At 42.1% G+C, this 72,089-nt stretch overlaps 1 protein-coding gene and 1 non-coding gene across 2 annotated transcripts; one reads left to right on the top strand and one right to left on the bottom strand.

The window, feature by feature from the left end:
* The first annotated feature begins 31,269 nt into the window (after positions 1 to 31,269).
* On the top strand, positions 31,270 to 32,333 carry LOC133785262 (uncharacterized). Its single transcript, XM_062224513.1, has 3 exons — positions 31,270 to 31,618; positions 31,723 to 31,809; positions 31,876 to 32,333. Exons 1-3 carry the CDS (start codon positions 31,270 to 31,272, stop codon positions 32,331 to 32,333), a joined length of 894 nt encoding a protein of 297 aa, XP_062080497.1.
* Positions 32,334 to 58,542: 26,209 nt separating this feature from the next.
* On the bottom strand, positions 58,543 to 58,649 carry LOC133787777 (small nucleolar RNA R71). Its single transcript, XR_009872778.1, has one exon. It is a non-coding gene; the product is annotated as a small nucleolar RNA R71 (small nucleolar RNA).
* Between the last annotated feature and the right edge of the window lie 13,440 nt (positions 58,650 to 72,089).

The raw sequence follows: 72,089 nt of genomic DNA, 5'->3' as shown, positions 1-72,089 counted from the left end.
TGGTGCCATGATTGAATGGACCCTGGTCAAAGCTTTTTGAACCATTCATTTGCTGGCCCCATCAGGGTGATCGAGAACATAGGACACTTGGCGTCGTCAAAGATAGGATGCACCGACATTAACTTGTTGAACTTAGACAAGAGGTTTGTGGGATCCCAACCACTGTCATAGGGCGGTATGGACATAATTTTGAAGCCTAGATGTAGCAGAGCCTCAATAATTGTAGAGTCCCAGAATGTTTACTTAGTTAGCTAGTTCGTAGTAGTTGTAGTATTTTAGATTTCGTGGATTTTGGTTCAAACCGAGACTTAGTTGGAAACTCCTAGCAATAGTTATGGATTTTACAAGTTTAACCTATAGTTTAAGAATATTAATTATAACATAAAGTTTGATTAATATTGCTGGTCCTAGATATATTATTTATTATAACCTAAGGTTTAGATAGAGCCAATAAGAATATGACACTTGTCATAAGCATGATTATTAAGGAATTAAGTATTTTAATGATAAAATAAAGAAATAGTAGCCTTAGCACCTATCAGAAACTATTAGGGTCGCATTTTGACTCAGTCAAAGCAGTTATCCAACCTTAATTATACTGAAAAAGTGCAATTACGTGTTTAAAATATTCATGTATGCCGATATATCACAACTGGGAGCCGATATATCACCTGACGAAGAATACAGAAAACAAGTTGACGATCGTACGAACGGAGGCTCGGGAATAGGGCAGAGCCGATATATCGCCACATAGGGGCGATATATCGCCCTAAGTTATTTTTTTTTTATTTTTGTTTTTAATTTTAAAAATCAAGCCTTAACTACTTAGACCTACCTCTGAACATTTTGACCGAGTCTTCAGCCTCTGATTGATGAAAATTCAATTCTTTTTCATTTTAAAATCATTATTTTATTCAAATCAAAATGGGGTTAGTTTCACTCCTTACCTCTATAAATAAGACTTAGTACCCAACCCTTCCACTCACTCTTCAAGCTGTGATCAGAGACTCCAAGGTGCTAGTGATTCCATAGAGTGATAAACACTTGGGTTGGGAAAAAGCTTTGCTATTCTTAAGCTTTATAAAATACTTGGGAAGTGAGGATTAGTGTATTTCAGTATAGGAGTTAGACCAATCCTTAAGGTTAACTAAGGTATTTATATTCTCTAAGTCTAGTTCTTTAAACTACTTTAGTTTTTCTTTAGTTCCTTTTATTCAGATCCTAACTTTTGATAATGGTTTTTGATTAGGTTTTTGAAACTTAAGGATCTTTATTGGTAAGTTTCTTCTTGAAGATTTAGTTCCCACATTTATTCTTTACTCCTTAGAAATTCTCACCATTCTTATTGTTGGTTTTAGGAGTGTTCCAAGTCCCTCATTTGTTCTCAAATATCCCGATTTTGGTAAGGAAAATAGGATAGATCTTGTATGTTTGTATGATATGTTATGTTATATGTTATGTCATCTTATGTTGTATGTTAACATTATGTATAGTATGTTTATAGACCTTGGGCATATGACTTGTTTAGCTAGCAAGCCCCAATAATTTATTGACATATGACTTGCTTAGCTAGCAAGCCCCACAAATCTATTGGGCATATGACTTGCCTAGTTAACAAGCCCCAAGTAGTATAATGGCCATTGTAGTATTATATGACATATGTTTATAGTATATGTGGTTATGATATAATTTATGTATATGTTTGATGTTGTTAGTAGTTTTCCTTGCTGGATATTAGGCTCACTCCTTTACTTTTAGTTTGATGCAGGAAAATAGATACAAAGACGGAAGGATTCTTTGAAGCTTGGTGTAACACCCCAACTCCAAAGACCGTTACGGTGTGCCTTATAAACAGTGCTAAACTCGCTAATCGAGTCAGTTGGCCAAAATCGTGTAACTAAGTATGATTAGCGGTTTAGGGATTAAAAACTTTGGATAAGATGTAAATTTTCACTAAAACGTTTAATATATACATTGAGATCCCAAAAATATAATTTTAAAGGCTACTACAAGAAAATATTTACAACAGGCCATTCTATGCGGCAAAACAGGGTTCAACCCTAGTTCCTCTTTAAACCTCGGCCGTGGCGGACGAGCAGCTGCATATGTAAACGTCATCACCTAAGCTCTCCAACTCAAGGATGGTCCAGCTTCCTTTTGCCTTTACCTGCACCACATAGCACCCGTGAGCCGAAGCCCTGCAAGAGAACACAATAAAGCATGATATAATATCAACAATGATCATAATAATCATTCAGGACTATCAGTCCAAAACAGGTAGGTGACAGTAGCCAAAGTCACAAAAATGGGTACAACTCCCTTTAGCCATGTGACGATAGGGTCACCAGGGCTTAACTGATAGGTTATCCTTTCATAAGTTCAATTAGGATAGGTGTATGGTGAATGGTCACCAACATAACCTTCCTCATGACCATAGAGTCATAACCTGGGCACAGCACCCTTTAGCCATGTGACGGTAGGGTCACCAGGGCTTAACAAATGAGTGAGCATCTCACTAGCTTCAACAGGATAGGTGCATGGTGATTGGTCACCAACATAACCTTCCTCCCGACTCTAGAGTCGTAACTGTGGAACAGCGTTCCCTAGCCATGTGACAAACAGTCACCGGGGCCATATGCCCTGGCTCTGAACATCTGGTCTTAGACCAGGCAAGCGCTTATAAGTTCATCGACTTTAAGGTAGGTCCAGCATTAATGCCATGGAGCCATTCAACGCTGATATTGATTAGATCTAATCTTCACTCGGCCATGCGTCCTCGACGCTTATGCCGTTTCTGACCCTCAGGTTAGTGAAACACGACCAGTGTTCAGCTCATTGTGAACTTGACTAATAAATCACAGCTTCACAGATGAATCCAACACCATTGTCGATTCTGACTAATAAGTCAGTACCATACACAAGTAAGTCATGCCACCAAACATGTGTCACATGTCCAATATCCATAAATAAGGTATTCAGCATGCTTACTCAACAAGTATTAATACAATTAGGACCATGCACAAACCCAGAGGCACAGGCTCTGAACAATGTCATACTCAGTACTCAAAGCATGTCCTAATCACATGTTTCTCATGCATCACATGCATTATACTTAAAAATCCAACATGCACCAATCATAGCCATGCATGTCATGTGTAATAACCAACCAACATGCATCAAGAATAGCCCTGCATGTCATACTTAATAATCAACCAACATGCATCAAGAATAGCCATGCATGTCACATATACACAGGGTGTAGTTTTCTTACCTCAGATTCGAGCTAAAATGATTAAAAGAACGACCCTTGAGAACGATCAACTTTTAGTCCTTTAGCGGTCACCTAGTCATAACCAAATATAGGATACCATCAATAAAAATGATCAACATAGGTTCCCAAACCAATATCTAGCCTCTGGAACATCAATCCACACTTAACCGGGTAGTAGGATCGACCCCGAGGCCTAAGGCCAACATCCCCAAGTCAAAAACCTATTTCTGGCCAAAACTGCCCTGATGGGCCGCGACTCACCATAGCCATGCCGCGGCTCACCCTCAGACAGAAGCATAATTCTTCCCAGAAACACACTCAGGCCGCGGCACACCATAGCCAGGCCGCGGCACATTACGCAAACCAGCAAGCCACCAGCTTGCTTCCCCTGCGTTTCTCCTCGAAACCAAACCTTCAAACTAGTCCCAAACTTCAACCTAACATCCAATTCAACCACTAAACATTATCAACAACTCACCCACATCAAAACCCAAGTTAAACATCAACTAAACTTCCATTAATTCCAACTATTTACCAAGAAATCACAAGCTGAAAGTTTAAAGCCAAAATAGAGTATACCATGAAGATAATGGCTAGAACTTACCTCAAACTTGATTTTGAATCCCCTTTAATGGCTGAATCAAATCCCTAAGCTCCCACCTTTGATCTCCTAGCTTAACTCCTCAATTTGGGCTCTCAAAATTCAAAGAAAAGCAAAGGGGAAACACATGTACGGGAGAGAAGAAGAAGATGAGGATGGGGCTCTGTTTTTGGTTATGTTTTCCACAGCCTACTAACCCTCATATAAATCCAAGCTAAATGACCTAAATGCCCGTAGGTCATTTAAGGTTCCTAAAGCCACCTCAAGGGAAAAACCGTCCTTTCCCGCCTATCTCGTTAATTATAATTAACGCTCTCCAATTCACGCTATTCTCAATATTCTCAAATACCAATAAATCATATCCCATTGCCCTTTTATTCCCGGTAATGTTCTAGTCATCAAAATGACCCCGAGACTCACCCCGAGCCCCGAACTTAAACCCGTTATGACTAGACCGAACACTTACATTTCATGATCGTCTCATGTCGAATAGCTCGAACCAATCCACCTTATAGCATGCCTATATTAATTAATCACAACTATGCACCCAAAATACACAATTACGCCCACAATGGCCACATTACCAAAATGCCCTCATGATTAAAATATGAACCCATATGCATGTATTCACCATCATATAATAATATAATTCACATAAACATTCATATAATCATTAAATACCATAATAAATCAATTATGGCCCTCCCGGCCTCCTAATCAAGGTCCTAAACCTTATTAGGAAATTTGGGGCATTACACTTGGCATGTGTGTTGAGGTGAATGGAGTGGATGGGCTGTGTGTCGATTTGAGGACGGCGTTATTTTCTTTAGTCTCTTAAAATTACGTTTTTATGTATTTTTCGCATTTAGCTTTGTAAACAATTTCATTTAAAGTTATGTTTTATTTTAAAATAATGAACTCATTTATGTATTATGAATATTATTTTAAAGTTTTCAATAAAGTTATAAATTTTCTTATGTATGTTCTCTTCAAAGTAGTAGTTATGTCTAGTAGGTTTAATGATCTAAGTCTTAGAAATAGTTGGGTCATTACAGTTGGTATCAGAGCAACGGTCCATTTACATGAAATTCTCCTTGATACACATGCTCAAGCTCCGAATCCAACTGCCAATGTAAGTATTTATGTTTTAGTTATTATGTTTCTGTGTTTTAGCTAACGTTTTAGTCTTATGTTTTCAGTTAAAGATATGGATGGAGCTTTATCATATAACGATATCCAAGCCATTAAGGCCTTAAAAATGATTAGAGAACCAAGAAATACAGAAGGAATATTGGAAAGAATCACTCAGAGATTTCTTTTATTCCATAATCAAGTAGTTCATCTCCAAACGACTAAGCAAATAATGATGAGAGCTACGGAACAATATATTTTAGTAATTAGGCTTTTTAAAGATTTTCCTTTTGTAATTGCTGCTTTGGAAGAAATATGGGAGACAATAGATGTTGAAGATGAAATACTAGTGGCGATGAGATATTATTTTCTCATAATTAGGTTTACCTCTAAGATGGAATTCCAATTCACACAAGAACAAAAGAATAGAATTTTTACGAATCTTCCCCGATGAATTTTTGAGGCTCACGAAATTGATGATTATGAAGAGAAAGATGATGACATGTTCGATGAAGGATCTGATGTATAAGATCCCGATTTTTAAAATAATTAGTTTCGTTATTTATTTTAATTTATTATTTTGCATTGATGATTGTACTTAGTGAAAACTGTTTTTTCCAAATTAATATTATTGTTATTTTGATGACATGTATGAGTTTGATTTTATTTTGCAATCATAATAAATAATAAATTTAATAAATAATGATTAAGTTCGGTGAGGGTGGATACAAATCAATGAACTAGGGTTCTATATTGAGAGTTAGGGGGCCATAGTAGTGGGAACGATTTTACTGATCCCAGCCCTCCCTCAGTATGGATAACTTTGGAACAACGATGAGTTTCGAGCCTGAGAATTAAGTCATATAGGATAATTAGAAACACACTTAGAAAATAATAAAGATGGCTTATTTTTCTAAGTTTATAAACACACCCTAATTATAAAGAAGGCTTATATAATTCTTTTCATAAGAAATCATAATTAATAGGTCCGAGTTAAGTTTGCTTAGATTAATTTTTTGTTTTAGAGCCTATTAAGGTAAGTTCTAACATGTTTTTCTCAATTGTTAGAACTCTACTGAAGATGTCACTCAGAAGATATGCTCGCAACAATGTCAATGTCCCCAACACCGCTCCTGAGACCAATGAAGCCCCTCCAGTTCGCAGAAGGGGAGTGCGTGCTAATGCCAACCGAAATGCATTGCCGCCGCCACCATCGTTGGTTGACAACACTGCAGAAATTTCCAGGCTACGACAACAAGTTGAGGAATTACTGCAGCAACAACGAAAAATGACTCAGCCTCAGCCGCAACCACAGCCTCAGCAAATGGCCCCAGCACCCCAACAAGTTGGTCTATATGGGGGATGGCTAATGGAGAACTATGCGCCATACCCAGCTCAGCACATGGAGCCAGTTTATGAGCAATTTTGTAAGCAACACGCTTCGAACTTTGAAGGGACAACGAACCCCTTCGAGGCGGAAGAATGGCTCAGAAATGTGGAGCCAATCTTGATACACATGAACCTCGGTAACGCAGACCGCATATCCTGTGTTTCGTCTCTGCTCAAGAAAGGTGCCATAATATGGTGGGATTTAGTTCAGCAGGCTCATGATGTTGCCACCATGACTTGGACCAAATTTGTGGAGCTGTTCCACAAAAAGTACTATAATTTGGTTATCATCGCTTCAAGAGTCTAGGAGTTCGCTAGTCTAAAGTAGGGCAACTTGACGGTAGCAGAATATGCTCGGCAGTTCAACAGATTAGCCAAGTTTGCACCAGAATTGGTTCCAACTGACTTTCTGAGGGTGACCAAGTTCGTTAGAGGAATTCGACCAAAGCTTGAATTAGGTGTTAAGCTAGCCAACCCAGGAAATACTACTTATGTTGATGTTATAGAAACGACAATAGAAGTAGAAAGGCTTCAGACGAACGTTAGTAAAGAAGAGGCCAGTAAGCCTGAGCCTAAATAGCAGAGTCAACCTCAGACTAGTCGGAACAACAACCACAACAACAACAACAATCAGTCCAGCAACAATAGTAATGATCAGAAGAGAAGGCATCCTGACAATAAGCAGTTTGATAACGATAAAAGGGCATGGACAAAAAATGGAGGTAATAGGTTAGGTTATGTAGAATAACCGCAATGTGTTAAATGCCAAAAGAAACATCCTAGTGAGTGTTGTGCAAACACCAAGGGATGCTACAACTGTGGTCAGGAAGGACACCGGAAGAGAGACTGTCCCCAGCTCAAGCCAGAGGGGAAAAAGGAAGACAAGATGGTTCCTGCCAAGGTATTTGCCTTAACCCAAGGAGAAGCTGACGCTAGCAATAAAGTAGTTACAGGCCAGGTTTCTATCCTCCATAATATATGTTATGTATTATTTGATTCGGGAGCCACTCATTCATATATCTCATTAGGAATGATAGAGAAATTAGACAAACCTTGTGAAAAATTTAGAACTAGGTTTGTAACCGAGTTGCCTTCGGGTGAAGTAGTCCTATCATCACGGATAGTGCGAGGCATACCGATCAAGATAGAGGACGTAGAACTAGAAGGAGACCTGATAGAACTGGAGATTAAAGACTTTGACGTGATACTTGGAATGGATTGGCTAGCAAGGCATGGCACAACCATCGATTGCAAACGTAAATAAGTGATGCTCGAAACTCCTGACGGTCAGAGACTATGCTTTATGGGAAAGGTTTCAGGTCTATGCACACTGCTTATTTCGTCACTTAAAGCTCAGAGGATGATAGAAAAAGGATGTCAAGCATTCTTAGCTAGCGTCACGGATATGGTCAAGGAAACACCGCTAAAAGTTGGAGACGTTCATATTGTAAAGGAATTTCCAGAGGTATTTCCTGACGACTTGCTAGGGTTGTTGCCGACTCGGGAAATTGACTTCACAATTGAATTAGTACCAGGCATCAAGCCTATCTCCAAGGTGCCATATTGGATGGCACCTACCGAACTCAAGGAGTTAAAGACGCAGCTACAAGAACTCCTAGACTTGGGTTTCATTAGATCAAGCCATTCGCCATGGGGAGCAGCGGTTCTATTTGTGAAGAAGAAGGACGGGAGTATGCGGATGTGCATAGATTACCACGAGCTGAATAAGGTGATAATTAAGAATAAGTACCCACTACCTCAGATTGGCGACTTGTTTGATCAATTCCAAGGAGCGGCTGTGTTCTCAAAGATTGATTTACGGTTTGGGTATCATCAACTCAAGGTACAGGAAGAGGATGCTCCTAAGACAACATTTAGAACTCATTATGGGCATTCCAAGTTTCTAGTCATGTCTTTCGGTCTTACCAACGCTCCAGCCGCATTTATGGACTTAATGAATAGGGTCTTTAAGGACTACTTAGATAAATTCATCGTGGTATTCATTGATGATATCTTGGTGTACTCAAAGGATAAAGTCGAGCATGAGAAACATTTAAGATTGATCTTGTAACAACTAAAGGAGCATCAACTTTACGCCAAGTTCAAGAAGTGCAAATTTTTGCTTTCACAAGTAGCATTTCTCGGCCACATAGTATCCAAGGACGGAATTGCTGTAGACCCATCTAAAGTGGAGGTTGTGAAGGATTGGCCAAGACCAAAGAATGCGTCTGAAGTAAGAAGTTTTCTGGGACTAGCAGGCTATTATCGGAGGTTCGTAGAAGGCTTTTCTAAGATAGCCACTTCGCTCACCAACCTGACTCGGAAGTAGCAAAGGTTCAACTGGACGAATATGTGTGAAGAGAGTTTCTAGTTGCCAAAGGATAAGCTATGCTTAGCACCAGTACTTTGTGTACCGACACCCAATGACAAGTTTGTAGTCTACTGTGATGCGTCAAAGCAAGGGTTGGGTTGTGTGCTGATGCAGAATGAAAAGGTGATGGCCTACGCCTCAAGGCAGCTAAAGGAATACGAGCAACGCTATCCAACACACGATATGGAGTTGGCAGCAACGGTCTTTGCGTTGAAAATCTGGCGCCACTATCTTTACGGAGAACGGTGTGAGATTTATACGAACCACAAAAGCTTAAAGTATTTCTTCACTAAGAAGAAGCTCAACATGAGGCAGCACAGGTGGTTAGAGTTAGTGAAGGATTATGACTGTGAAATTCTATACCACCCGGGAAAAGCAAACGTAGTTGCGGCTGCGTTAATTAGAAAGAATTATGAAAGTCTAGCGTCATTAGCTGGAATAGAAAAGCCGCTACAGCAGGAGCTGATCAATGCTAGAATAGAAGTAGTCATTGGTAAACTGGCTAACTTGTCCATCCAATCAAGTCTGTTAGAAGAAATACGGATTGGGCAAGGGCATGATGACACGTTAGTAGCACATATGGATGCAATTAGAGAAGGGAAGGCCACAGATTTCTCAATATCAAGTCAAGGTTTATTGAGATATAAGGATCGGGTATGCGTGCCGAATAATCAAGGGATTAAGGTGAAGATTTTAGAAGAAGCACACAATACCTCATACTCAGTTCACCCAGGGTCGACTAAGATGACTCATGATCTTAAGGCAATGTATTGGTGGCCAGGAATGAAGAAGGATATAGCAGAGTACATGTCTAAATGTTTGGTATGCCAGCAAGTGAAACCAGAACATCAGCGGCCTACAGGCTTATTGCAACCACTTAGCATTCTAGAATGGAAATAGGACGACATAGCCATGGATTTCGTGACGGGTTTGCCTCGAACGAATAAGCAGCACGACTCGGCTTGGGTAGTAATAGATAGATTAACCAAGTCAGCTCTGTTATCCATAAAATTAGCATTGGTGACGTGGCAAGTAATCCCTGGACACGTGGCTGACACCTGGAAACGTTCTGCTAGAGTATCGACCAGAGGACACATTAGAAACAGTGTAAGCCTGTCTTACCCGCGACCAGTCTGGTCGATAGTTCCGTGTACAAGGCGACATTTATGGGAAGATCTTTATAAATCCCGAATTTATCTCACACAATCTCCTGAGTATCCGATTATTCAGGAAAGAATATCTGTAACAATCTTTTGTAATCCCCCTTGAGCATATAAATAGCAAGAGATAACTCAAGGGAGGGGACTTTTTGGCTTTTGATACGTGAGAGATTGTAGTAATTATCCTAGAAATACCGTATTGTTCTTGAGAAAGTGGTGAAACTCATTGAACCCTAGTTCTTTGATCACTCTTATGGTTTTTATATCAATATCATTCTAAGTGGACGTAGGTCATTACCAGATCCTGGGGCCGAACCACTATAAAATACTGTGTCTTATTTACTTTTGTCATTACGTTATTTTCATCTCTTTCATTCATATCAAGCATATTTTGACTCCGTGTCAGTTGGCCAAATCTTGGGTCAACATTCTGGTGCTTTCATTGAGAGCTTGATTTATCGTTGTTGAGAAAACTAATGGCGAAAGCTGGAAAGAAAACTGGACAGGCGGCCGCCGCTGCACTGTCAAACCTGCCACCTCCTCCTCCTCCTGCAAGCATGGCGGAGGATGAGCCACAACTGGACTTTGAGGAGGAGGAAATGGATGATGCAACGCTGAAGAGTACCCTGGGCGCGTTGCAGGAAGAGCTGACTAGTCTGAGAGCCAGTCAGGAGACTGCCGCTGAAGTTATGGCGCGGCAGCAGCAGGAGATTGAACGGCAGCGTGCGGAATTGAGCGAAAGGCAGGCGGAGGTGGACCGCCGCCAGAACGAAGCCATGGCAGCCCTTGAGGCATCCTTGCTATTGGCCAGAAATCAGACTGCACCTGCCTCGCAGCCTGACCAACTGGTGAATGGGCCACCCCAGAGGGGTCCTAATCCGAGCCCACCGATTCAGCCTTCGAGTCCGCAAAGGCCCGAGCAGCCTCAGATGCCCCATGACGATGTCCCACAGGATCCTGAGGCACAGCCACCATCCCAAGCTGCTCGGGGTAATCCCCTGCAACAGAGGCAGAATAGGGCCAAGCATCAGCCTCGCAGCCCTAGACGCCGTAGGGATGATGGGCCGAACCTACCGAACAGAGGTCAGTACCCTCCTGGCAACAGGAGAGACTCAGAGTTAGGCTCTGTGGTCCGAGGCCCCCCACGGCACGATGATGCACGGGGACACCACGACCAGCGCAGGCCACCCTCTAACGCTCGGGATGGTTTAGCTAGGAACGGACATCGAGGGAACAGTCGATCTCACCATAGCCAGTCGAGGTTCAGAGATGGCCACGGATACAATGAGGCCGACTCAGGCAAAGGAAATGCCGGTGGGAGGAATGGAGAAAGAGGTAAAGGCAGGAGCCAGGTACCTCAAGATGACCAACCAAATAGACAGGATGCTGGGGGGCAACCCAGACAAAATAATGTCTTCAACCGGCTCGGGGGTAGCGAGCAGCGGAGAAGAGAAGAGGACCTGAGAGATGTACTCAATGATCGCCGTGAGAGACACGGCAAGAACGTCCCCCCGGCAACAGAGGCCACAGCGATTCCTACCACAGTGCAGGCCCAGATAGACGCCCTCAACCAGGCTGTGCAGCAACTGGTCGGGGGAAGGACTTCATACATCGATTATGATAGGAGGAAAGGCACTCCTTTCGTACAAAGGATAGCTAATGCCGAAACTCCCAGCAAATTCAAGATGCCTATGCTTCCAAACTTTGACGGGTATGGAGACCCAGTCTCGCACGTCAATAAGTTTGAAATTCAGATGGACATTCAGAAAGTGTTCGAAGATGCTCGGTGCAGGATCTTCCCTGCAACACTTTCTAAAGCTGCGCAGGAGTGGTTCTTCAAGTTCCCTCCCACGAGCATTGTTTCTTGGGAAATGTTCGTACGGGAGTTCTATGGACAATTCTATGCTGGTCGCGTGCACCCAACCGAAGCAAACCAGCTAGTCGAAATTCGCCAGCAGGACGGGGAGTCAGTGAAGGATTACGTCCAGCGCTTTATGTGAGCGGCGGCTGGAGCAAAAATAGTAGGAGACGAAGGCAAGATGTTGGCCATTACCGCAGGGGTTAAACGTTGCTCTCCCCTCTGGAAAAGTCTCCGAAAAGAAGGAGTGAGAACTACCCAAGAATTCTTAGACCGAGCTGACCGCTACATCAAGCTCGAAGAAGCCATTGCTGATGATGGAAAACCCTCAAACAAGGGTAAGAAGGTTGCCGAACCCGCCAAAGCCGCCAACGGTTTCAAACCTAATGGCAACGGCAAAGGCAACGGGAATGGCAACGGTAATGGCAAGAATGGTGGAAAACGGCCATATAACGAACCTTCCACCTCCGACAACAAACGAGCTAAGGGTAATCGTTATGAGCCTCGGTTCACTAACTACACTGCCCTCATTGAGTCTCGGGGAGAGGTTTACCAGGCCACAAGCTCCAGTGTGCCTTACAAGAAACCTGGACCCATTCGGAAAGACATTTCGAAAAGAGACACTACCAAGTTCTGTCGTTACCATAATGACTACAGACATGACACCAATGAATGCAACCAGTTAAAAGACGAAATCGAGTTCCTTATTAGACAAGGACACTTGAGAAGATACGTACGGGCCTCGGGAAATTCCCAACGAGAAGCTCCAGGTGGCAACGAGCAGGCGTCCACACGCCAACGCTCGCCACCATTACAGCCTGCCCCCGTGGCTGGAACACTCTTAACCATCTGTGGAGGCCCGCACCTCGCAGGAAATAGCGGAAAGGCCAGAGAACGATATGCTCGGACTCTGCGCCATGACCAGGACATCGAGATGATGACCGTGGAGGACCGTGCACCGAAAAAGGCTCCGTCAGAGGAAGGTGAGATAACCTTCTCTGATGGTGATGCTCAACACGTCCGGTTCCCACATTCCGATCCGCTGGTCGTGGATATCCAAATGGCCAATATGATGGTGAAGAGAGTACTGGTCGATACAGGAAGTTCAGTGAACATCCTGTATAAGTCAACACTGGAACGCATGAAATTGTCCATAAAAGACTTGGAGCCCTGCAATCAAACGATATACGACTTCTTTGGAGAAGGACTCGCCCCAGCCGGAATGATCAAACTCCCAGTAACGACAGGTACAGCGCCTGCAACAAGGAAATTAATCGCCACTTTTGTAGTGGTCGATTGTCCTTCGGCGTACAACGCCGTTATTGGAAGGCCCATACTAGCTGATCTACGGGCCGTCATCTCTTTGTGGCACCTAGCCATGAAGTTCCCAACAGACGCAGGGGTAGGACGCGTTTTGGGAAACCAAAGAGAAGCCAGGGAGTGCTACAACGCCTTGATCACAAAGGTGAAAAGCGGAACGCCGAGGAGCACTGCCCCAGATAGATTGCAGATGGCAGTTGATACGCAAGCCCAATCAGGTGATGAAGTCACCAAATAGGGTGTTGTCCAAAGTGAGGATGGAGATTTGGATCCTCGCTTTGGGGATTTTGAAGAAAATGTTGGACCCGTCGAGGACCTGGAGGAGGTCCAACTCGACAAAGAAGACCCAACCAGAGTCATAAAGGTTGGGAAAAACTTAGAGCCTACCACGAAGCACGCACTGGTGGAATTCTTGCGAGAGAACCAGGAAGTTTTCGCCTGGTCACATAAAGACATGGTTGGGATAGATCCTGCAGTAATCAGCCATGTCCTGAATATAGACAAGACCTTTCCACCCGTGCAACAAAAAAGAAGGCTGCTCGATAAAGACAGATCACGAGCCTTAATAGAAGAAGTGGAAAGGCTAAAGGAGAATGGATTCATAAGGGTGGATTTTTATCCATCGTGGGTCTCCAATTCGGTGCTGGTCCCCAAGCCTAACGGCAAGTGGCGGACCTGTGTGGATTTTACAGACCTCAATAAAGCCTGCCCAAAAGACTGCTTCCCACTCCCAAGGATCGACCAGCTGGTCGATGCTACTGCAGGGCACGAGATCCTCTCATTCATGGATGCATATTTGGGCTATGACCAGATTAGCATGCATCCCCCTGATGAAGATCACACGAGCTTTCGGACCGATACGGGCTTGTATTGCTACAGAGTAATGCCCTTCGGACTGAAAAACGCAGGTGCGACTTACCAACGGCTAGTCAACCACATGTTCAAGGAGCAAATCGGTCTAAACATGGAGGTATATTTGGATGACATGCTGGTAAAATCTAAGAAAGCAGAAGGGCATGTGAGGGATTTACAAGAGTGCTTTAATGTGTTAAACAAGTACCAAATGAAATTAAATCCCCTCAAGTGTTCCTTTGGAGTCGGATCAGGGAAGTTTTTGGGGTTTATCGTAAATTCAAGAGGAATTGAGGCCAACCCCGACAAGATAAAGGCCCTGGTCGACATTAAGTCACCAAAAAGGATCAAAGATGTACAAAGTTTAACCGGAAGAATCGCAGCCCTAAGTAGATTCATTTCGAAATCAACGGACAAGTGCGTCCCATTTTTCAATCTACTTAGGGGGAATAAAAAGTTTGAGTGGACAGAACACTGCGACCAAGCATTCTAGGCGCTGAAAGCTCATATGGCACAGCCCCCCATCTTATCAAAGCCGATCGAAGGAGAAACTTTGTTTATTTATCTGGCGATTACTGAAGTTGCTGCCAGCGCGGTGCTAGTGCGAGAGGAAGAAGGCGCACAAAAACAGTCTACTATGTCAGCAAGAGACTGATCGGGGCAGAATTGAGATATCCGCCAATCGAGAGGTTAGCATATTGCTTGATCCTGGCCTCTAGAAAGTTGCGCCCCTACTTCCAAGCCCATCCTATCACAGTTCTAACTGATCAGCCCCTTCGGCAAGTCCTCCAAAAACCCGAGGCGGCTGGGCGATTGTTAAAATGGGCAGTCGAGTTAGGGCAGTTCGACATAACCTATTCACCGCGAGCAGCAGTAAAAGGACAAGTCTTAGCCGATCTTATTGCAGAGTTCACCGAACTCCCAGACAGCAAGCAGTGTGAACAGCCTGAAGCGCCCGAGCCTCAAGACAAAACTCCTTCGTGGAAGCTATTCACGGATGGTTCATCCAACGAATCCCACGCTGGAGCGGGAGTGATATTGATAATGCCGGAAGGGCATCGATTTCACTGTGCCATCAGGTTCGACTTCACTGCGTCAAACAATGAAGCAGAATACGAAGCACTCCTCGCTGGATTGAGAATGGCAAAGGATATGATCATAAAGACGCTTGATATCTACAGTGATTCACAGCTGGTGGTGAATCAGATCCTAGGAGAATATCAAGCGCGAGGTTTGAAAATGGTAGCCTACTTAAATAAAACAAAGGACCTGCTAAAACAAAGGACCTGCTAGCCCAGTTCACGAAGTACACCCTCTAGCAGATCCCGCGAGATCAGAATTCAAACGCGGATGCCTTAGCCAAACTCGCGAGCGCAAAGGATGCTGACACTTTGAACATTGTGCCAGTTGAAAGACTGAGTAAGCCGAGCATACAAGCAATTGAGTCTAGTATGGAGATTCGAATGGAGGATACATGGATGGCGCCTTACTTGGAGTATCTGACAAATGGTACGCTCCCAACAGATAGGAACAAAGCTAGAACTCTGCAAAGACGAGCTGCTAGGTACATACTGGTTGATGGTGTTATGTACCGAAGAGGATTCTCAATGCCACTGCTCAGGTGCGTTACACCAGATAAGGCTAAGGAACTCATGAAGGAGGTGCATGAAGGCTTTTGCGGGGATCATGCTGGGGGCAGAGTTTGGCAAAAAATATTCTAAGACAAAGCTACTTCTGGCCAACGATGAACGAGGATTCGATGGAGTATGTACGAAGATGTGATAAATGTCAAAGGTTCTCCAAGATTCCACGAGCAGCTCCAAACGAATTGAAACAGATGCAGAGCTCGTGGCCTTTTGCAGTATGGGGGATAGATTTGATTGGATCCCTGCCCACAGGGAAAGGCGGAGTAAAGTACGCAGTTGTGGCAGTTGATTACTTCACCAAATGGGCCGAAGCTGAACCACTCGCAACCATCACGACCAAGAAAGTTCTTAACTTCGTCATCAAGAACATTGTATGCAGATATGGTTTGCCCAGGAAGATAGTTTCAGACAACGGGACCCAATTTGACAGCGACTTATTCACCGATTTCTGCGAGAGGCATGGAGTTATTAAAAGCTTTTCTTCAGTTGCACACCCCCAAGCAAACGGGCAGGTCAAAGCCATAAACAAGACTCTTAAAGACACCCTGAAGAAAAGACTTGAAGAAGCTAAAGGAGCGTGGCCAGAGCAGTTGCTTGAAGTCCTCTGGTCGTATAGAACGTCTCACCGTACAGCAATAGGACATACTCCATTTTCCCTATCCTACGGATATGAAGCCATGTTGCCCGTTGAGTTAGATCCTCCCTCGCATCGGCGTTTGACTTACGACCAAGATCAGAATAGCCAGCTAATGATGGAGTCCCTAGACTTAATCGATGAGATACAAGAGAGATCTCAACTCCGAGTTGCTGCATACCAGCAAAAAGTCGCCCGGTACTTTAACTCCAAAGTTAAAGAAAGAAAATTCAACGTCGGTGACTTGGTATTACGACGAGTTTTCTTAAATACCCGCGACCCTACTGCTGGAGTGCTCAGACCCAATTGGGAAGGACCTTACCAAATTGAAGAAGTCCTTCATCCAGGCACATACAAACTTGCACGCTTAAATGGAGATCTCGTTCCCCGCTATTGGAATGGAGAACACCTGCGCAAGTATTATCAGTAAACAGCCCTTTTTAAAGGACTGGCTTGTATTAAATTTTTTTTTAATTTTTACAAGTTGTGCAAAGAGGGTTAGCCACATTGTATGGCTAACTGCTCGTATATGTAAGGTTCTATTATAGAATCACTCGTAAAGACATGTTTAGTCCATTTTTAATACGAGATTATAAGGGACTGTGCGCAGCCAGTCATTCTTGCCAACCTTTGTGAATCTACATTTACAAGTATTTGTTCATTACGTGTGTTGTTTTGCTGTATTACAAGTATCATTTTTCCGCACGAACAGGAATGTTCGAACAGGCCATGGTCAAGGAAAGTGACCAAGGACCTAAAGCTCCTCGATCACTTGGGGGGCATATAAGGCACATCGATAGCAAAGCATACTCTCAGAGGTATGTAAACACATGAACAAAATGAGTGAAAGCATGCTACAATACTTAGAATATTTTTCAAAATTTATGTTTTGTTAAATCATACCAAAGTACTATGCTAAGTTCGGTCATACGGACAAATGTTATAATAAATAAAGATATTATAGCATCAAGATTTAAGCTTTTACACTGCAAGCATCGCTGCTTGGATGTAACTGTTCGAATAAAAGAAAAAAAGATTTGTTGCCCGTGCAGCAAAGTTTAAAAAGAAATTATTGTCTTTACATCACGACCCGTGGGTCGTATAGCCAAAAAGAAAGAAAAAATAAATGAGAAAGTTTAAGAGGCATTTGGGGCCGGAGGGTCCTGGGCATCATCCTGGTTGGTCGCGTCCTCGACAACTTCTTCTTCTTCCACACCAACGATGCTTGGAGAGGCAGGGATCCTCAATCTTGCCTCCTCCTCGGCCAGTTGGGCGGTGCAGCGAGCCAACTCTGCAGCCCTGACTTCCTCCGAAAGATAGCTAAAGTCGACACCCTGATTATGTTTCCAGAAGTTGTAGAAACATCGGAGCGTCGTCCTCTTGTACTTTTCAAGATTTTTGGAGTTGTCAAGCTCCAGCTGCTTCACCTTGCCTTCAAGAGTGACAATAGCCTCGTCCTTGGACTTGAGTGTCTCTCCCAGATGCTTGATCTCACGAAGATGGGTTTGGTTGGAATCTCGATACTGCTGCCTCAACTTTACTGCGGCATCTTTTGCAGCTTCAGCCTCTGACAATTTGGTCACCGCAGCATCCCTTTCTCGAGCCATTGCCTCCAACTCCTTGGCGTGCCTAGCCTGTGCAGCCGAAAGCTCCTCAGCCGCCTTCACTTGATGCCTCTCAGTGGCCTTTGCCTTGGCCTGCTCGATGGAAGCCTAGATATGGGTAAGAGCAGTGATAGCAGATAGCAAGGCCTGTGAACAAAGGAAAAAGTTAGAGCCTGCTGTGAAGAATAAAAGACTAAGGCTTAAAAAAAAGTGAAGAAGTACTCACACTGGAGATTTCATTCAGGGCCCTGTTCAGAACCTGGTCGGCCCCCAAGTTTTCAGCCTCGACCATTGCATCCCTGACACGGTCACCTTTGCCAATGCGGTCAAGGCGATCCCTGGCTGATCGAAGGGTACGGCTCATGAGTTTAGCCCCGAGAGCTTCGTCACGAATAATTTCCTCTCTGGCGGGCGCAGCCGGAGGATTTGGTGGGGCAGGAGGAGTCTGCTTCTCAGTAGGAGCTGGTGGATGAGTTTGCCCCGTTGGCCCAAGAGTTTGCCCAGTTGGCTCGTCCTTGGGAAGGTCTTCTGTTCGACCCTTCTTGGCTGGAGGGCCTCGGCTGGATTCGCCAGTTCTCCTCTTGGATCTCCGCTGGAGTTGGGAAACCTCCTCTTCCTCCTCGGCCTGGTACATGTCAAAGATATTGGGAGTGGCCATATCTGCATGCAAGTAAACACTATTAACTGATAAGAATGAGAGGCAGATGGAAATACATTATATGCAACAGAAGAAAGGCAACAAAGTGAATACCCGAGCTACAACTACTGGTCGCTACACTATTGACTCTATTAGTCATATACTCATTATCTGGCATGAAGAAGTCTCGCACTAATTTTGGAGTATACGTAAAATTGCCTTCCCCGTCGAAAAAATGACAAGGAATTGGCAAACCATTTAAAAGTAAAATAGTGTTACCATTATCATCAGAGGGCTCTCCCAAGTCCACAGCTGGCTCTTTGGCCTTTTGTTTCCCCTTGCCTTGGGGAGCAGAAGACCTTTCTGCGGAAGGATTGCCCATGGGCTCCCTAATAGTAATCCCCGTTGGCCTCCTCCTCTGAGGAGACACGGGAGGTTGCTGCTCGGGAACCCCCTCGGCAGCGGCTTCGTCCACCACGGACCCTTTAGTTTCATGGCGAGGAGCCAGGAGGCCAGACCGCCTCAAGTTTTCTTCGGTCACCAGGATCTTGACGCTTTTCGCTGTGTCGGACATCCTGGCCAGAGTATTAGACCTCAACACCATGGCTGGTGTTGGGGTCGGACGTAACCAAGGGCCTGAAAAGCAGATTACAGTTTGAGAAAAATGAAAGGAGACACCTTGAGTAAAAGTATCGACCAGTCAGAAACGGTGCTTACCTCCTCGTGCGAAGGCCAGGTTGTTGCTGGATATGTCCGGGGTAAGGAAGTACTCCTTATTATACTGCCCCACATTCGAGATATGCGTAGTGTCACTCAGGAATGTTCGATTGGTTTCCTGGTGACAAAAATGGAAGAAACCCGTTCCGTGTTGTTGCGGGTTGGACTTGAGGTCAAAGAGATAGTTGACCTCGTGGGGTGAAGGTTCTGGCCATTTCTTAAGTTTATACAGGATATAGAGTGTGGCCAGCATTCTATATCCGTTTGGAGTTATTTGGAAGGGGGCGACACCAAAATAATTGGCCACCCCCACAAAAAAGGGATGAAGAGGGAGATAAGCTCCCGCCTCAATATGATACCGAGACCAGGCGCTGTTGACACCTCCGGGGAGGTTAGCCCTCTGGTCTGCGGCAGGTTGTATAATGGAAACCCCTGTGAGGGGGAATCTTCTGAAGCAGTTAGCAATCATTCGAAGAGTTACTGAACTGGCTGGGGAAGTATACCACTCGACATCAGGCAAGTTCTGATGGCGAGGGCTGGCCCTAATTTGGATATTAGGGTCAGGAACAAGATTTTCTCGTCCGCTGGTCAAGGGAGCCCTTGCCTGCGAATCAGGACGGGCAGGAGAATTTGGGTTGTTTTCAGACTCGGGTCTTTTCTTGCCTGAAGATTTGGAACGGGCCATTGAAGGAGAAAGATGGGGTCTGGAAGAGGATCGCGAAAAAGGTATCTCGTGGACACAGTCAGCTAGTTGTTGTTCTCCCTCGAGCAGCTGGGCGAGAAGGTCGTCGTCAATAGGCCTTTCACTTCCCCTCAAATCTGGCATTAAAGTCTGCATACAGAAGAATGGGGAGGTGAGGATAGAAAACTTTTAAAAGCTTTTTAGAATAACGCTGGTCGAGTATAAAAATTAAGTTTTTATACAACAGCATTCTAACGAAAGGCTAAAATTTTCTACACGAATAGTTTGAAAAACGGATCAAAGGGTGAAAGTAAAAAGTTTTTCTGAAAAAGCTTTTTCAACTCCCCTTAGGGCGGGAAAAATTTATTTTTCAACTAGCCTAAAGATCGAATTTTTACTTCGATTTTACGTCCTAAAAAGCATGATCCCGGATTTTAAACTAACTCGTAACCCTATTTCACCTACAAAATATTCTGTCTACAAGCGTCTCAAACCAGAAGCAGATGAACTCAAACAGTGCACAATCAGAAGCATGCATCACAAAAAATTAGAAGCGTGGGAACTCGAAAACTTACCAAGAAAAGTGATCGTGGAGATGGAAGAAAGATCTTCGGAGATCAAGGAGCTCTCGGACGAGGTCCTGAAAGTGCAGACGGAGCGGTCTTCAGGAACGTTAAGGGCTCTAGGTTTTAGGTTTTCTTGTGGAAATGATGGCGTGCGTAAAAAGAAAATAAAGGCTTCGAAGGTCTTATATAAGTTTGTTTCTGATAGTAAAAAGTATAATCATTAGTCTTCCTTTTTCAAAGTATGGGGAAGCGGGATGGCCGTCGAAATCTTTTCTGGGGAACCGAAAGGACGTGATTAGACAGAGGTAGGTTGTTTTTTTCAAGAACACATGAAGGGTTCTGACACGTCAGGTAGGGTTACCGAAGAGTCGTTCGTCCAAAAGTTTATTTACTGCTCATGATAAATAAACTTGGGGGGCAAATGTTATCCATAAAATTAGCATTGGTGATGTGGCAAGTAATCCCTGGACACGTGGCTGACACCTGGAAATGTTCTGCTAGAGTATCGACCAGAGGACACATTAGAAGCAGTGTAAGCCTGTATTACCCGCGACCAGTCTGGTTGATAGTTCCGTGTACAAGGCGACATTTATGGGAAGATCTTTATAAATCCCGAATTTATCTCACACAATCTCCTGAGTATCTGATTATTCAGGAAAGAATATCTGTAACAATCTTTTGTAATCCCCCTTGAGCCTATAAATAGCAAGAGATAGCTCAAGGGAGGGGACTTTTTGGCTTTTGATAAGTGAGAGATTATAGTAATTATCCTAGAAATACCGTATTGTTCTTGAGAAAGTGGTGAAACTCATTGAATCCTAGTTCTTTGATCACTCTTCTGGTTTTTATATCAATATCATTCTAAGTGGACGTAGGTCATTACCAGATCCTGGGGCCGAACCACTATAAAATACTGTGTCTTATTTGCTTTTGTCATTACGTTCTTTTCATCTCTTTCATTCATATCAAGCATATTTTGACTCCGTGTCAGTTGGCCAAATCTTGGGTCAACAAGCTCATTTTCTGCCTGTTAAGACTTCCTATACAACAGATCAATACACCGACATTTATGTCCAAGAAATAGTAAGACTGCATGGAATCCCTAAGACAATAGTGTCCGATAGAGGATCAGTGTTTACATCGAGATTCTGGGGAAGTTTGCAGCAAACCACGGGTACCAAGTTAAGTCTTAGTACAACATTTCATCCACAGATCGATGGTCAGTCCGAGCGTACCATACATATTTTAGAAGATATGTTGCGCGCTTGTGTACTTGATTTTGGAGGATCATGGAGTAAGTATTCGCCAATAATAGAATTCTCCTATAATAATAGCTACCAGTCAACAATCGGGATGGCACCTTACGAGCTACTTTATGGAAGAAGGTGTCGATCGCCGCTACATTGGGATGAGGTAGGAGAAAGGCAACTACTTGGTCCCGAAGCTATTAGAGAGGCTCAGGATGCAGTGGTGCTGATTAGAAAGCGTATGCTTGCTGCTCAGAGTCGTTAGAAAAGTTATGCGGATGCCAAGCGACGTGATGTGGAATTCAAAGTCGGAGATCAAGTCTTCTTAAGGATATCTCCTATGAAAGGTGTGAAGCGGTTTGGGAAGAAAGGCAAGCTTAGTCCCAGGTTTATAGGTCCTATTGAGATATTGGACAAAGTGGGAGCAGTTGCATATAGATTAGCCTTACCGCCAACATTAGCAGATAGTCACAATTTGTTCCACATCTCGATGTTGCGTAGATATGTGTCAGATCCATCTCACGTCCTCAAGTATGATACAATAACACTCCAGAAAGACTTGAGTTACGAGGAACAACCAATTATCATCCAAGATAGAGGGATGAAAGAATTACGGTCTAAGAGTATTCCGATAGTCAAAGTCCTATGGAGAATGTAGAGTCCAAGAACTTTACTTAGCTAATTGTTTAGTAGTATTATAGTATGTTTAGTGTTATCTTTGTTACTTTGGATTTTTGGTTCAGACCGGAAATTATTTGGACACTCATAGTAGTACTTATAGATTTTCTAAGTTTAATCTATAGTTTAAGAATATTAAGTATAACCTAAGGTTTGATTAATGTGACTGATATTAAGGATTATATTTATTATATTATAAGGTTTAGACATCAACCAATAGGATTTTAAGCACATGTTATGAATGGTGATTAAGGATTAAATATTTTTGAGGATTAAATTAAATAAGGGTAAAGTTTGAATGATATAGGGTCAGTCAGCAGCTATGAATACGTTGAAGGCTTAGTCAAGGCTATTTACTCCACTCAAACTTAGCTAAAAATGTGTAATTTCGTGTTTAATTATCCAGCGTGTGCCGATATATCGCAGCACGTAAATACGGAAAACACGAAACGATGCACGGTCGCCTCGGGCTTACTGGCCCAGGCGATATATCGCCTACAGGGGGCGATATATCGCCTCCTTCAGCATGAATTCAAACTCTTTTGAATTCATTTCCTTTCAGCCATTCAAACTCCTTCAACAGTCCAGCATCTTTTGAACGAGTCTTCAGCCTCTGCTGAACGATTATTCAAATGATTTTCACCTAAGAAGCCATTATTTTTATTCAAGTAAAATCAAGATATTTTCATTCCCAAACTCTATAAATAGGACCTAGTACCCAGCCATTATTCACCATTTGCTCTAAGTTCAGAAGCTGCTAGTGTTAAGTGAGTGTGAGAGTGTAAACACCTGGTTTGGGGAAAAACTATAAGCTTAAACATCATAAGCTTATCAAACACTTTGGGAAGGGAGTTCTATAGTATTTCGGTGGAGGTTAGATTGATCTTGCAAATCTTTGAGGTAAACCCGAAACTCTACTTCATTTATTTCATGTTATTTCCTTTCTCAAAACCTTCTACTCAGTCCCCTAACCTCATTCTTATTTTGGTTAGGGAATCCAAGTTCTTAAGCATATAAGTCGGTAAGTATGTTTTTTATGGTTTAGTCTTTCCATCCTTTTCATTTCTTCTTCTTCTTTCAACTCACTCTTGTTCATTATGGTTTTAGGAGTGTTCCAAAAGTCCCAACTCAGTCCATTATATCCCGGTAACTTTGGTAAGGAAAATAGGCTAGAATCAATATGTTATGTGCTTATGTTATCTATATGTTTTAAATGTGTTATGATATGTATGTATGTTTGTAGGCTTGGGCATATGACCCATATGGCTAACAAGATCCCAAATGGGTTATGGGCATATGACCTACTTAGCTAGTAAGACCCCACTAATCCCATGGGCATATGCTTGTTTAGTCTATGGGACCCCAAGTAATAATGGCCATTATAATAAGTGTATGTTATATGTATTATGTTAAGTCTTTATGTTTCTTATGAAATTATGTGTATGACTATGTGTTAGATTTTCCTTGCTGGGCATTAGGCTCATTCCTTTCTGTTTTATGTGCAGGAAAATAAGCTTTAGAGGCGGTAAGATTCGTGATGCTTGGAGGATGTGTATCGATGGTGAATGGAGTCAAGGGGCCGAGCGTTATTCGATTCGAGGATGTAGTCTCATTTTATGTTTTTATGATTTTATGTGTATTTTCCGCACCAATTATGTAATGTCTTTTATTTTAAATCATCTTTTGTTTTAAAAACAATGGGATCCCATAATCCTTCTTAGTATTCTGTTTATTTGTAAATAACTCTTATTTTGCAAGTTACTCAATAAATTATGGTATTTTCGTAAAAATGTAAGTTTTATGTATAGTTTCGTTAATGGTCCAAATAGTCTAGAGTAGTGGGTCATTACAGAGAAATAGTTCTGAACGGGAGGCAACGTGGGAGTTGGAGGAGGACATGCAAGCTCGGTATCCAAAATTGTTTGGTAAGTAAATTTTGGGGATGAAATTCTTTGTAGTAGGGGAGAATTGTAGAGTCCCAGAATGTTTACTTAGTTAGCTAGTTAGTAGTAGTTGTAGTATTTTAGATTTCGTGGATTTTGGTTCAAACCGGGATTTAGTTGGAAACTCCTATAGTTATGGATTTTATAAGTTTAACCTATAGTTTAAGAATATTAATTATAACATAAGGTTTGATTAATATTGATGGTCCTAGATATATTATTTATTATAACCTAAGGTTTAGATAGAGCCAATAAGAATATGACACTTGTCATAAGCATGATTATTAAGGAATTAAGTATTTTAATGATAAAATAAAGAAATAGCAGCCTTAGCACCTACCAGAAACTGTTAGGGTCGTATTTTGACTCAGTCAAAGCAGTTATCCAACCTTAATTATACTGAAAAAGTGCAATTACGTGTTTAAAATATTCATGTATGCCGATATATCACAACTGGGAGCCAATATATCACCTGACGAAGAATACGAAAAACAAGTTGACGATCGTACGGACGGAGGCTCGGGAATAGGGCAGAGCCGATATATCGCCACATAGGGGGCGATATATCGCCCTAAGTTATTTTTTTATTTTTGTTTTTAATTTTAAAAATCAAGCCTTAACTACTTAGACCTACCTCTGAATGTTTTGACCGAGTCTTCAGCCTTTGATTGACAAAAATTCAATTCTTTTTCATTTTAAAATCATTATTTTATTCAAATCAAAATGGGATTAGTTTCACTCCTTACCTCTATAAATAGGACTTAGTACCCAGCCCTTCCACTCACTCTTCAAGCTGTGATCAGAGACTCCAAGGTGCTAGTGATTCCATAGAGTGATAAACACTTGGGTTGGGAAAAAGCTTTGCCATTCTTAAGCTTTATAAAATACTTGGGACGTGAGGATTAGTGTATTTCGGTATTGGAGTTAGACCAATCCTTAAGGTCAACTAAGGTATTTATATTCTCTAAGTCCAGTTCTTTAAACTACTTTAGTTTTTCTTTAGTTCCTTTTATTCAGATCCTAACTTTTGATATTGGTTTTTGATTAGGTTTTTAAAACTTAAGGATCTTTCTTGGTAAGTTTCTTCTTGAAGGTTTAGTTCCCACATTTATTCTTTACTCCTTAGAAATTATCACCATTCTTATTGTTGGTTTTAGGAGTGTTCCAAGTCCCGCATTTATTCTCAAATATCCCAATTTTGGTAAGGAAAATAGGATAGATCTTGTATGTTTGTATGATATGTTATGTTATATGTTATGTTATATGTTATGTCATCTTATTTGGTATGTTAACATTATGTATAGTATGTTTATAGACCTTGGGCATATGGCTTGTTTAGCTAGCAAGCCCCAATAATTTATGGGCATATGACTTGCTTAGCTAGTAAGCCCCACAAATCTATTGGGCATATGACTTGCCTAGTTAACAAGCCCCAAGTAGTATAATGGCCATTGTAGTATTATATGACATATGTTTATAGTATATGTGGTTATGATATAATTTATGTATATGTTTTATGTTGTTAGTAGTTTTCCTTGCTGGGCATTAGGATTTACTTTTAGTTTGATGCAGGAAAATAAATACAAAGACGGAAGGATTCTTGGAAGCTTGGCATGTGTGTTGAGGTGAATGGAGTGGATGGGCTGCGTGTCGATTCGAGGACGATGTTATTTTCTTCAGTCTCTTAAAATTACGTTTTTATGTATTTTTCGCATTTAGCTTTGTAAACAATTTCATTTAAAGTTATGTTTTATTTTAAAACAATGAGCCCATTTATGTATTACAAATATTATTGTAAAGTTTTCAATAAAGTTATAAATTTTCTCATGGATGTTCTCTTCAAAGTAGGATTTATGTCTAGTAGGTTTAATGATCTAAGTCTTAGAAATAGTTGGGTCATTACAACAAGGTGAGGGGCACATGGTTCCACCTCTTCATCCTCTAAGTCAGATTCATGGCCTTGCTGCCTGGACATCTTGGGCATTATTAGCCTTAGACTTTCTAACTTCGCACGGAGCGGGTCACGATCCCGGTTGACGTTCTGAGCCAGGTTATCTCTTCTCTGAGCATTGAGATTATCTTGTAGATCTGACGGGCCTTTTCTAACAGGTTTGCGTCCTCCTAACTTATTTCATCTCCGGGTGTTAAGGTTGTCTCGCATGCCGACCTGTCCTCAAAACGCATCGTTATCCTCTGGACGAGTCACTTCGATCTGTCCATTGGACTCGACATTTTTCATTTACCGAGATACTAATGTCGCGTTCTCAATTTTGTGTGGCATTCTTCACACGGATCCCTAGATCGTTATTCTTATGGGGCTGGTTAGGTATCGATGGGACACCAGCTCCAGGCCTCGCGTGGTCCGTATAGGCGTGTCGGGGGGGAATGCCTCGAGCTCCACGGGCGCTGACTGCCTGGCAGTGCCCTTGGGGCCCTTGGTCATTACCTTTTCCAGCTTGATGAGGAATTTGGTGGCCTCTGGGTTCTTGACGGGCCCTCTTCTACTTTGGAGCAGGATTATCGTCAGCCTTTCCCTTACCACAGTCATGCGGTGGCATCAGGGTTCCAACCCCAGCTGGCGGATCTCGAGCCTCTGCAGCTGGGTGCTCGGGAGGCACTCCAGCGACACTGATAGGTGGCACTCCAATGGGGTGCGCAAGTGGCACGCCAGTTGGATGCCCAACAGGTACGTTGCCATTGGGGTCTACTCGTAGTCCCTGGGCTGCAAGAGTGGCCTTCATGGGAAGTACCATATCCTATAGGGCGGTGATATTACCTTCTTGAGCATCGATCTTTTATTGCTGGGTGGCCACTTGCTCACTGAGCACCACCACCTCCGGTGTCTCTTCCGCGTCCATGGGCTGAGGGTATTCTTCCTCATAATACCCCTGGTTGACACCATTATCTTTGTCGTCATACTCGACGTATTCGTCGTAGTCCTCCATCATCTCAGGCACGTCCTGAGGTGGTTGTCAACTGGGTTCTCCTACTTCAACTCCGGTAGGAGGGAGCATGTCATCTGTAACATTTCTTCGTGTAGTTACCTTGGCTGTGAGTGTTTCAAATGCTTTCTTGAAGCTCTCCATGAAAGCACCAAAATGTTGACTGCCTTTTTCGCTATCAACCGTAAGAAGAGAGATTAAAGAAATAAGCAAATCGAACACAAAGATTTTTACATGATTCATGTTATAAAAGAACCCTAGTCCACAAGTCTTTGGTATTAAGAGGATTGGAAGCTTGTGAGGGCAAGCTTCAATGGTGTATTCTCAAGCAGCGTTTAGATTGCTCTGAGTACAAAGTATTTTCTTTCTAAAAACCAAACCTTTTACAATGAGACTCCCAGCCTTATTTATAGAGGTTGGAGTCAATAATACTAATCATAAATAATTAATACACATTCTTCCCATTATTGGGGGATTAATACCATTTCAATGCACTGGGTTGCATTGAATAGAGGCCACGACCTAAGTGAGATTTACGAGGCCCACTGTAGAAAGGTATCTACTTTATAGGGAACATGCCCCAGGTACTGTCAGGGCGTGCTGCAAGTACCTCCATGTTAGATGGCGTAGTGGGTGTGCAAATTGTCAAGTTGTACACTCGACAACACTGTTGATGGATCACCCATAAAGGTTGGTCAGGTCTTCCTCTCATGCTACTAACCCGTATTAGCCGACACCTGGCTTATCCTCTAGATCCCAAGGACAAGATCCTTGCCCTGGAATATAACTGATGGAAAGAAACAACCTGTGGACTGCCAAGCATTCTCGAGACATAGCATTAGGAAGGCGTTCTTAGCTCCCGGGACATGCCTCTGGGGATAGGTCGAAGTCCTCCCTCTATCTGAGGGGAATGATCCCTAACTGTAGACCCGACCTCTCGAGGACTTATCCTCTGGGTGTGGCCTCGTGAAAAGAAGCACATGTCCTACTCGGACGATCACGTGTCCTTGAGTGAAAATATGGACAATAGTAAGCAACTCATATAAATAGGTGAAGGCTTATGATTCTTATACACACACACTTGATCATACATACTGAAGCTCTTGTCAAATTGTAATCTCAAAAGAATATTCAACAAAAATCCAGTGGTGAAATCCCCTAATTTGAAGAGTTCTAAAGTATTAAAAAGCCTTGTGGACATATGATCTTCTTATATCTGAACCACATAAAATCTTATGTTCCTCTTATTATTGTTTCTTTATAATAATGTCGTTGGTCAAATGTGTGGTCAACATTTTGGTGCTTTTGTTGAGAGAAAAGACAAGAATATTATCTTTTCCATTTCCAACTAACCAATGATAGTGACTACCAAAAATATATTGCACTGGAATAAGGACATTTAGGATCTCCTTGTTCCCTAAGGCAAAGGAACCTCGCATCTTAGGGTGTCTAGTATAGCGACTGAGCACGTAGGGGTGGCCCACTACAAGGTGATGAGTAGCAGAGTTCCTTGTCCTCGTCCCCAACTCCCCAACAACCTAACATCACTTGTCTGACAGTTGTTGTTGTCATCATGTAGAATCAAATGAACATGATGAAGGCCTTCCTCGAGTCGTAGGGGATAAGGGTGGAGCTACCACAAGTGGAACTTCAACCCCAAGTGACCTCGATTGGATAGTAGTGAAATAAGTAGCAAGCCAAGAAAGAGTTAAAAGGTGTACCATTGATCCACCTCTATTGGTCACCATGCCGACTTTAAACACTATTCATGGTAAAATTAGAAGAAAAATAAATAATGGTTATATATGTAAAGATAAATTATTTTCTAACAACTATGTAATTATGAGATCATTAGTTGTTTAACCCAAAGTTGGACATGATGATGTGACATATTAAAATGACACGTGGCAACAATAGGTGTTAAATTTGTCTAAGCTGGTCAATCTGCTTGTGTTGGTCGATTTTATTCGACCAAAGGAGAAGAAGCTACCTTTATCAGAAAAAGAGATTAAAGAACAATGCTCAAAGATCATTGCTCGGAAGGACCTGATCGACACAAGGACTTGGTCGATGGCATCCTGAATATATAGGCTGCTCGAAAGAAGACCTGATCGAGAGACACCTCGCTCGACTAGAATGACCTAAATATTACGGTATATTAATGTAATTGTTATTTAAATGTATTTTTTGTACTCTTTTATTATATATTCATTTGTAACGACCCCACATTATGTGTGTGGGGACCATTCAATGTTTGTAAGGCTCATGGGCCACTAAGGGACTCTATAATAGAGATCTCTCACAATCATTTTCTCTCATACGCACTTTACATACAAAAACTCTATCAAATTATATTCTCTCTCAAGCTTAGGAAACTCAGTTGAATCTTGTTCTTCTGATCTTGAGTCTGTGACATTCTTGATTAATAAAAGTGCAAGTGGATGTAGGTCATTACTAACTCTTGGGGCCGAGCCACTATAAATATTTTTGTGTCGTTTACTTGAATTCAACTCTTTTATATTCTTAATTTTCGTTCAATTTGACTCAGTGACGTTGACCAAAATGCGAGCCAATATTTTGGTGCTTTCATTGAGAGTTGAACTCAAGAAAGTAATTCTTACATAATTCGAAAATAATGGCTATTACCACAATAAGTCAGAGCTAGGAATCCCAAGGGGGAAACCAAACTACTGGCCCACATGACCGCCCCTCGAGCAGTCAGTTCCCTCATCTGCATCTTGCCAACACATTCCTCTTACCAGGAATCTGCCTCCACGAGGAGTGTTGGGTCACAACGAGCCCCCGTTGATTTGGGGGAAGATCTCAACCCTGACATTGAACATGTGAAATAATTCATGGGACAAATGCATGAGTAGTTTGTGGCCATGCATGAAAATCAGGTAGCAACCTAAGAGGTTGTATCTGAAGCCTTGAATAAGCAAAGACAAGACTTTTAGTCTTGGATGGACCAACGACATCGATCCCTTGAAGCTCGGCAGGAAGACATGAACCTAATCAGCAGACCCAATCTCAATACCAAGTAGTTCCACTTGGAAAAACATGCATCAATCGCTCAAACAGAGAAACTTGACCTGAGATTTATCGCCAACTCCACCATGATGAACAAGTTTTGTTCAACCGTGACCAAGGCCAAGGTTGTGGTGGGAAAGTGTATGGAGAAGAAAGGCCCACTGATTAGCAATTGAGATGATCAATCTCAAGAGGGGGACTACCTCCCAATCAACAAAATCCAGGACATGGTCAGCAATTCCGACAATCAAGGAATGAAAGACCAACGAGGGAAAATCGAGGCTAGCAGCCTCGACGTAATCAGTAAGCTGGGCATAATCAAGGTCATTCGTCGAGGAGATGCCAGCGTAGAAATGACCAGGAAGTAAGTAGTAGTTATTGAACATCCTACCAAGATGGCTATGATGATTATGAGGGAGATATTAGATACTACCAACCCCAAAATAATCAATACTATGATGATTGTCGCAATGATGAACATCCAAGAGGACAGTTTGTTCCACCAAGGCCACCTGGGCCTCAAAACATTCATGCTCGAGAAAATGTGCAGCTTGAAGGACCGTTTGTCCCCCTAAGGCAACACGACCAGCCAAATTTTCCTGCTAGGCCACCCCCTGGTGCCTCCTTGAGCAGGTAGCCAAATTGCTGGGGCAACCAAGAGGAAACAATGTCTTTAATAGACTTAGAAACTGAGGACACGACCAGCGCAATGTCCTCAACTAGCTTTGGGAAGGTAATGGGTAAAATTTTGTAGGATTCATTGCATCAGTAATCTCTCCAGCACCACTGAATGAAGCTGCAGGAATCTCACCCGTTGCTCTAACAATTGCTATTATAGTTGCTCCAACCATTCAAGCACAGTTAGATGCCTTAACTCAGATGGTTCAAGAATTAACAGCCCCGAAGCCTACAAATATTGATTTAGAGATAAGGAAATGATCTCTCTTCTCTGATCGTATTAATGCCTTGACAATTCATCCCAAGTTCAAGATGCCGACTTGGAAGATGTATGTAGGAAAAGAAGATCCAGTATCTTGTATGAACAACTTTGAGGTACAAACATGTCTACAAGGAATTCGTTATGATGTCCAATGCAGGATTTTTCCTACTACCTTAGTTGATGCTGCTCAGCAATGGTTCTTTAAGCTAGAGCATGCAACCATTAATTCTTGGGATCCATTTGTGAGATTTTTCTACTCACAATTCTTTGTTGCTAGGACTTTTCCTGCTGAGCTTAATGTCCTTGTTGATATCAAACAAAGACCCAATGAGCCACTCAAAGATTACGTGCAACAGTTCATGCAAGAGGCTGCTCATTCCAAAATAGTTAGTGATGATGGTAAGTTGATAGGCATTTGTCTGGAATAAAATTTAAAGGACTACTATGGTCCGATCTGAGAAGAAAGACTATCTACTTGACCAGACCATTTCTTTATTGAGCAGACGAGTTTATTAAATTAGAAGAAGCTATTCGGAAAGCCAACCGGGCTAACCAAGCAAGAACTAGTACTGCACCAGTTAAAAACACAGGTGCAAATTCTAACTAGAACCAGACAAACAATGGTAATCGGAATAAGAATAAGAATAACCAAATAGTAAGAAGCGAAACAAAAATTCCAAAAGTGGCAATTAACCAGAATAGTGGGAAGCAGAACAAAAATTCCAATAGTGGCAACAATAATGACAACAAACAAGAAAAAGCTAACGATAAGCCTCGAGAATACGTGCCCCGTTTCACCACCTACTCTACATTATTAGAGTCACAAGCATATATTTTTCAAGCCATGCAGGCTGAGGTTCCTTATAGGAAACCAACTCCTATTAAAAAAGATATAAGTAAAAGAGACACCAATAAATTATGCAAATTCCATAACAATTATAGACATGACACTAATGAGTGTAATCAACTCAAGGACGAAATTGAGTTTCTGATTCATTCAAATCACCAAGCAATGAGAAGATATGTTCGTCAATCACTCGATCAACAGCCAGCTACTGCAGTATCTAATGATGCACTAACCCAACAATTATTACATGCCCTGGTAGCAGGATGACTAGACATGATCTGTGGAGGACCATACTTAGGTTGTGATAGTAGAAAGGCCCTAGAGAGATATGCCCAAAAACTACGTCACAAGCGTGGTGAAGATGTGTTGGCTGTCAAGGAGCGTACTCCCAAAATTCCTCGGTATGAATGTAAGCCTATTACCTTTACTGAGGAAGACACCAATCATGTTAAGTTCCTGCACAACGATCCCTTGGTTATTGAAGCACAAATTGCTAATATGATTGTTGCTCAGACAATGGTTGATCATGGCTTTTCAGTCAATATACTTTTCAAGTTGACTCTTGAAAGAATGAAGCTTTCTATTCAAGATCTCAAACTCTGCACGCAGACTTTGTATGGTTTCACTGGAGAGGGAATGGATCAAGCAGGAATAATCAAGCTGCCAGTCACTATTGGAACTGCACTAACAAACAAGACTGTCATGGCTACTTTTGTTGTGGTCGTTCTTCTGTCTGCATTCAGCGCATTGCTTGGTAAGCCTATACTCATTGATTTACGGGCAGTAACATCCATTTTCCTTCTCACAATGAAGTTCCCCACTAATGCTAGGATAGGATGTGTTAAAGGAAATCAAAGAGAGGCTAGAGAATGCTATAATTCTTCCATCACTACTGCCCCAAAAGGCCTAATCACGACTAGCATGATCTTTGTTGGTCCCACAGTAAACAGGCCAACATCAACAATCGAAGTTAGCAGTTTAACTGAACATGAGCAGGCTACCTCAAACGAGGAGGAAACATCGAAATAGGGTGTTGCCCAAAGCGAGGAAATAGGCTTTGATCCTTTCTTTGGGGATTATGATACTGGAGTAGTGCAATGCCCTGGATAGCCAAGAATATTACACTATATTTTAAATAGTGCTGGACTTACTAATCAAGTCATTTGGATATAAACACATGTAACTAAGGATAATTACTGGATTAGGGTTTAAATATTTGATCATAGAAATAGTTGGTTTCATTAAAAAGTTTGAATCTATATTTCATTGTTTGTAGATGTATATCTGTCAATTATCAATCATAGATTCTACACCAATCCTAGTCATTTCCTTATCTAACTTTGTTGTGATCTGTTGCGAATCATACAACTAGCATGGACCTTTCCAACCTAAGGCATCAGCCTCCATGTTAGTTTTCCTTAGGTAATAAAGGATTTCACTGTGAGTCATTCACCAGTTCCCACTAATGCCTTATTTCACAGTTAACCCCTAAGGGTGACAAAACACTTTGACTTTTATGCTGGTGTATACACTTCCTTCCCACAAGTGTTGTCGTCTCACCCTAACCACAACTATCTGGCATCACTATCAACTCAAAGTCCTGTGTAAAACATCCATGTTCTTATTCCATTAATCATTATGAAGCGTGAGCAATCACCTTTCCAGTCTACATGAGGGGCACACCTCAGCCTCTGACATGCCGCTTTATGAACTTCTTGTTTTAAGTAATGACAGTGTCCACCATATCGTCCTCCTATATCAGTCCATCACATGCATATTCTAATACCATGGCATGTTAATCAACCTTCATTTTAACTTTAAAAAATCTAGCATGCAACTATCCATTCAGGCAAACTTTAGGTCCTCACGTTACTTCAATAAAGGGTATGGCAGACCTCAAAGATGCTTCAAGTAAAGGCCAATGTGTTTTGCCGGTCCCATAGTACTTTTAACCTCTAAAACGTTCCTTTGGCCAATTCATTGTTGTTTCTATCTTAATTAAATCATACAAGATCCCATCACTTCCCACAATGTGACCTTGAACATCACCCAGAGAAATTAGAACTCATCCTTTCTTAAACCTTACCTGTAATCCACACTTCCTTAGCCTCGTTGATATCGACGAAAATGTTACTCGTGTTTTGTTTCTAACCAAAATCAGTCCAAAACATTCTCGATTGATTCGAATATGACTTGTACAAATCATCCCTGCAGTCTCTACTTGTTGAATCTACGTGGGCCGTTGGAGCATTGGTCAGTTCAAAAGCCTTAATTGAAAATTCATCACTTCATACCTTGTGGGAGAGGTAATTCTTGAAAGGACTCTTTCCTTGATCCTCGGCTGGTAATAACCAGATCGAGGGTCAATTCCTGAGAGCAATGTCTTACCTTGCAACCAGACAAATGAATCACCCATCCTTGGCAGTGGATACCTATTCTTTACAATTACTTTATTTGGCTATCCATATATGGTACACGTTCTCGCATACTTGTCCTTCTTCTTAACAAATGGTGTTGACATCTCCCATGGTGAGAAGCTCTATTTGATTAATCCCCAAGTTGAGTAACTTCTTCAACAAAACCTTTAATTCTTTCTACTCAGCTGGTGTCATTCTATATGATGCCTCAGATACCGCATTATTTCCGTAGCATACTCCATTCCTAGATGCGACAGAAATCCCAAAAAATCCTCATGAACCCATCTGAAACCTTACTGGCCGATGCAGTTTTCCTCTGGCCTGACTAATATAACCTTGGTGGTACTCACCATTATAGCTATCAGTAGTACATCGACCCATCTCCTGGAAATTACTTACTTTCCTCAGGAGACACTATGATCTCAAGCCCCATAGTGTAATAATCAAATAGTATGTACAACATATCTATGCCTCTACTAAGAGATACGTAGTACCAGCATCAATCAACATCTTATAAAAAATCAAGAACTAGAAAGCCAAACTATTGCCACTGAGGGACTAGCCTCAGGCTTTGACTGCATCAGGGAAAATACTCGAGCTGGGGTCGAGTCATCTGCACTCCTTGATTCTTCATTCTTTGATCTCGGGCAATCATGCTTGAAGTGCCCAACTATTCCACGTAGAAAACATGCCTTCGATCAACATTCTCCCAAATGGCATCTCTTGCACCTGGCGCATACTGGATAACTTCTCTAGGCAACCACTCTGAGCATCTTGACCCCTCCAGGAAGGGTCGGGAGTAATAAAACTATGAGGGGTCTTTCTTTTCTATTTACTAGGGCCTCCGCCCCTACCAGATCCCACAATTAGGGGTACCATTGTTTGAACTTCTTGCCCTACGGCGCTCCCACTCCATATCTCATCTCCTGTGCTCTCAATAGCAAGGGCCCTCCCTTCCGCCTAGGTGTAAGTAGAAATCTCATGTACTGGAGCAATCCTAACGCTATGGGCCATTCCATAGTTCAATCCTCGAATGAACTGCTTCTTTCAGGCCACATATGTTGGTACCAAATCAAAAGAAAATTTGACCAACCCATCAAATTCATTGACGTATTCTGTCATTGTCTTACTACCCTGAACCAAATTCATAAACTCATTGGTCTTCGCAATTTGAACTGTGTCACAGTAGTATATCTTATTGAACAATTGTTTGAATTTTTATCAACCCATCATGACAACATTCTGGGTCTAGGATACCACTTCCCACAACATTCGGGCATCCTCCCGCAGCATGTACGTGGCATAAGCCACTCTATCATTGCCTACCACCCCCATATATTCAAGGATGGAACTAAACAAGCCCATCCACTGTTGTGCTCTAAATGGATCCAGGCCTCCCATGAAAACTGGAGGATAATGCTTCTAGAATCTTTTATACAGTAGTTCCCATATATTCCCTGTTAGGGTTTTATGCCCTAATTAAAACCCAATTTCTTTGTAATCTCATTTATTATCAATAAAAGAATAGAAATCATTTTTTGACTTGGTCAATCACTTTGCTCACATGTAACGCCCTAGATAGCCAAGACCGTTACACTGTGTGTTTATAAAGTGCCAGACTTGCTAATCAAGTCGTTTAATTAAAAGCGTGTCATCGAAACTGTAAAGGAACTAGGGTTTAAAATGTTTTGGTCTCAAAAGTCACATTTTCATTAAGAAACATTATCCTTTACACAGGATCCTAGAAAGATACAAGTTTAAAGATCTTTTACAAAATTTATAAGGTTCAGATACGACAACAAGCCATATTAAGGCAAAACGGACAGTTAGGTAATCCCTGTCCTGTTCCACTCCTCGACCATGGCGATCGAACAGCTGGCTATGTACATTCCACCTCGAAGCTCTCCATCTCAGGCTTGGTCCAATCTGCCTTTGCCTTTACCTGCACCGCGTAGCACCCGTGAGCCAAGGCCCAGCAAGAAAACACAACAACAGAGCATAAGCAATCAACAGACAAGTCCATATCTCACATTGCATCACAAGTTCTCAAACATATAATCATTCAGTATGACCAAGTATTCAACACACTAAGCATATCAATTCATATCACATATCACTGCACAAATGATAACTAGGGCTAGCGCTCTCAGGCTGCTCCCTCTGTTATCCCACTGACTCCGGTCCGCTTAAGCCGAGCTCAGTGAATGTTAAACTGTCCTCGGCTACCAGTGGCCAAGCCGCGCCCTATGCGCAAGTATTATGTACGGCACTCTTAGGCCGCTTTTACATGTCCCATGGAGAAATACTATCATTGACATGATACAATTCTCGGGAGCACTTAGTCCCATCACAAACATATAATCGGGTGCAGTTTTCTTACCTTTCAATTTACTAGCTTTGATCCCTCGACTCCTTGAGCACGATCCCCCTCGAGCCCAAGTGCTCACCTAAACACAATCATGGGCCAAAGTCATTATCAATCCTCAAGTTCAAAACCTAGCCTCGGGGCCAATCCCGAGCCCCCGGGAAGTCCTAGTTCCACCAAACAAAGTAGTGGAATCAAACCCCAAACCCTAGGTCAAAAGCCCTTGCAAATAACCCTAAAATCCCCTTCAGAAGGCAGGGTAGCGCTACAGCGCTCATGGGAGGGCGCTACAGCGCTCATGGGAGGGCGCTACAGCGCTACAAACAGAAGCAAAACCCCATCAGCAAACTTGGCCTACCGCTATAGCGCCCAAAGGCTAGCGCTGTAGCGCTAGTCACAGACTGGCCAACACCAGTTTTTCCCTTCTGCGATTTCCTCGAACCAACCTCAACCAAAACTTTTCCAAATCTTCCCCAACCTCAAAAACAACCTTATGACCATACTCCACTCATTCCAAGCACCCCAAATACCTAGAACTCAAGCTCATGCATCCACAAACTCAAAATTCACCATAGCCACTCCCAAGCACTAAAACTCAACAGAAACCAACTGAATAACAAAGTTGGAGTTTAGAATTTATACCTCTGGTGGAATTTCGACCTCAAGGTGCCTCTAGACTTCCTTGGCTTGCTCCTCCTCAGCCTTAGGCCTGAATTCCCTAAATTTCCATCCAATTCAACTTAAACACCATAGCTCAAAGACCAGAAACAGAAACTGAAGAACTCTAAAGTCTTACCTCAAGTGCTGATGAATCCTTGCTAAACCTCTGCCAGTTTCTCAATCCTAGGTTAGGATCCTTGATGCTTAGTTAATCCCAGCTCTCCTCTGAGCTTCACTCCAGAAATCCTCAAGAAACAGATGAAGGAAATGTAAACCGACTTAGAAAACTCTCTCTGTTTTCTCCCTTTCTTTTTCCTTCCTTTTCCTTCTTTTTCAGACTTCTACACTTCTCAATAATTCCCACTAACATAAAGCCTTGGTATTACTTAACTCCTGTAAGCCAAATGACTATTATGTCCTCCCTATTAAATCTAAACCCTTTAATCCACTTAAGGGCATTCTAGTCATTTTACCCAATTCCCGCTAACTCCTCGAGTATTTCTAATATTTCCCGCTTAATTCCCGATACCTAATTAATCACCAATAATATTCCCTCAATGTCAAGATAGACTCCAGTATATTCACTAAATTCCCATTTATACCCCTAAGCTCACCCCAAGCCGGGTATAAATCCCCGCCATGACTTTTTTGCTACTTTGCTCACTAGGATCGTCTCGAGTCACAGATCACAGATATATCCACATAATAATGTGGTCTCGACAATTATCACATATATCAATACAGTTATGCCCATAATAGCCAAAATTACGATTATGCCCCTCTAACCTAATCAGGGCCTACATACATACTAATACACATAGTCATGCATCTCAAATACTCAAGTAGTCATATAACATGCTTTAAATCATAATCATGCATCTTAATCATTAAAGTCACACATAATTCCCATTATGCTCTCCAGGCACACTAATCAAGGCCCTTAAGCCTTATTAGTGAGTTTGGGTCGTTACATCACATGTTTTATTTTCATGATTATTTGTTTGATATAAACTTTTATTAAATCTCGAGCATATAGCTAATCGTATTTATAGTGAAGTAATCACAGTGGAATATAAATATGATTATATGTTCAAAATAAGTTAGTCCTAAGATTAGTTAGTGCACAAGATTTACACTGACTTGCCAATCTATGATATGATCTACTTACACATTGTAGTGTTATGTTCTTTCCAGAACATTAGCAAAGTAGATAAGATTGGATAGAACTGATATTGATAGTTGATAGGATAAGTAAACATACCATTATTATCTATTCTAGTCATATCATATAGTTGACCATAGGTCAATTCAATCTTAATTCTGAGTGGTTAGTATTCTAACTGATTGTATTATTTGAGTTCTTTGACTTGTTCATTACCAGCTTACCCTACGGAGTAGCCCATACTTACATCTTGGGAACTTGGTAGTATAATTGTCTGGGAGTGTTAATCATAGATATGAACATCTATAGCTTCTGATGAAGAAGTGAAACGATGGTTTCCTTTTAGTTTGGTTCAAGGTGCTAAATGATAGAGATCTCATTTCAGTAATTAATATTAGTTTACTGAAATATCATTTACAAGGAACTAAGTGTTTTAAGGATAAAATACAATGAGGGGTAAAACGATATTTTAGTCCCATCTCATTGTAGGCCGTCTATAGAGGATTGAGTGAAAATTATGGTTGTAACAATGGATAGTTAATAATGTATCTATATTTGTTATAGATCGTTCTATGAATTCAAGAGTGCAATTCCGAGTCTTTAGTGGAGTCACGAGGAATTAATAAGTTAGTAAATTTATTTGTTAGATTTATGATAACTTATTGGAGCTTGATTTCATAGGCCCATGGTGGTCCCCACTGTACATTGGATAAAATCATCTAGATAGTCTCAATTAATTGATTTAATTATCAATTAGAATTATCGAAGTTGACCAGGTCAATTTTGGATAGTTTCACAGAGTTATGTAATTTAGAGAAGAAAAGAGAAATTAGGGCAGATTTATTAATTAAGATAAATTGGTATCTAAATTAATAAATAAGTTTAAATCAAGGTTCAAATTATAAATAAATATTTAATTAATTAAATCAATAGAAAATAATACAGGCCTTTATTTTAAGTCCAATAGGCTTATAATCAAATGGAAAATTTCACGAGCCTAAAGCCCATGATAATTTTAACCTAAGGCTGATTATTGGCTATTATTTTATTGATTTTTTAATTAAATAAATGACCTAATTGAGTCTATAAAAGGAATGTTAAGAGAGAATTCAAAACATAAGTTCAGATTTCTAAAACACAAGTTTCTGATAGGTTTTAGATTCTCTCTAAACATAAGTAATTTTCTAAGCCTTATTGTTCTTCTATCTTCTTCTCTATGTATCTATCTCATGTGTTGAGAATTGCCCACCCTTTTCTAGGTGATTCTAAGGATACTTTGGAAGCCTATGAAGAAAATTGAAGATCGGTTCAATTTCTTGATAATACTCTGCGACAGAAAGGATACAAGGGTTAGAGAAACTGAAGGAAGGACTTATTCATTCCGCTGCGTATAATGTAAGTATTCTTATCATTATTTCTCTTTGAATTCAATTTTAGAAACATGTTCTAGGTTATCTCATATTAATTTGTTTAACATTAGATCTACATGAAAATAAATAAAGATCATGTATGAGTTTCCCAACATTCCCACCCTTAGGTTGAACTGAAACTGGTGCCATTATTGTCAAAAAACACAGAGTAGCGTTCCCTGACGGAACCTGCTATCTCAACCACCTAATCTCTTCCACTTGCTTTTGGAATCTTTCTTACATGCCAGCAAACATCTGCTGCCAATTTCAAGGGGCCGATGAAGGGTTCTGGCCCCGACTATCATCCACAACCTTGATATTAACAATGCCTTGTCCAATTGACTGCCTTGGATACATAACTTCTAAATCTGTCTATAGTCAATGACTTATCCTGTTAGGCATACTAATCATATCCGGAACTATACCATGAACAAAGCAAAACAATATAATAACCATATACATTATGCATACCAAGACACATGTCTATATTGTACATGCATCAATTATCAAGCCTTACTCCCACAAGATATGTACATATGTCATGCTCTTTATTATAGCATGCAGATAAGGCACATATGTTCAATTAAGCAACTAAGCACATAATCATGTTATTAGGTACCAAACCATGAGTCGAGCTTATCTTTAGCGGCGAATGTACATGCCCAACAAGTCTTCAGGAACCCTTAAACCTAGACCGCTCTAATACCAAGTTGTAACGCCTTGGATAGCCAAGATCATTACAGTGTGTATTTTAAATAATGTTGGATTTGCTAATCAAGTCATTTGGATATAAACGTGTAACTAAGGATAATTACTGGATTAGGGTTTAAAGATTTTGATCATAAGAATAGTTGGTTTCATTAACAAGTTTGAGTCTGTACGTGGGATCTCAAAAATAAGTGTTTACAAGGCATTTACAACTTCAAAAGAAATTATAACATAAGTCAACCTAAGCGGAAAAATTTAAGTTTTGGTTCTAGCCCCTGTTGATCCCTCGGCCGTGGCGGTTGAGCAGTGGAAAATGTACACGCCGCCCCTAAAGCTCTCCAACTCATGGCTGGTCCAACTTTCCCTTTCCCTTACCTGCACCATATAGCACCCATGAGCCAAGGCAACAAGAAAACTCAAATCAATAGATTCAATAAGCAATAGAATATAAACAATAAGCTTAATAGTAAAGTCAACTCAAACAAGCACATGATCCAAGTTAATAATCAATACGTTAAATAAGTGCAATCGACACTTCTGATTATTTAAGTGACCTTTAGGCCCGACTCTCTTAGGCCGAGCCCTTAGATCTTATTGATGACCCCGACTCTCTTACCGAGCTGCATTTTGCACGCTTAGTGTTGGCCTCGATGCCCTTAGGTCGAGCTTTAAGAATAGATATAAACAAGTATATAGATTGGATAACACAATCAGATGTAGCATATACAAGCATGCCTAACCGAATAATCACAATTATAACCACTGTCATATCCATTTACAGGGGTCTTAGCCCCGACCACAACCAGGGTGTAGTTTTCTTACCTCGAGTTCTGTGCGGTAGACAATACGGCCTCAAGTACGATCCTGATCCCGAGCCTTGCGATAATCTAGTCACAACATAAACATACTCGTATTAGGGATTAACTTTAAACCCCGAGCCTCACCCTAGACCTTATTCTTAAGATTACTATTCCCAGTTGCCGAGATGTTTGAAACATCCCCTGAGCCCCCAAGTGGGCCACCAAAAGGATTCCCAAACTCCCTGAGCCCTAATCCTAAAAATTAGGAAAGCCACATTTCATGACACCTGGCGCGATCGCGCCTGCCCTGGCGTGATCGCGCCTACAGAAAGTTTGGTCTTTCAGGGGTACTGGCATGATCACGCCCCTAGACTTGGTACCTCAATCCCAACAAAAGTTCTCTGGTTTCTGGGACACTAGCGTGGTCGCGCCACAACATAGTGCGGTCGTGCTAGGTCGCCAAAAACACCAAATGAGCCTAGAAAGTTCTTGTTCTTCCCTAATTCGAGAGTTACAATTTCCCTAGTACAACTAGACCCAAAATCGACCCTAAAGAGACATTTCCAGTAGAATAATGACCAAAAAACACCTCATATAACTTAGATAAACTATACCCAACACCAATTTCCCCACACAACACACTCAAAACTCAATTGAACACAATTTGCTATTTTTGGGTCTCAAACCAAACTATTCTCTCTATAATCTAAGAATCACATCACTAAGCTTGAATCCTAACAGTAACCAAGCATCAACAACAATTACAAACTTAATCCTATACCCATTTTCCCACTTAAACCATCAAAAACAAGTAAATCTCAAAATTCAAACCAAAGTGTCAAGGAAAATTCAAAAACATCCTCAAGAACAAGAAACCACAAAGAGAAGGAACAAGGATTGTACCTCTGGATTATGAAATCCTAACTTGAATTCAAAGTCTTCAGCAGCCTCCAATCCCCTTGCTTGCTAATAAGTATTGGGGTTTTATGCCCTAATTAAAACCCAATTTCTTTGTAATCTCATTTTATTATCAATAAAAGAATAGAAATCATTTTTGGCTTGGTTAATCACTTTGCTCACATGTTTTATTTTCATGATTATTTGTTTAATAGAAACTTCTATTAAATCTCAAGAATATAGCTAATCATATTTATAGTGACGTAATCACAGTGGAATATAAATATGATTATATGTTCAAGAATAAGTTAGTCCTAAGATTAGTCAGTGCACAAGATTTACACAGACTTGCCAATCTACAATATAATCTTCTTACACATTGTAGTGTTATGTTCTTTCCAAAACATTAGCAAAGTAGATAAGATTAGATGTATTTGTTACATTGGACTAGACCGATATTGACAGTAGATAGGATAAGTAAACATACCATTATTATCTATTCTAGTCATATCATATAGTTGACCATAGGTCAATTCAATCTCAATTCTGAGTAGTTAGTATTCTAACTAATTGTATTATTTGAGTTCTTTGACTTGTTTGTTACCAGTATACCCTACAGACTAGCCCATACTTACATCTTGGGAAATCGATAGTATAATTGAGTGGGAGTGTTAATCATAGATATGAACATCTATAACATCTTATTAATAAGTAAAATGATGGTTTCCTTTTAGTTTGGTTCAAGGTTCTAAATGATAGGGATCTCATTTCATTAATTAATATTAGTTTACTGAAATATCATTTACAAGGAACTAAGTGTTTTAAGGATAAAATACAATGAGGGGTAAAATGGTATTTTAGTCCCATCTCATTGTAGACCGTCTATAGAGGGGTGAGTGATAATTATGGTTGTAATAATGGATAACTAATAACGTATCTATATTGCTTATAGAGCATTCTATTCAAGAGTGCATTCTCAGTCTTTAGTGTAGTAACAAGGAATTAATAAGTTAGTAAATTTATTTGTTAAATTTATGATAAATTATTGGAGCTTGGTTTCATAGGCCCATGGTCCCCACAGTACCTTCGATAAAATCTTCTAAATAGTCTCAATTAATTAATTTAATCACCAATTAGAATTATCAAAGTTGACTAGGTCAATTTTGGATAGTTTCATAGAGTTATGCAATTTAGAGAAGAAAAGAGATTTTGGGGAAGATTTATTAATTAAGACAAATTGGTGTCTTTTGTCCATGTTTTCACCAAAGGATACGTGGCACTAAAAAATCGGTGCGGATAGGAAATGTGGCAAGGACGCGTGTCTCTTCAAGTGAGGCCATGCCTCGGGGGCAGTCCTCGGAGGGTGAATATCTCAAATAAAGGCCACATCCCTCAGATAAAGGTAGGGCACAAGCGTCTCTCTGAGGCCATGCCCCGAAAACTAGTTAGTAGTCCTCAAACTCTTTACAACTTCCACGTCAAGGACCTTGTCCTCAGGACCTAGAAGGCTAGCCAGGTGTTAGCCAGTGCAGGTTTGCAGTGTCAAAGGATCGTCTGACAACCTTTTAGGTGATCCGTCCACAGTAGTGTCAATTGTACGACTCATCAATTCGCATTCCCACTACGCCGTCTGACATGGAGATATGCGCGCATGCCCTGACTGTGTTAGTGGGATGTTCCACGTAAAGTAGGTAACTTTATGGAGTGGGCCCCCCATATCTCGCCTGGACCGTAGTCACTAATTAATGCAGCCTAATGCATTAAAGCGACATTAATACCCCAATAATGGGGAGAATGTGTATTAATTATAAATAATTAATATTAATGACCTAACCTCTATAAATAGGGTTGGGAGTCTCATTGTAAAGGATTCAAACATTTTAGAGAGAGAGAACCTTGTACTCAGAGCAATATAAACACTGCCTGAGAAAAACTCCATTGGAGCTTCCCCTAGCAAGCTTTCAATCTCCATAATACCAAAGACTTGTGGACTAGGCCTCTTTTATAGCCTGCACCACGTAAAAATTTTTGTGTTCTTGTTTGTTCATTTATTTTATCTCTCATCTTTTAGGTTGATAGCAAAAAAGGCAGTTAAAATTTTGGTGCTTTCATTGAGAGTTTGAAGAAAGCATGCAGAACATTTACAACCATGGTAACCACTCAAAGAAATGTCATAGATGATGTAGTCCCTCCTACCGGAAATGAAGGAGGGGAAACCACTCGACAACCACCTCAAGACATGTAATAACCCAAATTTTCTAATGAGGCTTAGGGCCTTGATTAGCGTGCCTAGAGGGCAATAAGTGAATTATTGTTATAATATGTGAATTTGTGTGAATATGTGATTAGTGATGCATGTTTAGGTGAGTTAAATATGCATGTGGGCCCCGTTTGGTTATTAGGGGCGTGTTTGTAATTTTAGCCCGTTGAGGGCATAAATGTGATATTTGTAATAATTGTGATATATTTGTGATATATCTGTGTTGCACGATCCGAGACAGTCCTAGGGAGCGGTTAGCTAGAAAGTCACAAAGGGACCGAAAATTCGACTCGGGATGAGTCGAGGGGCATTTTGGGTATTAGACATTTTATGGGGTTATCGGGTTATGGAAACAAATATTTTGAGATATATTTGAGGTTAAAATGTCTAGGAGGGAATATTGGGGAAATTTACCATTTTTCCCTCGGGGACGTTTTTGGTACCCCGAGCCTTGAGGTAACCTTAGGAACTTGGGTTAAGTAAAACAAAACCAAAAGAAGTCTTTAGAAAAAGAAGGAATCGATCCTCCCTTCTGCCTCTTCTCTCTCTTTATTTCTTCTCTGTCTTAGCAAGGGGAACTTTGGTGGAAATTACTCTAAACTAAGGAATTTCTACTGGGATTTTGGGAGCTAGAGGCTTGGAGCTTAGAGAACTGATTTGGGGATTCACTTCAGCTTAAGGTAAGCTTTAATTTCAGTGAATCGTATTGAGTAACTGCTGGTTTTCTTAGAGCATGCATGTGTGTTGAATGAAGAATTGACTTTGAGTTTGATAAGGTTTTTGGCTTGAGTTCTTGTTGGGTTTTGTTGCTAAATCTATAGTATAACCTCTGTGATGATTTGTTTGGATCGTTGGCTTGATTTTGGGGTTAATTGGATTAGTTTTTGAGGTAAAAATGGTGAGTTTTTCTGGGCTGAAGGGGTCGGGCTGCGGCGCTGTTCTTGCTGAGCCACGACCCCTTAGAACACCTGGGCGCCTAGAAGTGGAGGCGCGCCGCGGCGCCCTACAGGTAGGGCCACAGCGCGTGTAGGCTGAAATGAGGTAGGGCCACGGGTTGAGCTGGGGGCCACGACATGAGTTCCTAGGGCAACGACGCTTAGTGCATTTTTGGGTTTTTAAGAGGTTTTAGGCTCAGGAATTCAGTAGTTAAGGTTCGAGATGGATTTTATCACCCGGATTGATAGAAATCAATGTCGCAGAAAAAAGAATTTTAACCCAAAGCTATTCCATGGATTAGAACTTTATGGGTGGAATTTATTAATGCGTTGTGACTAGGATTTCAGTGAGGCTCAGACTAGGGGACTGTTCTCGGGACATCAGTGCTTGGAAAGCTCAGGCCACAGGTAAGAAAACTACTGTTCCCATAGAGCTTGTGTTGCAGGGCTCGACCCTATCTGACTGTGTTGCGGGGCATAGTCCTTCGGTTGAATTTATATGTGTTTGAGTATCTGTTCGGTATATTATGTGTTCATATAAATGAATGAACGGCGACGGCCAGGAACGGCAAAGGCCGGGAACGGCGAAGGGGCCGGGAGCAACGTTTAGCACGCAGAGTGCAAGTTGCCAAGGCGAGACCCTAAAGGATATCTGGGATATCCTCACGGTGTGGACTGCGAACCCAGGGCCTGGTAAAGCACCTGGGACTGCATGGCCGTATGTGGTTAGCCTGAAGATGGCTTATTTATATGTTAAGTGTGTGATATGCTTATGTTATCTGCTTGTGAGGGTTTTCTTGCTGGGCTTCAGCTCACGGGTGCTCTGTGGTGCAGGTAAGGGCAAGGGGAAGGTTGATCAACCATGAGTATGGAGAGCGTGAAGCGGCGTGTACATATTTGGCTTGCCTGGCTACCACGGCCGGGAGTATTTTGGGAGATGGTTGTATAAAACCCAGATTTTGTTGTTTAGTCGACTTTAGTTATACTTTTGAGTTGTAAATATTTCTAAACAATATTTTGGGATCCCAAATGTCAAACGCTTTATGATTTTCAGCAAATGGAATTATTTTCAAAGTTTATGACTCTGTTTATATGGTTTAATTACACTTTTGTCTTAAAACCTCCATTAGCGAGTTAGTGTATGTTTTAAACTCACTTAGTAACGGCTCTAAGGAAGTAGGGCGTTACAACTTGGTATCAGAGCGAGCCAAGGTTTATGGTTTTGGAGAATGACTGAACATGTACGCTCGCTGTCAGTGGCAAGTTCGGCTCAAGGTTGGTTGGTAATAATTGACCTATATGTTTGAATATGTGTTTAAATGCCCTGTTTGCCTGTTTATTTCATATAGAGTATGATGAATGCGTTAACATATGAATGATGTTAGTGCATGGCCCATTGTGTGTTATATGCTATCTGTATGTTATGTGGATTGGTACTCATGGTTGACTGATGTGATTGGGAGGTGGTTTTGGATGTTGTTATCATGCTTGATGAGCGGTGTCATTGATTGCAGGCATATTTGTTGAGATGCCTCGACAATCATCCAGACTCCACAGCAGTTGGGCCGAGGATGATAACCAGGGTCAGGACCCTCCACCTGCCCCACAGAATTAGCAATAGATGTTTGCCGAAATGGAAGCAAGACTGCAATGAACAGAAGAAGAAATTCGACAGTTGAGGCAACGGGCCCCTCCACAGGTCACTGGGTTGCCAATTTAGCAAGTTATGGCACCAGTGCCGGTTCAACCTGTTGTGGAGAACAAGTGGGAACCTTTATATGAGAGGTTCAGGAAGCAGCATCCTCCCACCTTTGAGGGTGGATCAGACCCACTACGGGCAGAGCAGTGGATGAATATGATTTCCTCTATTCTCGATTTTATGAGGGTTGAGGGGAATGAGAGGGTAGCTTGTGCAAGCTATATGTTTAGAGAGGATGCCTGCATCTAGTGGGATGTAGCAGTTCAGAGGAGAAATGTGACAGATATGACCTGGAAAGAGTTTAGGAACATTTTCAATGAGAAGTATTACAGCGTTGCAGTTCGAGCTGCGAAGGTTGACGAGTTTATCAACCTGACCCAGAACCGGTTGATCGTGACAGAGTATGCTCTGAAATTTGACCGATTGGCGAAGTTTGTGCCAGATTTAGTGCCGACAGATGCAGCCAGAAGAGACAAATTCATATGGGGATTGAATGTTATGATCGTCCGCGATGTGAAGATCACCTTGGATCTAGAGACTACTACCTATGCTCAGGTTGTAGACAAGGCCCTTACCGCTGAGGGGGCCGAGGACCAGAATTTGGAGAGAGAGCGCTGTTAGGCATGATGCCAGGAGGACGGTGCCTCCTTTTATTAGATCCAGTCGAGGTAGTGGCTCCAGTGAGCAGAAGAGGAAGGCCCCATATTCTTTTGTTCCTCCTAGTTCAGATAGGAGGGCATGAGGTGCTTCTAGTGGCCATCAAGGCGGAAGTGACAACTAGAGGAGTTTTCCAGTATGTCCACGGTGCAGAAGATGAGACCAGGGTGAGTGTAGGATTAGAGCCTGCTTTGTCTGTGGGAGTGCCAATCATCTGAAGAAGGACTGCCCACAAGCTAGGAAGGAGGAGCCGAAACAGGGCGACAGTCTCGCTCCTGCCAGGGTATTTACTTTGACTCAGACTGAGGAAAAGGCTAGCCCCTCGGTTGTGACAGGTTAAATTTCTAAATGCTGGTTCTTCTTATACTGCATTGTTTGATTCGGGAGCTACCCGTTCATTTGTGTCTGCTAGAGTGATAGATCAACTGTGTAGACCTAGTGTTTTGTATGTTAGGGGTTTCCAAACTTTGTTACCAACTGAGGAACTGGTAGTCTCTAGGAGGTGGATTAGAGCTTTACCAGTAGAGGTAGATGGTAGGGAATTGTTTGCTGATCTGAATGAGCTTGCGATGGATGACTTCGATATGATCCTAGGGATGGATTGGTTATCGAAGTATGGGGCGACGATTGAATGCAAGCGCAAGATGGTGACTTTTGAACCAGAAGGGGAGGTGCCATTTGTATTTGTGGGGACGGTTAGTGGATCGCGGGTACCTATGATTTTAGCACTGAAGGCTAGAGACCTGATCCAGGGAGGTTGCATAGGATTCCTAGCGAATGTTGTGGATACCTCTAGGGTTGTGTCGGTTGGACCGGGGGAGACCAGATTGGTATGTGAGTTTCCATATTTGTTTCCAGCAGATCTACCAGGGCTGCCGTCGCAGCAGGAAATTGATTTTGTTATAGAATTGGTACCAGGGGCAGAGCCAGTATCTAGGACACCTTACAGAATGGCTCTGACAGAGTTGAAGATTCAGTTGCAGGAGTTACTGGATTTGGGGTTCATCAGACCGAGTTTCTCACCATGGGGTGCTCCAGTGTTGTTTGTCAAGAAGAAGGATGGATCTCTTAGGATGTGTATTGACTACAGGGAGCTGAATAAGTTGACCATTAAGAATAAGTATCCACTGCCTAGGATTGATGATTTTTTTGACCAGCTGCAGGGAAAGACAGTGTTTTCTAAGATAGATCTCCAGTTAGGTTACCATTAGTTAAGGATCAAAGAGGAGGACATACCAAAGACTGCTTTTCGCACAAGGTATGGACACTATGAATTCCTGGTTATGTCCTTTGGATTAACCAATGCCCCATCAGCTTTTATGGACATGATGAATAGGGTTTTTAAGGACTATTTGGACAAGTTTGTGATTTTGTTCATCGACGACATCTTAGTGTACTCACAGTCAGAGACAGAGCTTGAACAACATCTACGTTTGGTGTTGCATTGGTTGAGGGAGCATAGGTTATATGCTAAGTTCAGCAAGTGTGAGTTCTGGTTACCGCGAGTTACATTTCTGGGCCATATAGTCAGTAAGGAGGGGATTCTAGTTGACCTAAGTAAGATTGAGGCAGTGAGAGACTGGCCTAGATCGAGCAGTGTTCCTGAAGTGAGGAGTTTTCTGGGTTTGGTAGGGTATTATCGGTAGTTTGTTGAGGGGTTCTCGAGGATAGCTACGCCGTTGAAGGAATTGACAAAGAAGAAGACAAAGTATGTTTGGACGGATAGATGTGAGAACAGTTTCAAAGAATTGAAGCGGCGTCTAATAACTGCGCTAGTATTGAGTTTACCGACAGAGAATGAGAAGTTTGTGGTTTATTGCGATGCTTCCAGGCAGGGTTTAGGGTGTGTGCTGATGCAAGCTGGTAAGGTGATAGCCTATGCATTGAGGCAGTTAAAGGAGTATGAGCAGAGATATCCCACGCATGATCTAGAATTGGCAGTGGTGGTATTAGCACTTAAGATTTGGAGACATTATCTATATGGTGAGAAGTGCGACATATACACCGACCATAAGAGTTTGAAGTACTTCTTTACTCAGAAGGATCTGAATATGAGCCAGAGACGGTGGCTGGAGTTGGTCAAGGATTATGATTGTGACATTCTATACCATCCTGGGAAGGTTAATGTAATGGCTGATGCATTGAGCCGGAAAGGCCCAGGACAGCTGTTCAGTTCAAGACAGATATCTGATAAGCTAGCTAAGGAGATGACTAGAGCGGGTATAGAGTTGGTGGTTGTTTGGTTAGCCAACATCACTCTTCAGTTTATGCTCCTTGAGAGGATCAAGGAGGCACAGGGGAATGATTCCCAGTTGAGGGGTTACAGGGAGAATGTCTTAGTCAGAGCGGCTAAGGACTTCTCTATCTTGGAGATGGGGATACTGAAGTACAAGGGTCGGATCTGTGTTCCGATGGATTCAGATATCCAGCGAGAGATCTTAGATGAACTGCATATCACTCCCTATTCTTTACATCCGGGTACGACAAAGATGTACCAGGATCTGAGAGCTTTGTATTGGTGGTCGGGCATGAAGAGGGATGTGGTGGATTATGTGGTCAAATGCCTAACTTGTTATCAGGTTAAGGCTGAACATCAGAGACCTGCAGGGTTACTGCAGCCTCTAGGGATTTCGGAGTGGAAGTGGGAAGATATCGCCATGGACTTCGTGGTTGGTTTGACAAAGACCGTGGGACAGCATGATTTGGTGTGGGTGATTGTGGATAAATACACCAAGTCTGCTCACTTTTTACCAGTCAAGATGACTTATACTGTGGAGCAGTATGCTGAGTTATATGTGAAGGAAATTGTACGACTTCATGGGGCTCCAAGGTCGATAGTATCCGACAAGGACCCCATCTTCACCTCCAAGTTCTGGGAGAGTCTGCAGAAGGCTATGGGCACACAACTACGGTTTAGTACCGCTTATCATCCTCAGACAGATGGTCAGACTAAGAGGACGATTCAGATATTGGAGGACATGTTACGAGCCTGTGTGGTGGATTTTGGGGGATCTTGGAGTAAGTATCTCCCTTTGATTGAGTTCTCGTACAACAACAACTATCAGGTGACTATAAGAATGGCTTCGTATGAGATGCTTTCTGGGAGAAAGTGCTGATCACCTATCCATTGGGATGAGACAAGTGAGAGGAGGTATTTAGGTCCTGAAATGGTTCAGATGACCAATGAGGCGGTTGAGAATATTAGAGCTCGAATGCTCGCCTCCCAGAGTCGCCAAAAGAGTTACTCAGACCTGAAATGCAAGAGCGTGGAATTTTAGGTTGGTGACCATGTGTTCCTTAGGGTTTCACCTTTGAGGGAAGTGAAACGGTTTGGTGTTCGGGGCAAGCTGAGCCCTAAATTTGTTGGCCCCTTTAAGATTATGGAGCAGATTGGAGAGGTAGCTTACAGGTTGGCGATGCCTCCAGCCTTGTCAGGGGTTCATGATGTGTTTCACGTGTCCATGCTCCGGAAGTACGTGTTTGATTCAACCCATGTTCTGAGTTATGAGAATTTGGAATTGGACCAGGATTTTTCTTACGAGGAGAAACCGGTTCAGATTCTTGACCGGAAGGACAAAGTTTTGCAGAGCAAGACCATCGCCTTGGTGAAACTGCTGTGGAGGCGACGTGGGAACTTGAGTCAGAAATGCAAAAGCAGTATCCTGAGATGTTCAGGTAATTTCAAGGACGAAGTTTCTGTAAGGAAGGGATAGTTGTAATGACCCAAATTTGCTAATGAGGCTTAGGGCCTTCATTAGCGTGCCTGGAGGGAAATAAGTGAATTATTGTTATAATATGTGAATTTGTGTGAATATGTGATTAGTGATGCATGTTTAGGTGAGTTAAATATGCATGTGGGCCCCATTTGGTTATTAGGGGCATGTTTGTAATTTTAGCCCGATGAGGGCATAAATGTGATATTTGTAATAATTGTGATATATTTGTGATATATCTGTGTTGCACGATCCGAGACAGTCCTAGGGAGCGGTTAGCTAGAAAGTCACAAAGGGACCGAAAATTCGACTCGGGACGAGTCGAGGGGCATTTTGGGTATTAGACATTTTATGGGGTTATCGGGTTATGGAAACAAATATTTGGAGATATATTTGAGGTTAGAATGTCTAGGAGGGAATATTGGGGAAATTTACCATTTTTCCCTCGGGGACATTCTTGGTACCCCGAGCCTTGAGGTAACCTTAGGAACTTGGGTTAAGTAAAGCAAAACCAAAAGAATCCTTTAGAAAAAGAAGGAACCGACCCTCCCTTCTGCCTCTTCTCTCTCTTTATTTCTTCTATGTCTTAGCAAGGGAAACTTTGGTGGAAATTACTCAAAACTAAGGAATTTCTACTGAGATTTTGGGAGCTAGAGGCTTGGAGCTTAGAGAACTGATTTGGGGATTCACTTCAGCTTAAGGTAAGCTTTAATTTCAGTGAATTGTATTGAGTAACTGCTGGTTTTCTTAGAGCATGCATGTGTGTTGAGTGAAGAATTGACTTTGATTTTGATAAGGTTTTTGGCTTTAGTTCTTGTTGGGTTTTGTTGCTAAATCTATAGTATAACCTCTGTGATGATTAGTTTGGATCGTTGGCTTGATTTTGGGGTTAATTGGATTGGCTTTTAAGGTAAAAATGGTGAGTTTTTATGGGCTCAAGGGGTCGAGCTGTGGCGTTGTTCTTGCTGAGCCGCGACCTGGGCGCCTGGAAGTGGAGGCGCGCCGCGGCGCCCTACAGGTAGGGCCGCGACCTGTGTAGGCTGAAATGAGGCAGGGCCTCGGGTTGAGCTGGGGGCCGCGATGCTTAGTGCATTTTTGGGTTTTTAAGAGGTTTTAGGCTTGGGAATTCAGTAGTTAAGGTTTGGGATGGATTTTATCAGCCGGATTGGTAGAATTCAATGTCCCGGAAACTAGAATTATGACCCAAAGCTATTCAATGGATTAGAACTTGATGGGTGGAATTTGTTAATGCATTGTGACTAGGATTTCGGCAAGGCTCGGACTAGGGGACTGTTCTCGGGACATCGGTGCTTGGAAAGCTCAGGACATAGGTAAGAAAACTATTGTTCCCATAGAGCTTGTGTTGCAGGGCTCGGCCCTATCTGACTGTGTTGCAGGGCGTAGGCCTTCGGTTGAATTTATATGTGTTTGAGTATCTGTTTGGTATATTATGTGTTCATATAAATGAATGAACGGCGACGGCCAAGAACGGCGAAGGCTGGGAACTGCGAAGGCTGGGAACGGCGAAGGGGCCGGGAGCAGCGTTTAGCATGCGGAGTGTGAGTTGCCAGGGTGAGACCCTAAAGGATACCTTGGATATCCTCACGGTGTGGACTGCGAACCCAGGGCCTGGTAAAGCACCTGGGACAGCATGGTCGTATGTGGTTAGCATGAAGATGGCTTATTTATATGTTAAGTGTGTGAGATGCTTATGTTATCTGCTTGTGAGGGTTTTCTTGCTGGGCTTCGGCTCACGGGTGCTCTGTGGTGCAGGTAAGGGCAAGGGGAAGGTCGACCAACCATGAGTTCGGAGAGTGTGAAGTGGCGCGTACATGTTTGGCCTGCCTGGCTGCCACGACCGGGAGTATTTTGGGAGATGGTTGTATAAAACCCAGATTTTGTCGTTTAGTCGACTTTAGTTATACTTTTGAATTGTAAATATTTCTAAACAATATTTTGGGATCCCAAATGTCAAACGCGTTATGATTTTCAGCAAATGGAATTATTTTCAAAGTTTATGACTCTGTTTATATGGTTTAATTACACTTTTGTCTTAAAACCTCGATTAGCGAGTTAGTGCACATTTCAAACTCACTTAGTGACAACTCTAAGGAAGTAGGGCGTTACAGGACATGCTTGAGATGGTAGAGGATTATGACGAAGACATCGAGTACGACAACGAAGATGACAGTTGTGACCAAAAGTATTATGAGAAAGAATAACCTCAGCCCATGGATGAGGAGGAGGCACCGGAAGTGGTGGTGCTCCATGAACAGATGGCCACTTAGCTGCAAAAGATTGATGCCCAAAAGGGTAACACGCTGCCCTACAAGAGATGGTACTTTCCATGAAGTCCACTCTGGTGGCCCAAGGGCTACAAGTGGACCCCAATGGTAATGTATCAACTGGGCACCCAACCGGCGTGCCACCTACGCACCCTATTGGAGTGCCTCCTGTAAATGCAGACGAGGTGCTCCTCAAGCACCCGCTTGAAAAGGTGCGTGATCTGCCAGTTGGAGTGCCCACAAAGCACCTAGCAAGAGGTGGAACCCCAGTGCCACCATAGGATCGTGGCAAAGGAAAAGTTGACGATAACCCTACTCTAAAACAGAAGAAGGCTTGTCAAGATCACAAGGGCCATCAGATTCCCAAGCAGGCTAGTAAGGGTAATGGCCTAGGGGCCCGAGGACACCGCCAAGCTGTCAGCGCCCGTGGAGCTCGGGGCTTGGAGGTGATGTCCCCCTAGGACCTTGCCAGCCCTGTAGGAAATATGGGCCAGGGGTCCGCCCAAGGAACATCTCCCTGAACTGAGAACGTGGCATCAATATCTCTATAAATGATGAGAATATCGAGTCTGACAGAGAAACCGAGGTGATTCGTCCCAAGGTCAAGCTGACCTACAAGACAACCTTAATGGCCGAAGGTGCAATAAGGCCAATGGGTGTGAGCCCACCAGGAAAGGTCTATCAAACCTACAGGATAACCTCAATGCCCGAAGAAGAGATAACCTAGTGAAGAGCGTCAATCGAGACTGCGACCTGCTCTACACGGAATTAGAGAGTCTGAAAAGGATCATGCTAAGAATGGCCAGACGGTAAGGCCACGACTTAGACTCGAAAGACAAGGAAGGGGAACCATGCGCTCCCCACATTGTGGAAGCCCCTTTGCCATAGGGTTTCAAGATGTCGGCCATCCTGCCCTACACTGGCAGCTGGGACCCCACCGACCACCTTTTGAAGCTCAATAGATTGATGTTGGTGCATCGCGTCTCTGATGACGCTAAATGTCATGTGTTCCCGATCACTGTAACGGGACCGACAGATGAGTGGTTCAAGAAGCACTGGCCAGGATCCATTCAATCATGGCACCAACTATCGTCTGCCTTCCGAAGACAACTCATAGGAGCTCGGAAGCGGAGCTTCGAGGTCAATGCCTTGGCCAACTTAAAACAAGGGCCCTTCGAGACCCTCAAGGCCAACATCAAATGCTTCAAGGAGGAGGTAGCGGGAACCAAGAGGGTTGACGATGGCCAGTAGTTGATGGCCTTGCAGGTTGGCATCTGTGTGGGATCCCTGCTTTGGGATGACCTTCAGCTGAGGGGATGTCAATGGCTTGACGACTTCATTTGTCGGGCACAAGAGTATATTAGGTGGGAGGATGCCCAGATTGGAGCATTCGGAGCACCTGTCGCCTTCCCCACTCCGACCGTACCTGGCACCTTGGCTTTGGGGATCTAGTATCCCCTTACGCTCCTATCCAACTAGGCTTAGGAGGAGTTCAGCCAGCCTGAACGTCCCGCCCACAAGTTTTAGTGCCATGCTGACTTCTGGTTTCACTGTGGCCCCGACAAGATACAGAGCGACGTCCACTAGATACAATGCTTTTTCAGCCTGCATTCAGTGCTGGAATTGTTGCTCCATCCCAGTCTGTTGTACCTATTCGAACCCCCAACAATAGTAGACGTGGGGGCAAGGGCAAGGGTCGGAAGCCCAAGGGAAATGGAAACGCCAGGTCGAGCAGGGAACTACCTCTGGTGAGAAGAATGTCTCGCACTACTCTGAGTATACTAACTTGGTAGACTGCCGAGAGAATATCTTCATGGCCACGAAATATCATGTTCACTATCGAAAGCCACAACCCATCCGGAGGGGCAGGGAAAGGCGAGATCCAGGCAAGTTTTGTCATTTTCATAACGACATAGGGCACAAAACCAATGATTGCCGCCAGCTTAACTATGAGATCAAAAGCCTCATAAAGTTGGGACATCTCCACCAATATGCTAAGGGTGGAGAGCATCAGGCACAACTCCCCGCAGCGGGAACTCCCATGCCACATGTTGCTTTGCAGATCCCTCCCGTGGCCCAACAACATCCAGTGGTCTAAGGACCTCCCCTGGTGAACGGGCGAGTAGGAACCATTTCATGAGGGCCCCACTTGGGGGTACCTCCCGAGGCTTGAAAAATAGGTATGCGCAAGCTTTAAATCACGAAAACGAGATGATGGCTTTGGCTTAGTTGCCTGCCCAAATGCCCCGAATAACTGACCAAGTCATAACATTCTCCAAAGATGATGCTCGGAGAGTACACTTCCCGCACCACGACCCGTTGGAAATTGAGAGCCAAGTCTCCAACAAAATGGTGGCGCAGATTCTGGTGGATAATGGGAGTTTGGTGAACATCTTGTTTAATTTAGCCTTCGAGAAAATGGGGTTGACCAATGAAGATTTTTCCTCGTGCGCCTCAACTCTTTACGGATTCTTGAGTCTTGCTTTGTGTTGTGTTTAGGTTGTGTTTTAAGCAGTTTTTATTAAGTTTTTCTATTATTTATTGTAGTATTACGCTTTTCTTTGTTGTTTTTTAGGGTTTAGTCAATAAATAAAGGAAAAGAGCAAATGAAGAAAATTAGCAGAAAATGATAAAAAATTGACTTTTTGATGTTGTTTCCGTGAAAAGATGATTCCTCAAGATATTTTATGGCTTCGGTGAATTTTTAGGACAAAAAGTGTTTAAATTGAAGGAGTTATTAAGGGGTACGACACAGCTTGGTGGCACTGCGACCAGGTCCTTTACAAAATGTTTGTTTTCAAGGTTCTTCACGGGCCGCAACACTGGAAAGAGGGGCTACGGCGCTGAAGAATTCACAAGCTCAGAAAAATGCACGGGCCACGGCAGAGAAATAGATTGGCTGCGGCTCTCCTGAACGAAGGGAGCCAAGATTAGGGACACGGGCTGCGATGGTTGAATAGCTGGGCTGTGGCCCGCATTGCTTCAAAAAGAAAATTAGGTTATAAACCTAATTTCGAAAGGAGAGATGTTTTTAGACTTTTTGGGGAGGACAATATTGGGGAGCAAGGAATACACCGTGGAGTATCGCCAATTATTTTTTCCAACAATTCTTTTCCTTTTACCTTTGAATTCTATGTTATTTTCCATTGTTGTTTATGTTTAGAATGATGATTATGAACTAAATTTGTTATTAGAGATTTTAATTGAGTCACTTGAACTCCTATTATAATCTAATGCAAAGTTGATTTTCTTCTTCAATTTTTGAGTATTTTTCCTATCTATGCTTATTGTTTGATATTTGATTGGCCATCTAGTATCATAATCTACATGTTTTTTAATCAAAATCTAAAAAGTGAGATTTAATTATGCTTTGATAAGTTAGACATAAGCTCAATCATAGAATGAGAGTATCATGATTGTTTATGTGGCATATAAAAATTGTGAATGCTAATGCTTCCTAGTGGATGAATTTATCAGAGAAATATAGAAAATTTTCATCTAGGTCGAGGTTTGTAATTTGTAACTTGATTATAAACTACTTTTGACAAATTGCTAGCTTGATAAGAAGGAGAAAAGAAAGCCTGTATTAGTAAATGATAGGAGGGATAGTTGATGAGATTAAAACCCCTAATTGTTTAATCTTGAATTTATTTCTTTTGTTTCTTTATCTTTCTTTATTCTTGAAATTTACAATAGTTTATGTTCTTGTTCTTTACTTTTACAACCAAAAATATTGTTAACCAAATAGAAACAAAAAAATTAATTGATTGGTAATTGATAATTCAATCCTTGTGGGATGATACTTGGTCTTACCAAGATCTATTACAAATTCCAACTGTGTGCACTTGCATAACTATTAAATTATGCAAAAAAAATTTGGCGCCATTGCTGGGGACTAAAAATTATCAATATCATATTAGTTAATTTTATTTCTAATTTGGTTGTTCTTTGAACTGTTTCTAACTTGTTTTGCGTCAGGAGCAGATAGCCTTGTTCCTATTAATCTTGAGATTGAGAAAGCATGCAGGCAGAATTGTAGGAACAAAAGAGCTACTAGTCCAACTGTGGTTAAGGCTAATCCTCAAAACAACGATGGGTTGAATGGAGGGGTGCCAGAAGTGGTGCTAGGATGAGCTCAGAATCCCTTTGTGAGAAGCTTACGGGATTATGTACTCCCAACTATTATGGGAGTGCAAACATGTATAAAGACCGGCTGTGGAGGCTAATAACTTTGAGATTAAGTTGGCGATTTTACAAATGGTGCAGTCCACCATGCAATTTGGTGGCTTACCTTTAGAAGACCCTCACATACATTTTGCTAATTTTCTAGAGATTTGTGCAACATTCAAGTATAATGGGGTGAGCAATGATGTAATTAGGTTATTCCCATATTCGCTACGGGAAAGACCTAAAAGTTGGTTGAAATCCCTTCAATCCAATTCTATAATTACTTGGGAGGATTTGGCTCAGAAATTCCTTGCCAAGTTCTTTCCTCCATCAAAGGCTGCTAAATTAAAGGGGGAGATCAATAATTTTTACTAGCTTGAGGGGGAATCTTTATATGACTCTTGGGAGAGGTTCAAGGAACTGTTGAGAAAGTGTCCTCATCAAGGCATTGAAAAGTGGATGTTGGTCCACAAATTTTACAATGGATTGTGTGGTACTACTTGCACCATAATTGATGCCGCAGTTGGAGGGGCATTTGTGAGTAAAAGTGCCAACGAGGCATATGTGTTGTTAGAAGACATGGCCACCAAAAACCACCAATGATCTGATGAGAGGTCAATCGGTGTTAGAAAGGTTGCCGGAGTTCATGAAATTGATGCCATCACTGCCTTGATTGCTAAGGTTGCTTTCTTAACAAAACAGTTGCAACATAATATTATGTCTGCTAATGCCATTCAGATGTCAGCAGGTTGTGAAATTTGCGATGGTCCTCACCCATTTGAGTAGTGTATGACAACAAAGTTCAATAACACCATCCCTATGGAGCAAGTCAACATGATGAGTAATTTTAATAGGCAAGCCAACAATCCTTTCTCCAATTTATTTAATCTAGGGTGGAGAAATCACCCTAATTTTTCATGGAGAAATAATCAGGGCCAACAACCTCAATTCCAACCTCAATCTCAACAGATTTTGCCTCAACCTCCAACACCACAACCTAGGCCACCAGTTCCTGAAGAGAAGTCAAATGAGTTACAAGCTGCACTGTTGACCTTGACTAACTCCCAATCTCAGTTTATGATTGAAACTCGGTCATCTATCAGAAGTATTGAAATGCAAGTGGGTCAATTGAAAAATATGTTACAAAGTAGACCTCAAGGAAATTTGCCAAGTAATACTGAGGCCAATCCTAAGGAGCAGTGCAATGTTATCTCCTTGAGGAGCGGTAAGGAGTTGGTGGAGTCAGTTGAGATATATAGTATTCCATCAAAAATGGAGTATGAGAAGAAGAATAAGGTGGATGGAAGAGGTTAATGAGAACCTTGAGAAGAAGCAGCCAGAAATAAGTATTGAGCATCACATCAAGATCCCATATCCTCGGAGGCTGCAAAGAAGACACTTGACAAGCAATTTTCCAAGTTCTTAGATGTTTTCTGAAAACTTCACATAAACATTCCCTTTGCAGAAGCTTTAGAACAAATGTCGAGTTATGTGAAGTTCATGAAGGAAATCTTGTCGAAGAAAAGGAAACTAGAGGATTATGAGACAGTTGCACTTATTGAGGAGTGCAATGCAATATTGCAAAGGAAACTACCTCCCAAGGTTAAATATCCGGGTAGCTTTACCATTCTTTGTACTATAGGGAATGCATTTTTTGAGAAGGCATTATGTGATTTAGGGGCAAGTGTGAATCTGATGCCTCTATCTATCTATAGAAAATTGAAATTGGGAGAAGCTTGCCCCTACTACCATGTCCCTACAAATGGCGGATCGTTCAGTGAAGCACCCAAGAGGTATTATTGAGGATGTATTGGTGAAAGTGGACAAGTTCATCTTTCCTCCAGACTTTATTATTCTTGATATGGAGGAAGATGAAAATATTCTAATTATTCTTGGGAAAACATTTTTATCTACTGAAAGGGCGCTAATTGATGTACAACAATGGGAATTGAAGCTGTGAGTGCAAAATGAGGAGGTAACATTTAATGTTCTTAGATTTGATAACAGGAGGCGGTAGTAAGGTGGAAGCTATCAAGAGAAAGGCCATTACTCAAGTTGGTAGTCGAACATTGCGTAATCGTGTGAAAAGGTTCTTTAGTGGGAAACCTCGAATGTTACATGAGCGGTGGAAAGTTCCAAAAAGTTGCAACATCATAAGATGGGATTTCTCATATGACACTTTGGCTCTTAAGGATTCTAGGGGTGGACTTGATCCGAGTTAAATTTGAAGAAGAATTCAATGTCCGGCTAAATGACTTTAACGACAGCGCATTTGGAGGCATTCCAATCCTTTATTTGTATTTTTTGTTATTTCTTATTAGTTTTGTTTAAGTTTTGGATTATGAACATTTTAAATTTTAGTATTTTGATTATTATTTTTTTTATTTTATATTACGATTAATTTTCATTTTTGTCATTTAGTGTTAAATTTGTTGTTATCCCTAAAAAATCCATAGATGACGTGGCGAATGAGAAAGCAACACGTGATTTACAAATCAGGGAAAAACTACGAAGTATTGAAAAAAGGCTGATGAGCAAAAAAGATGGGTCCAGAACTATAGGAAGTCGACCAGACCTAAACCCCCTAGGGGTGGTCGGCCTTGCATTGTCCCCTAGGGGTGGTCAGCCTAACCCCAACCCCTATGGGTGGTCGGCCCAAGCATGTCCATGAGCCCTTCAGGGTGGTTGGCCCACCCTATCCTCCATAGGGTGGTCGGCCTACACTCCCAAAGATACTTCCATGGGTAAAACTCACACTCGTTCAAACTAAGATCAACAGGCCTAGCACCCAGCAAATCAACAGGTCTAGCACCTAGAAGATCACATGCCTAGTGTAACATGCTAGCCTTGATGGCATGTTACAAGCTAGGATGGCGCTCGGTCAGATGCGCACGCGAGGGTGCAGGCTGGTGAGCATGCTGATGCCTAGTTTGTACGGCAGTGGCATTTTCGTAAATATCTTCAATATTTCCCGGAAATGGACGGGACTTGGTAGGTTCCATATTGAAGGGTCAATGAATGTAATGGTATGATCGGATTTGGGAGATTCGGAGAATTGGCGAGCTGGAAGCCAAATATGTCTCCCAAGAGAAAATCATATATGTTCCTGGTAGAAGGCTAAAAGCTCAGAAGGCTCTTTGTAGGGGGAGCACCTGGTGTCAGCTCTCCACCACCCCCTGGCGCAGGTGCGTCAAGTGAGCTACTACTAGTTGGGAGGACTAGTAGGGCGGGCATATGAGGACCACGAGGGGAATCATACGTCTCCATGAGTAGGAGTACTCATGGACATTACCGGGCCGCCCTGGTAGTGCGTGGAAGTGTGCTGCCAGAGGTTTAAGGGTACAGTTCCCTTGGCTTGCCGGGATTTCGCTTGCATGGAACGTGGCCCAAACCTTTGAGAGATGTCATGGTGCGCCATGGCCATGAATCTCGACACGAGATGGCATGGGAAGTCATTCGTGGGACTTGTTAGCATGCAAGCATTGGAGGGTGCACTATGCTTGAGTAGGACAAAGGTCCAGTGTGTGCTACTAGTTTGGCAGCCAGTCTCAAGGGCCTACCCACATGCACGATGGTATGGTGCCTTGAGGATTGGACCATGGACGTATGGGAGTCCTTGGTCTGTGACGTGAACTAATCGGATAGTATCGAATGGGACATGATGGGAGGTGTTGGCACGCCAGCTTGGTGTTGGCTCTTAGCCACACATGCTACCTTGACTTGCGAATGTCTGGGTGGGCGTCGGTGTTGGGATTTTCCTTGCCATAGTGAGAACCTATGGACAGTGTGAGTGTCTTGGCTAGATAGCCTTGATGCATGATTACACTCATAGATGCTGAAGAGCATGACTCGGCGAGAGTTCGTGAGACGGAAGTGTGCAGAGGCACACGGTCGCGCGAAAAATGTGCCCATTGTTATTCGAATGGCTGGAAGGCTGACCTTGGCTCAGAGGAGTCAAGGTGCCGCACGGGAATTTTTGCTGTCAAAATGTTAGCCCGTGACACCTAGCACCCAGAGGACCAACGGGTTAGAACCCAAGCTCTAAAGGGTCATAGAGCCTAGCACCTAAGTCTCATAGACTAATCAAGGCTTAGTGTTTTATCAAAGGTGTCAATTGTGCATTATCAACCATGATTCAGAGAAGACAACGGGAAGACCCATGATCTCATAATCATGGGAAGGTGGACACGTATCTCCACTCCCAATGATTGTGTACCAAACTACGACCCCACTCTTATTGATCATGTAACAACCCCTGGGTACTATAAATAAAGGACCTAGGGCTTCGTTTTAAGGGAATTTGTTTTTCTGGAATTTTCGGGATCGATCTTTTTGATGAGTGAACTCTTTAGTTCGTATTTGTAATTTTCAATCGAGTGATTCAATATTAAAGAATAAGTGGATTAGGTTATTATTGTTCATTAGAATAGAGTTGAACCACTATAAATTAATGTGTGTTTGTTTAAGATATTTGTACTCTGTCATATTTTGTATTCATTTTGTTCAAAATGTGTCATATATTGTACATACGACTGTTGGCCAATTTCCCAGGTCAACATTTTGGTGCTTTCATTGAGAGTGCAAAATCAAGAAAACACAGCTAACGCTGAAGTCGCTGCTCAAGCGGTGAGGGAGGCTCAAGCCAAAGCAGCAGGATGCGAGACAGTAATAATGGGGAGTCCTAGGGGAGGAGTTGAACCCCAAGGACGCTCTCAAAGCTACTTTCCCAGAGACAGGATGAAGAGGCACACTCTAAGACTGCCTCCTCCATGACTAAGAAGAATAACACTTCATCTCGGAGTAGGAGTGTTACCAACCCGAAGGCCCCCTCCTGGGGGGACATACAAAATAATGCAGGAGATGAGGGTCAAACATCTGAGAGGTGTGACAGGAATGGGAATGGCTGCTCAAAATCCCAAAGTCATGTAGGAGGAAAGTCTTGGGGGCAGGGTCGCACCGACAAGGGCAAGGCAGACCTACCGCCCCTACACCCTCAGTCTCGCAAGGGAAAGGAACCAATGAACAACACCAATATTGTGTTCGATAGGCTCGGGAAAGATGCACAACCTTAGGATTTGAGAGAGTTCATCAAGAGGAGGACCAGCACTCAGGAGGGGGTACCAGGGACATCTACCCCACCTGGAGCAGTGATCCCACTAGCTGTGCAGGCACAAATAGATGCACTCGTCATGGTTGTCCTGGGTCTGACAAAGAAACCTTTTGATATCAAGCTGGCTCATAGAAGTGGGAGTCCCTTCAGTGCTAATATCCAAGTTGCTCAACCACCACCAAAATACAAGACCCAAGAACTCCCAACATACATTGGGAAGGATGACCCAGTACGACACATTGGAATGTTTGAGGATCAGATGGAGTTACTCGATGTGGAGCATGATTATAGGTGTAGAGTAGTCCCTACCACTCTCTCTGACTCAGCTCAAGAATGGTATTTGAAATTCAATCCTGGATCCATCACTTCCTGGGAGCAGTTCAGGAAGGAATTTTGCAAGGTCTTCAGTGCCGGACGGATTCAACCAGTTTATGCCAATCAGCTAGCTAATATCAAGCAAGGGAAGGATGAATCCCTGAAGGACTACATATAAAGATTCATGAGGGAGGGAGGCAAACTGAGCATCCATAGTCGGAGATGAGGGGAAGTTCGTTGCCATCTCGGCAGGAATAATTTACTGTAGTCCCTTGTGGGATAGCATACACAGGAACCCCATCAACACCTTGCAGGAGTTCCTAGACCGAGCAGACAAATACATGAAGCTAGATGACGCTACCATGAAGGAAGAAAAAGGCATAAACCATCTGACCACTATCAAGGAAGACAAGAACGACGCAAAACCTCAGGGTGGGAATGGGGGAATCGATAAGAAGAGGAGTACCTCAGGGGCCGAGCAGGGTGGAGAAAAGAAAGCTAAGTCAGCACTAGCCAACAAACAGCCTACGCATCAGCCCTACCAGCCCAGGTTCACCAATTATAACGTCCTGACCACATCAAGGGTTGAGATTTACTTGGCAACATATTATGAGGTACCATACCGAAAGCCACCACCCTTGCGCTCAGAAGGAAAGAGAGACAAGAATAAGTTTTGTTGTCTCCATTATGATTATGGGCACGACACAAACGAGTGCAAAAAATTGAAGGATGAGACAGAGTTTCTTCTTCGATTAGGAAAACTCTCGAGGTACCGAGTCAAGACCGAAACCCCGAGCAGGATCCAGAATTCCAAAGGCAAAGGAGTCCACCACTGGAGCCAGTGGCCGTAGACTTCACACTGGATACCATATGTGGGGGGCCCCACATAGCAGGCAACAGTAACAATGCTTGTGAGCGATATGCAAGGACCCTAAGACATGAGGTAGGGGAGTCTTCCCATTGCATGGCAGTCGAGGAGCGGTCTCCAAAGAATCCAAAGTATGAAAGTGAAACTCTCACTTTTACGGAGGATGATGCCAGGCACGTGAGGTAGCCCCACAATGACCCTCTGGTCCTTACCATTCAAATCGCCAATGCCCGAGTGAAGAGATGCTTGGTAGATATGAGAAGCTCAGTAGATATCATCTACAAAACATCCCTCAAGAAGATGAAGCTCACATTCAAGGACTTGACACAGTGTTCCCAAGTGATATATGGGTTCACGGGAGAATGCCTAACACCACCATTAAACTATCAGACTACCGGTCATGGTGGGGGATGCCCCCAGACACGAGACTGTGATGACAGAGTTCCTGGTGGTAGATTGCTCATCGACTTACAATGCAGTGCTTGGGAGACCCCTCCTGATGGCATTACACGCAGCAGTATCTATCTGGCATCTATCTTTGAAGCTTCCCACAAGCGCAGGGCAAGGATGCGTACAAGGTAACCAAAGGGAGGCACGAGAATGCTATAATGCGTCAATGGTCAAGGAAAAGAAAGGACCATGCGTAAACAACATGGTAGTAACCTGCTGCGGAGAGAAGGAAGGAACCGATGAGGTTGTCAACATGGAAGTTGACGTTGAAAGAAACACTCTACTGAAGTCGAGGGCTCCTTTTAACGAAGATTTGTTATTATAGCAAGTTTCCAAAAGCAAGGGAAATGACATCGATCCTCACTTTGGGTATGACTTCATGGGGGTAGGACCAGTCAAAGATCTTGACGAAGTCCTACTAGATGAGGAGGACTCGACTAGAGTAATTAAAGTTGGGAAGGACCTAAAGGTGGAAATTAAGGCACGGTTGGTATAATTTTTGAAGAAGAACCAGGACGTCTTTGCCTAGTCACATAAGGACATGGTTGGAGTTTCTGCATCCTTCATAAGCCATGTCCTCAATGTGGACAAGAACTACCCACCAGTGCAACAAAAGAGGAGACTAATTGACAAAGATCAATCTCAAGCCCTGAAGGAGGAGGTCGAGCGGCTCAAGGAAAACATTTTTATAAGGGAGGCCTACTACCCAGATTGGGTATCAAATCTCATGCTAGTCCCAAAGCCAAACAAGAAGTGGAGAACATGCGTGGACTTCATGAATCTGAACAAGTCCTGCCCCAAAGACTACTTCCCACTACCTAGAATAAACCAACTAGTCGATGCAACAGCAGGACATGAAATACTCTCATTCATGGATGCATATTCTGGGTATAATCAAATAAGTATGCACCCTCTCGATGAGGAACATACCTGTTTTCAGACAAACAATGGATTGTACTATTATAAGGTGATGCCATTCGGCTTGAAGAATGCAGGAGCCACCTACCAATGTTTAGTGAATGGCATGTTCCAAGACTTTATCAGAAAAAATATGGAAGTATACATTGATGACATGTTGGTCAAGCTCAAAGAAGCTGGAGGGCATGTTTGAGACTTGGAGGAATGCTTTGCAATACTTAGAAAGTATAGCATGAAGTTAAACCCTCTCAAGTGCTCATTTGGACTTGGTTCTGGTAAGTTTCTCAGATACATAATCAATTCATGTGGAATCGAGGCTAACCCTGAGAAGATCAAAGCATTAATCGACATGAAGTCACCTACCACAATCAAAGAAGTGCAAATCTTAACAGGGAGAGTAGCTGCACTAAGTAGATTCATATCTAAGTCAACGGACAAGTGTATCCCCTTCTTTAACCTACTGAGGGGCAGCAAAGAAGATCCAATGGACCGAGGAGCATCTCGCTCAACCTCCTGTCCTTGCAAAGCCAATATATGGTGAAGTACTATTCATCTATTTGGCAAGCACCGAGTATGCAATCAGCGCTGCTTTGGTAAAAGAAGAGAACAAGGTACAACACCCTATGTACTATATCAGTGAAAGGCTAGTAGGTGCGGAGTCTAGGTATCCCTCTCTTGAAAATCTTGCCTACTATTTAGAAATCACCTCTCGAAAGCTGCGTCCATACTTCCAAGCTCACTCGATTCGAGTCCTGACCGATCTACCACTGAGACAAGTTCTTCAGAATCCAGAGGCCTCGGGACAATTACTCAAGTGGGCAGTGGAACTAGGACATTTTGATATCACTTATCATTTGAGGAAGGTGATAAAAGCACAAGCATTGGCATACTTCATAGTTGAAGGAACTAGCCTTGAAGATCCTTCCTACCAATCAGAGAATGGAGATATCGAGAAGGAAGGAGATACTCTTGTATGGAAGCTATATGTTGATGGAGCATCTAATGAACACAACTCAGGCACAGGAATCATACTGATCACTCTGGAGAATCACCGAATCCATTGCGCTCTCAGATTTGGATTCAAAACTTCAAACAACGAGGCTGAGTATGAGGCATTATTAGCAGGATTACGCTTGTCTCGGGATGTGCATGCACATTCCCTGGAGATATTTAGCGATTCCCAGCTAGTGGTGTACCAGGTACTGGGGGAGTATCAAGCCAAGGGACATATGATGGTGCAGTACCTGAACATGGTGAAGGACTTGTTGACACAGTTCAAGAAATACTCAATTATACAAGTCCCGAGGGAGAAGAATGCCAATGATGATGCCTTACCCAAGCTTGCCAGTGCTAAAGATGTAGACACCCTGAATGTCGTTCCCGTCGAAGACTTGGTGGAAAGAAGCATAACCCAGCAAGAGGCACTACCTGTTGAGATAGGAGATACATGGATGACCCCTAATATTAACTATCTCAACCAAGGAGTAGTACCCAGTGATCGGAACAAAGCAAGGAAGTTGGTGAGACAAGCTGCACGATATATGATAGTCGAAGGGGTCCTGTACCGATGAGGGTACTCCCTACCACTGCTAAAGTTCGTTACACCCGACTAGTCAAAGCTGTTAATAATCAACATACACGGGGGGTTTTGTGGAGATCATGATGGGGGTTACTCTTGGCCGACAATGAATGAAGACTCGATGGAGTATGTCAGAAGATGCTACAAGTGTTAGATGTTCTCTAAGATACATCGGGCAACACCTAATGAATGAACACAAATGCAAAGCCCTTAGCCCTTCACTATATGGGGGATCGACCTGATCGGAAAGCTACCCATGGGAAGGGGAGGAGTCCAGTTGTATTCGTAGACTACTTAGCCAAATGGACTGAAGCAGAACTGCTCGCCATCATAACCTTGAAGAAAGTCTTAGACTTTGTGGTGAAGAATATCATATGTCGATTTTGGTATACCAAAGAAGATAGTCTTGGGAAATGGGACTCAATTTGACAGTGATATGTTCACTGAATTTTGTACGAGGCATGGAATCACAAAGAGCTTTTCCTTGGCAACACACCCCCAAGCTAATGGTCAAGTAGAAGCAGTGAGCAAGACTATCAAAGATGCTTTGAAGAAACACCTTGAACAAGCCAAAGGAGCCTGACCAGAATTACTTCCGGAGGTCCTATGGTTACATCGAATGACGACAGGCCATACCCCGTTCTCTTTGGTGTTTGGTCATGAAGCCATGTTTCCAGTTGAACTCACTCCCCCATCACATAGACAAGAGACATACAATCAAGGGAGGAACCTTCAACTAATAGAAGAGTCGTTCGATTTAATTAAAGAAAGATGAGAAAAGGCAAGTCTCAGAGTAGCAGCACATCAACAAAAAGTGGCCAGATACTTCAACTCCAGAGTGAAAGATCGAAAATTCCAAGTTGGAGACTTAGTACTTAGGAGGGTGTTCCTAAACACTAAGGACACTACAGCAGGGGTACTAGGACCTAATTGGGATGGGCCATACCTTGTAGAGGAGGTGATCCCACCAGGAACATACAAGATAGCTCGACTGAATAGAGAACTAATAAAAAACTACTGGAATGGCGAAAACCTCCGCCAGTACTATTAGTGAAGCTGTTCAGCAGCGACACAAGTTTTAATTTGCAAATGTAGTATTTTCAAATTATCTATGTAACAACCATTGTGCTTCAATGAATGAATGATTTTAATTTCTTAAGTTTCACTTAATTCTTTAAATCTTGTTTAACAAGAGACAGGTCCTAGGACCTTGTCGTCAAATTTTGGATCATGTTCAATCTTGGTTCTTGAGGAGCCTATTGACCCATAAGATCCAAATGAGAGACTGGTACGAGGACCTTATCACCAAACTATTTGATTTTTGGATTTTATTGATCAAATCAGAGATTATGCGCAGCGGAACAACAATCAAATTGTTAGATTAATCCCATAAGATTTCTAGATCTACTTCTTCACATGCATATACATATTGAATCAAAGGACAAGAATAGAAAAATTACCTCAGGTCCTTCCTTGCTGCTATCTTTTCGTATGGCTAAATTCCTTGAGATCTCACACCAAGATCTTCCAAAATGTTCAAAATAACTGATCAGTTATCAAATTTTTGTTTAAATAATAATATTTTAATCATATTAAAATATCTCATTATTTATTTAATATTTAAATAACTAAAATTGTGGAATCAAGAGACAGAGTCCATCTCTTATGCGTGTAGCACAGTGCCTGTGCACTGTGCCACACGTGTACCACATGCTTGTGATGGCATGTGATTTTTCCCAATTTTTTATTATTATTTAAATACCAAAAATCCCAAAAATAAATTAATTCAAAATTAATTATATTTTTGTTAAATCAAATAATTAATTAATTCTTAATTAATTAATTACACATAATTAAACAATAATTATGTTTGATACATAGAAAAATATTTTACTTATCACATAAGTCCTTTTTGCCCATTTTTGTATTTGCCTTTGACAGTGATTGTTTGAGCCATTTTGGGGACCATGGACCTATAACATTAAGCTCCAATAAATTGAAACTAAATAATTAAACTCTTTAATTATAATAGTTAATTTATTAATTATGATATTACTCCACTATAAATTCAGAATTGCACTCTTTATGTTATAGATATACTTTTACATAAATCTTTTTCTTAAGTCGTCCATTGATACAACCGTCTTACAATAGTTCAACCCTCTAATTAATTAGTTCATAAATTAGAATGGGAGAATTACCATTAAACCTTTCTAATTTACTTCTTATTCCTTAAGTACCATTAATTCACTAGTGAATAATTAATCTATAATCTAATTATAGATTTGAGCTCAAAATCATTCAGTTCCAGAATTAACCCTTAAGGGAACTAATATACGATCCGTTAGGAAAGATTAGATTCTGTATTGTTGATACATGTTCCCAGCCATCCATGATATTAAATCTCCAAAACAAAAGTCATTAGCCTCATTCTTTGAAGAGACCTTAACGAATGAATCAAAAGATTTAATAAACATGAACAGGAGTTCATGAACACTCAGGATTTAGGTTGATCTATAAATGATCAGCTGTTATGATATGTGTTATCCCCAAAACTTGGATATCGATGACGTGGCAATAGAGGTGCCAAGTGGCAGTACATGGTCCGTAAAAGACACATTAAATAGTCAATAAATACATTGACTCCAGAGAGTTGTGATAAAGTGACCCGGTAGACTGATGAAGAGTTTTGACAGCTTGAGAGGTGTCATGTCCAAGCCAAGTGCATCCGAGGAGAGCCCAAGGGCCGTGGTCGAACTTTTGTCCGAGGAGAGGCTAAGGACGTGGTCGGACACATGTCCGAGGAGAGACAAAGGTCTGGTCCTTATGCGTATGTCCAACAAGTGCATGGTTGTCCAAATAAAGAAATGGCATGCTACAGGAGAGTGCCATGTTAGAAGAGAGGAGAACCATGAGGTGTGGTCGGACCTTAGTCTGAGGAGAGCCTAGAGGTATGGTGGGACCTTGGTCCGAGGAGAACCATGAGGTGTGGTCGGACCTTAGTCCAAGGAGAACCTAGAGGTGTGGTCGGACCTTGGTCCAAGGAGACCCCAAGAATGTGATCCGAGGAGAGCCCAAAAAGTGACTGGTCGGACTTTGGTCCGAGGAGAGTCCAAAGGGTTTGGTCCTTATGCATGTGTCCAGCAAGTGCATAGTTGTCCAACGAGAGACATGGCATGCTAGAGGAGATTTCCATGTTAGAGGAGAGACATGTACATGTCCTACCAGCAAGTGCATGTCCTACCAGCAAGTGTATGTCCTACCAGCACTTGCATATGTCCAGCATGCATGTGTCCGACCAGCACTTGCATGAGTGGTCAGTAGGAAATATGGGTTGACCAGATAGAGGAGGACTAAGTCAAGATTCCTAGAAACAGCTTCAGCAAGAATCAGTCTGGGCACGCGCAGGAATCCCTCATTCTTCGCTCAAATTGAGGATTCTGTTGTATTTTGAATATTTTGTATAATTTAAATATAATATGAGTAATAAAATATCCCGATCCTAAGGGGATATCAGTTTCTGGTCCCAAGCCTATAAATAGAGGGTTAATGGGATCAGAAAAAGGACTTTTGGCAATTTGACAATTGGTCTGAGTTTCTAGAGAGAGAAAGTGCGTCTTCTTGAGAGAACCCTTTTTGTATTTCTGAAAATTTACACTGAAGAAACTCAGTTGACACTGGTTCATCTGATCTTGAGTGTAATAAAGTAATAAAATCTCTAAGTGGATTAGGCTATTACCGACTGATCGAGGCTGAACCACTATAAAAATTGCTGTGTTATTTACTTTCTGTTCAAAAACCGTCTGTGTCGTTTTATTTCTCTTGAAGGTTTGTCGATTTTGACATTCTCACATCGTTGGCCAAAAGCACAGTCAACAATATGAATTACAAGTCTTTATTATTAAATGGTTTTTGGATAAAGACTTTAATTCATATCGGTCCATGTCATATATAATCATATTATATAAAGCACCTTTACCGAGATGTCTTTCCACATCAATAATCCGAATCTAGATTATTTGTATCATTATGATACTCAGTAAACCGTACTTACAACTCCAATTAAAGAATTCCATAACTTTAATTTGTTGTTGTTGACTATTTTTATTCATTCATGTGATCTTAATTCTCTCGTACTAATACAAGAACACATCCTCAATAATGAATATGGAATTTTTCTGATATTTACAAAATTATTCAAACAATAATTTAACAATCTAAATATGACAATTATAATAAACCATTGTATTTATTTATTCACAGAAAAAAAACAAATGTCTTTACATGCTTTTAGGACACACTCCTAACATTGATCATGTTCGATCTTGGTTCTTGAGGAACCTATTGACCCACACAATCAACAAGAGAGATAGATCCTAGGACCTTCTTGTCAAATTATGGATCATGTTCGATCTTGGTTCTTGAGGAGCTTATCGACCCATAAGATCCAAATGAGAGATTGGTCCTCGAACCTTGTTTGCAAACTATTTGATAATGTTAGATCCTAGTTCTTAAGGAACCTATCGACCCACACGATCAACAAGAGAGACAGGTCCTAGGACCTTGTCGTCAAATTATGGATTATGTTCGATCTTGGTTCTTGAGGAGCCTATCAACCATACAATCCAAACAAGAGACTGGTGAGAGGA

This window comes from Humulus lupulus, chromosome 6 (assembly GCF_963169125.1).
Source record: "Humulus lupulus chromosome 6, drHumLupu1.1, whole genome shotgun sequence".
Classification (NCBI taxonomy): Eukaryota; Viridiplantae; Streptophyta; class Magnoliopsida; order Rosales; family Cannabaceae; genus Humulus; species Humulus lupulus.
The sequence above is the reverse complement of the archived record's forward strand: the minus strand, read 5'-3'. Positions and strand labels throughout refer to the sequence as shown.

Bases quoted from the DNA above. Each gene is read 5' to 3' on its own strand.
- LOC133785262 (XM_062224513.1), top strand. From the start codon at position 31,270: ATGCCGACTTGGAAGATGTATGTAGGAAAAGAAGATCCAGTATCTTGT. The intron at 31,619-31,722 runs GTAAGTTGATAG...TTTATTGAGCAG, and splicing joins CAAAATAGTTAGTGATGATG to ACGAGTTTATTAAATTAGAA. The intron at 31,810-31,875 runs GTGCAAATTCTA...ATAACCAAATAG, and splicing joins TGCACCAGTTAAAAACACAG to TAAGAAGCGAAACAAAAATT.